The 71,180-nt window shown below is 38.2% G+C and overlaps 1 protein-coding gene across 6 annotated transcripts; it reads left to right on the plus strand.

Moving 5' to 3' along the window:
• The first annotated feature begins 9,285 nt into the window (after positions 1-9,285).
• TAPT1 (transmembrane anterior posterior transformation 1) lies at positions 9,286-55,839 on the plus strand. Of its 6 annotated transcripts, none has more exons than XM_065634545.1 (15): positions 9,286-9,558; positions 14,284-14,414; positions 18,694-18,812; positions 23,697-23,720; positions 30,673-30,835; positions 34,678-34,813; positions 35,731-35,828; positions 35,987-36,056; positions 41,903-41,983; positions 42,870-42,979; positions 44,555-44,614; positions 46,008-46,076; positions 47,435-47,511; positions 50,938-51,098; positions 53,767-55,839. In XM_065634545.1, exons 1-15 carry the CDS (start codon positions 9,330-9,332, stop codon positions 53,994-53,996), a joined length of 1,758 nt encoding a protein of 585 aa, XP_065490617.1. In that variant the 5' UTR covers positions 9,286-9,329; the 3' UTR covers positions 53,997-55,839. The 6 variants fall into 6 exon arrangements, with proteins under 6 accessions (XP_065490617.1, XP_065490618.1, XP_065490619.1 ...); XM_065634547.1 differs by having other exon boundaries at positions 9,309-9,558; positions 30,673-30,700; XM_065634546.1 differs by lacking the exon at positions 23,697-23,720.
• Positions 55,840-71,180: the final 15,341 nt, after the last annotated feature.

Below are 71,180 nucleotides of genomic sequence, written 5' to 3' on the forward strand. Positions count from 1 at the left end.
GGCACGCTTTTCATTTGTTCCAAATCAATGAGAAGGCTTTTTACTGAAATAGTCTACTTTTTCTTCTGTGTATTTCATTTCTAGTTGGATTCAAATGTCAACAAATTGATCCTTGGCAAACCAAGCTTTCCACTATGTAATGTCATTTCCTCACCGAACTAATTACTTCAGTGTATCAGCTGAAATATTGCTTTTAAAGTAATTGGGGACTTACATATCCATGTTCTTTATGCAAATTAAAATGAATAGCTATACTTAGTAAATGGGAAAACTGCCTAAGTGTTAGAGCTGTTCCCAACCTGGAAATCTATTTCCCACAAGAGAAATTCAGTTTTTAACTCACTCCTGAATTTAAGTTACAGTTTTTAAGCCTCTGTGTCTAAAATGACACTCCTCAACCCAGATCTAAAATTCTAAATACAAGTGGCTTGCTTACAAAACGGCTTGTCATCTCCAACTGCCTCTAACCCAGTAAGACTTGTCAGTGCTCTCACTTTCTCAGTGCCAAATTATCTGCTCAATTACTTCCTTGAAAGCCCACAGAAATCAGGCTTTGTTGCACAGAAAGAGCTGGCTCAGGATCAGTCTATTCGTTAACTTCGTAAAGCAAGTGGCTTGCAGCATCCCAGTGTTTGAGTGGTCATCGCAAACAAAGAGGAAGGTGTTCCTCTCTCCCAGGACACCAGTTACGTTCCAGAGTGAAACACTCAGCTCCTGGCTGTGCCTTCAGGACACCGCGGTGCTGATCCTGTGGTTGACTCAGCCAGGTGTTGCACCCTCTCACTCAAGTTGAGCTAGGGGTCTAGAAGGTCAACAATATTCAAGCAAAGTTTTAAAAATGTGGCTACTAAGGACATGAGCCAAACACAGCTAAGAAGGTGAGAACAAGATCTGCCATGGAGACACACTATAGAGGAAAAAAAGGGTGAATTGGCACCATAAGCAATCTTAACTCACAGCATCAGAAGCCAAGAACATGCTGTGAGGAGGAAAGAGTAAGAAGACACAGCCGTTCTGTGAACATTATTATCTTTTTTCTGTTAATTCTCAGGTACTGCTTTATTAGTCTTGCTTGTCCATATCTTGGACTCCAGTTTAAACGTATGCTTGTGTTCTGCAGACACATCAGGACATATAATTTAACCATCTTACTGTAAGTGTGAAATATTTCCGTTAAACAAGGTGTGCTTTGTATATTACCACCAAGTATGCTGCTTGCAATTAAGATGATAGTTCTGCATTCATCCAAGGGGCAACACTCAGACATTCAACTGCTCTTATTTTAATTGATAATTCTCCTGATTTCATTTCCAACAATCTTACTTAAGCAAAGGGGAGAATAATTGTTATGGGTTGTGAAATATAGGAGCACTGGGAGGGAACTGAAAGTGCCAGCTGGGAATATACAAAGGAGAGAATGAGTCATGTCGCTTCCAGTCATTCAGAAAGGGGTCGTCCTGACTGGGCAGGACTGCGATTATTAAAATTTATGTATCAAGCATTTATTCCTGGGTTGAATGAATAAATGATCTGCAAGAAGATCATAAAGACCATAAATGAACTGATAGCAATGCTGTGATAAAGGTTCTGTCAGCAATTATATTGTAAAGATTTATACAATAATACAGAACTAAAATAGTGCATCCTGATCACTAAAATAACTCCAGAGTCAGACTTTGGATCAAGTTATCATAACCAAGCAGCTGACTAATGCCCACAAAAATATCCATGTGCATGAGAGTCATCTTTGTGAAAGCTGGTTTGGCAATTGCTTGTCTAGGGTTCTTTTTGCCTACAAACATCTCTATAGAATATTCAGGTATTTGGTTTTATGAACACACATTTCTGTGTGCAGGTGCTCTAATCAAGCACATGAACATCCATGCCTACCTGTGCAAGATTTTTAGGCCTAACCAAGCCATTAGATTGTAAAGAAGCATACATTCTTAAGGCTGAGTTAGAAGTTCATCTAGTACTCCACAGTAAATCCCAGTAAAATAAATACTGACAGTACTTTAAACATAATAGCATTGAGACATAATTTACAGGACTTTTTCTTACTCAGCTGCCTGCGTTTGAAAATGTGCTTTCATAAGATTTTCCAAAAGTGAATACATTTCATATTGTTTCAATTAAATTGCTGGATCCTTTAACCAGTTGATGGTTTTCCCAATACTTATATTCTGATATTCCAAATGTGAACTCAGTGGCTGACAGATGGAATCTCAGCTTTTACTCTTCATGTCTCTTCGTGAGTTCTGTCAACTCTTAATGTGGCTTTGGTGCATAAAACTTGTAAATCACAGGATCTCACAGCAATAATAATTTGAAAATGGAAAGGAAAAACATGTTCAGTTAATGCTCTGCTAGTTGATGCACATGTAGGGCGGGTAGGGTTACTTTGCAGGAATATCAAGTATTTTCGGTGTAAGTATCTTTCTTTATGATCTGCCAGGGCTGAAAGATTGATCCCAAACATATTCCAGTGCATCTTGTTACTTATTAAGGTAGAGCGAACCTCCAGGAGTTCCAAATGGTAATTGGATTTGTACAGAGCCTGCCAAATTAAAATTGCCTGCTTCAAAATACAAAACTTGAGCAAAAAAAGGATGGGAAATTTTGAGTTCCAGTTGACAATGTATTCTTATCTCATCATGCTACTACAGAGGGTCTTTGGTGCATGGGATAAGAAATCACTTGATGCTGTAACTGTGCTCTCGATAGACACAGTTTGATATATTGATAGACACAGCTTGTGAATACATCAAAAATCTATGTCTGCACACTAACTTACAAAAGATCATGCAGGCTACATTGGCATTACTGGAATTAAATCAGAGGTGAATTTGACCCAAGTGCTGTTGCCACGTTTGACAACTAGATTGGTAATAACAAAAGGTAATAAAAACAATAACTAAAGCAAAAACCAACCTCAAAGGGAGACAATTATTTAAAAACATAGCACTGAACACTTGCTTGAAAGGGACTGGCTGATTTTAAAACATTTCTCATGTTAAAACAATACTTAGCTCCTAAAGTTCATCTTGATTTCAGCATTCTGTTGTCATGTATATGTAAATAAACATTTGTGTGTGTTTATATACATAAGAACAATATCTGTGTTTATGAAGAGCAGTTCTGCATGGGTTTTTCACCTTCGTTATCTTGTGCACAGTCTGTTAGGTGATCTGTATCAATGCATTGTTTAAGTAGAAAATAACAATTAAATCAAACAATAAACCATTTCTTCTTTCAAACTCCAAATAATTCAAAACCAGTCCCGATCTCATGAAAACTGTATGAGTCCACTGAAGGTCATGACTTCGACTTACAATGACTGAAGGTTTGGTCTCAGAGCCATTAGCTATACATTTATAAGCAATACATTTTCTTTTCTACGTATGGTATGGTTTTTCATGTGCAACTATAATTACAAAATGAGCCATGATTTTCAGAAGTAGGAATCTAAAGTAGGGGTCCCAGAACCTCTGAAGTGATTCAGTTGGTCCTACAGGAGGCTCAACATTTTTGAAGAACACATCTTTACTGCCTAAAATCAGAAAAGCATTTACCATTATGTTTAAATCTAACACATTTGAATTCTCTCCTGAGTAGAGATGCTTTGAGAAGTGAGAGACTTAAGATCTATCTAGAGTTCTCGCAATCTAATTTTAGGCACAAAGCTTGTATGTATGTATATATTTGCATACTTTATCATAACAGAAATGCTCTTGCTGAGCTGAGATTTTCAACTCAATCAATAGGACTGTTTACAGCAACTCTGATTGCAAATGATTCTTACAACAGAGATTTCTATCTCCACTTGGGTTTGGCATGACTGAAAACCCATATTCTAAATTCAGGCACAAAACCTCGGCCACTCCAACTTTGGGATTTCAACTTCTGCTCCCTGGACCTGAAAAACACGAAGAAATGGTAGACTGAAACTTATACATTAGGAAACCAATTTTTAGAGGTAACTTATTTTCTGACACCTAAACAAAACACCAGCCACTTTCTGTCTCATACTGGGTGTGCCAGTTTTGGCTGGGATAGAGTTAATTTTCTTCATAGTAAGTACAGGAAAACTTCCCCAGGTGCTTTTCTCTTCTCAGTTCATGACTCTCGGAGCTCTCATAACTGTTTTTCCATCTGCACTTTCTCCACTGACCTCCCCCTCACCTTTTGTCTGGCTTAGTTCATCTGAGGATGGAGTCAAAGGCAGCTGAACTCTCATAACACTTAAAACCATCTTGTCATGTCTAGAGCCATCTTTAAATGTTATGTAGTATAGCTACACATATGTAGTAAGAAAAAAGAGGAAAGAAGAGATTACAAAACCTTCCTTCCAAAACTTCAAGATGAAGACTCTGATTAAGTAATTTGGAATCAAAGAGATTCAGGGATCTCCCTGCTACTTTACTTTCAAATGTGTGAATCTTATGGGGAAATGCCCCATTTATCAGTGAGTTCAGTTATGTTGATGTTGAAAAGACCATTTGCTGCTTTGCTTACATAATAGGTGTCAGAGGTTCAGGTACCTGAGCTCCAATAGAGGCAGCAGTTTAAGTATTAGTTCTGGCATTTTGCTCAAGATAGAAATCCTCAAGAAATCTTGACATTGAGAAATGGAGATCAGGCCTTGGGCAGGAAAAAACTGTCACTGACAGTCACAGAAGAAGTATTGCCTTAATAAAAACATTCAAGATATCTGACAGTGAAAGAGCTATAACAATATCACACAAGGGAACTCCTAGAAATCTTACCAAAAATCGAAGAATATTATGAAATTTACTTTTAAGATAATGTGAGCATATTTTTAGAAACCTGTAATATTGAACTAACTTTCTGTACCTCTGCCCTTCAGTCTTCCTTGAACTATGGTCCCAGGATAAGATGTGACATAAAAGTATCTGAAAAGAAGTATTTCTTCCAAAAATTTCAAAGATTGCAGATGTGGAAAAAACCAGGCTGTCACTGGAAAGCACCATTGATTTTTTAACTGTGCAGCAGCTCCTGTGCTGTATAATACAGTATCCAAAGCAAACAAATAATGGAAATGTACCAGTGAGAAGTCAAACTCGACTTTCAGGTACTGTAGTATTGCGTAACATGATTTGTACTTGCATTATTCAAGGACATGCTGATGTTGAGTAATGCCCTCAGCTTACCCAGGAGTCAACCTAATATTTAGTGAGCCTACAACTCAGGAAAAAATATGGTAAGCCCTAGTAGTATAAATTTTATATTGAGATTAAAAAAAAAAAAAAAAAGTGAAATATGTAGGGTACTAGTGTCTATACAATTTCTTATACTGATTATTTTTCATATGTGAAGATTACTCCATGCAAAAAAATCATCTGCTGCTTAGATGTGGAACATAGAATGGAGGAAACAGTCTTTACATGATTTTTCTCCTGTGGGTGTAAACAGATATTTTTAACTTCAGCTACCAAACAGAACAGACCGAGACAGAATTAGATTATACTTCCAACCAATACTTTTGTACCTTGCAAATATATGACAGCTGCAATTCTGAAAGATCTAGAACTGAGTTTGTTAATAACAGTTGTTGCTAAGAGATGCATTGCCTTTAGCAGAAGAATGAACATGCACCCACACACTAAGTGTATCGATGAACTAGAAGACACAAAGCCAATAGAAAATAACTTGTTTATATTACAAAAGGGGATGAAAATATTTATTCTGGGAAAAAAAAAAGGAATATTGCACTTTGAATTCATCATGATTTTTGTTGACTTGCCTCCTCACAGAAGGTGTACTAAGTGATGACATTTTAAAAAATGAAGAGTAATTGAAAATCACATTGAAGACTACAACTCAGAGTAATTCTTGCAGGAGACTCAATAAATTAAACCATTAAATTGTACATTTTTAGTATCTATTTTTTTTGAGTGATATTGCAAAGTCTAAAGAAGTTCCAGTGTCACTGACAAAAAGCTTACAATGTAAGACAGATACCAGATGTTTTCATACAGTAATGAGTATTGCTGTTACACATAACTGTTTCATGCAGCTATGAGTACGGCATTGTTACTATAATCATTTTAACACCCGCCTCTTCTTTACTGCTAGTTAATGCATTATCCAGTTTCGCTTCTGCTTTGTGCAGTACATTGAGTTTCCATACTTCTCTCTAGACTTCTTTCCTATTTCCTAACCTATGTCCATAATTTATTTCTCATATGAGATGTAATTTTCTTGACAATTTTTTTTCCATGTTTGTATTAGTCTCTAAAAAGATCTTACTAGAACTCTTTTTAGCACACTTCATTGATAGACCATCTATGTTAAGGGAGGATATCTGAGTTGGTAGGGGTAAATGAAATAGATGGAAAGGTCGGAAAAGACATTGAAGTTCTGCCAGCAAAAACCACTACAAAAAATGATTACCCATTTTCTGAGTCTTCTTCTTAATGACCTTTTGTTCGGTCTTGTGGGGAAAAAATACATTACAAAAAAGGAGGAAATTTAGACCAAGTAAACATGTTCTTTAGAAAAAGACTGTCCTCTCTGGGAGACAGAGTAGTTGCAGCAGTGGGTACTCATGGACCAAAGCACAACCAAGCTGGACACACTAAAAGTTTTAATACCTGACAGTGCCAGAATAAACTTTTCTGATATCAAATTAGCAAAAATCCCTCAGTGATGATTATGAATAAATTATGGGTAAATAAACGTTACTCTAGTATATGTATAGAAAAGTTAAGGCAACAAAAGAAGTAGCTTGCAAAAGCCCCAAAGATCAGCACTGATGACATTTCTAATAAAATTGAAGTAACACTTAATTCCCAGTCTGTATTCACTGCATGATTATCCTGATGGTTTTGGTTGCTCTGTAAATGAAACTGTTTTTTCTCCTTGGAGACTGTCATTATATTGAAACAATTCTCCCATTCCCCCCCACCTGCTAATTATCTCTTGGGGAAAAAAGTGAAACTCCAGCTGTAGAAACACAAACAGGGCTGTGTCTTGTTCTAAAAAAATCGCTTCAGGAAAAAGATTGGTGAATGTTATGAAACTGCAAAGTGGATTCTGACCTGCCGCAGAGAGACTCCGTAGCATGTCTCATAGCAGATAAGCTATGGAAAGCAACAAAATACAGCTTCTCATGCCCAAACAGCAGATGGTCCCAGATAACTCCCAACAGCAGATATCGTAATGAACCATTACTTCCTATTTCAACACCGCTAACATTTTTCACTAAATAACTTTCGCCCTCGGACTTGGCTAGTTCAAGGACTCTAATGTCTAAAGACTGGATTTTGCTGCGGTTGGCTTGACCTTGTGGAAGTGGCCAGTGCGCCAAAATATCACGTGTAATAGTTGAAAACCACACATTTTTGCATGTGGAAAAGAACATATTAAAATTCTGGCCAATGATGCGTTACAAACTAGTTGTAAAGTACAGAAAAAACATCCGGAAAGACTGCAGGTAGAAACTTGAGGGCAGCTGCTCAATGCGTCAAAAATATGAGCCAATTCTTAGCTGAACTGTATTGCAGTCATACTATTATTGTGCCTTCAGCTGAACGACTTCAAGCGGAAACCTGGAAGTTCTTGTAAACGCAGCAAGGTTGTCTTGGGTCAACCCCTGAATAGAAAATGTATGTGCTGTCACAACTGGTGCCGACAATACATCGGATAGCTTCTCGGTGGGCCTGACGAAAGAAGCTGGTTGTTAGACGATGCTTCATACTGCAAACACAGTAAGACTGATAACGAAGTTGTGATGATTTGTTGTCCTTAAGTATCATGCAATGCATCTTGTGGATGGCTATAGCTTTTCTACACAGCTGGAAGGAGAGAAGAAGGGTATCTCTCATAGTGTCATGTAACTTTGCATGCACTGCAACAGCACTCCTGCTGAGGGAATTTTTCAGCTCTTTTTGGAGATCTTTATTCTGCATCCTGTTTTTCCAACTGCTTTCTACATCTGGAGAAAAGGTGGGAGAAGAAAGCCCAAACTGATAATGTATAGTAGCTATCACTGTTAGCTCCCTGTATGATATTCTTATTACACATTACAAGTATGTGTAAAAAGTGGTCCCCTGCCTGAAAAACATCAAGACTTGGATTAATCCTACTGGATTTTAGGCATTTAGAACCACTAATGGCAATGAAAATGGCACCTCTAGTCTATGCAAAGCTTGAAATGCTCTTTGAGACAACTGTGCAATTAACTTAGTTATAGATGAAGACTACTATGGCCCTCCAAAGAAAGAATAAAGCACTCTCTGTTTTCCCAGGATGAGTGGCTAAATATCAAGCCTCAGAATGCATGATAAGAGAACTGAATGTGAAGGAGGTCCTGTACTTGAAATCCAGGCCAGGAGTCTTGTCCTCGTGCCCATGTGAATTCCCTCTGTGAACAAGTGCTTCGCTGTTTTCTTGAGCTCCCTGCTTCTTATATTTCTTTACCCTTGTATAAATTATAAGCACTTTGAGACAGGAACGAGTACTTTTTATTAATATGGCCTCTGACAAGCCTTTTCACCGCCAGTATCATGCTGCCGGTAACTAACAGCATCCCCAGCCTCAGCCTTTCACGAAGGACATGATTTCAGGCCGTGGTTCTCGGGCTGGCGGGGCTGGTTGAGCTCTGGGGGCTCCTCACGCCCCGGCGCCCGCCCTGCCGTGCCCGGTGGGACTGCGTGAGCTCCGCGGGAGCCAGACGGCCACAGCAGCCGGTGCCTGGCGCGGGTGGGCCGGGCAGCAGCGGCTCCTGCCAGAGGCCTCCTGCGGGCAGAGCCGCGCAGCCCGGGCAGCTCCGGCTGCGACCTCAAGCGCCCAGCGTCTGACATATTACGTTATTGAAATCCTCTTGGCTTCGGGGTTAATGATTAACTTCTCGCTTTCCGTTTTCAAACAAGGTCTTTATTTGCATGGCGTGGGGTGGATTAATCGCGTTATTTGCAGTTGGTTTGGACCCCTTGTTCCCCAGTTAACCTGTGTGGCAGGTGAAACCGTGACCTTTACACACTTGGTTTTTATCGCAACGTCAGACGGCCCGCTAGATCTCTCTAACATTACTCTGTTTGCGCCCAGCGGTGCCAATGAAACCAGAGCAAGGTTCGAGGCGGGGCAGCAGAAGGCGCCGAGAGGGGCCGGGGCCGAGCCCGGCGCCGCGGGGGCCGCGGCACGCTCACGGTTAACGGCGGCAAGATGGCGCCGCGCCGCCCGCGCCCCCGCCCCCCGCGCCGGGCCCTCGCGCGGCGGCCGGCCCGCGCCGCTGTCGCGCGGTGATGAGTCACGGGCAGGGGCGCGGCGCGGCGCGCGGCTCGGGGGCGCTGCTGCGGGCGGCGAACATGGCCGGCGTGGCCGACGCCGCTGCGCCGGGCAGCGGCGGGGACGGGCGGCGCGGCGGCGCACCGGAGCAGCAGGACAGCGGCCGGGGGGAGCCGAAAACTCTCTGGGGGAGCAGCGAGCCGCGGCCGCCTACCGCCGTTCCGGGGCAGCCGTCTCCGCAGCAGCGAACGGAGACACTGGGCTTCTACGAGAGCGACCGGGGCAGGAAGAAGAAGCGGAGCCTCTCAGGTGAGCGGGGGCGGCGGGGCCGGAGGCCTCCTCCCGCGAGGGGCGAGCGGCGGGCAGCGAGGGCCCCGGGGCTGGGTCGGCCCCGACGGGAGACCGCGGTGGCCGGCGCGGTGTTGCCCCGGGCCGGGCGGCGCCTCCGGGGCGCGTCGGCAGCGCCGGTTCCGCACAGCGCGGCCCGGCCCGGCCCGCCGAGGGGCCGCGGGGGGTGCCTGGGGCCGGGCGGAAGGCGCCGCGGCCGCCCGCCCGTGCCGACTTCGCCGAGCGACTTCAAAAAGTGCGCCGGGCGCTGGCGGGTCAGCCCGGGGCGGCCGGGCGGGGAGCGGCCCCGCCGCCTGCGCTGCCGCTTCTCTCCCGGTCCGCAGGTTTGGTCAGCGAACTCACCCGTGTCGGGGACATAAAGCCCCGGGGGTAGCTGGTTGTGTCCCTGCTTTCCACTCCTTCGTGTGCAGGGACGGGGAGCGGGGGCAGCGAAGTCCCTGTGCCCTGTCACGCAGCGCGTTAATCGTCAGGAGGTTGTTGACCACAGGGGCATCATCCATGGGAGTGTTGCACGTTGAAGCCGAATCTCAGGTTGTTAAAATCCACACCTGCCGTGGAGTTGCCGCGGCCAGCGTGTCGCACGGCGGGTTTGGGCAGGAGCAGAGCGGTTCAGCCCCGGGTCCTGTGTTCCCTGAGCCCCCGGGCCGGCCGGGCTGCGGGATCCCTCAACTTTGGTGCTGAAGTACGAGAAATGCTGCTTCGTCTTAATGCTTGTTACGTACCCAGAGCTGTGAGTCAATAGTCTTTGCCTGTACTACTGAAAGTAACGGTGCTGTTAGAGTCTTGAAGTTGTATGCAGATTATTAGAAGTCTTTTGAACTACATGTAGTTTACTGACAGGATTTCCTAGGGAAAAATAAGGGAAAATGTCTTGGCCTTTGCTATCAACCTGCAGCTATGTTTACATTTATACTCAAACTGCTAATTTCAGGGATCTACAGAGTAGTTTTTGAAAATAGCCCTGCGTGTTTGGAAAACATTGTCACTCGGTGCGACAGGGTTGATTTAGTGTTGATAAGGTTGCTGTATTAGCACCATATTCTTAATTGAGTGGCTTGCTGAAAAAAATCTGGAAGGTGCTCAAAGTGGTGTCCAAATTTCCCGGCTTTCTGCCTCAATGTTGGCTTGAATGTGATAGCATAGGTCTTACCAAATGGGAAAAAAAAAATAACCTGCCAACAATTCAGTGCTTTTCTTCTAAGCTTGACAGGTGCTATATCCACTTCTGACATGCTTTGTTATAGGACTTGCAGCATCATCGACTACACTTCTGTGGTACTGATGAAACAGATGTAATTTCCATGGTTGTAAGGAATTAGCTTGATTGTAGTATTATGAATTGCATTGTGGTGAAAAAAACAATGGCAAAGATACATACTGATGTGCCCGAAAGAGAGATGAACAAATAGCTTTTGGAAAAATAAGGAAATAGTTATTGGGGGGAGGGGGGATTTTCCTATCTTCCAACTATTGATTTTAAATTAAAAAATAGTTAAAAATCATTGGTGCTCTCTGACTTTTCAAGACAAGAAAACGTAAGAACAGGCTTCTTGATAGAGCAACTAAAAATTCTAACTCATCTAACGGCAGTAATATGTTACATGGTAAATAGAAGTAGGGTTTTTTCAAGATGGTAAAGCAGGATCAGTACAGTACAGAGAAGTTGTTTAGAGGAGAAGGAAATACTTGTTTTTGAAAACAGTATTGTGCTGTTATAGTCTTGATTGATTCGAGTGTTTATGGAAGGAAGAAGTGTGTATTTAGAATTGACAGAAGTGAAGTATCTGGAATTGTTCTATTTAGGATTAAAGTTACAATTATATAGTGATACAAAATTATTGAGCGGCTGTATGTTTCACATTTGCACAAGTTTTCCTCTCCGTTTCTGGTTAATGGTTATCCTTTGTGTAGCTGTGCATTGAAGTATAACTTAGGTAAATCATTATCTTTTTACCTTCAAGGAATTAGTGGCCTTTTATGTTTTGAAGATGCTTTTGCTTTTCGGTCCTGATATGGGGAGATAAATGAAAATACTTTAGTCATTGAGTATGCTATCAGAACAGTTGAAACTTAGGCTACAGTGTGAAGCTTTCTGACTGAAAAGGAAGGCAACTTGAAGTAGGGAAGGAAGTTGAAGTAGAAATTGGAGTGTTTACTTATTTTTAAAAGAAAATTATGCTTTGATAGTGGAATTAAGCCATTTTTCAGATGATTTATTGCTCTGTCCTGCCTTAGTGTCTCATCGTGTTCTTTTGCTTACTGTGTTTTTCCTACAGGGTGAGCCACTGATCTGTTTCACAGCTGGCACAGCACTAGGGCTGATGCTGGGTGGCAGTAAATGCTCAGAAGGGAGCTGGCTGAGTGTCTGGGCTTCAGTGCATCCCCTGTCACTGGAGAGATTGTTTTGCAGCCACAGTCTGGAGCTTCCGTATTGATCAACCTCAGTCATATCTGGGGCTTGAAAGTCTGGCCAGGTGGAGGAAACTTAAAATAATTTGGTTTTTAACAATAAGCCCATGAAAGTTTGTGTGAGGTAAGGAGGAGTGCGAACAAATAGCTCTTTAGTTAGAATCACAGAATATCTCGAGTGGGAGGGGACCCAGAAGGGACCCATAGAATACTCCATGGTGATTGCCCATATGCATATATTTACTTCACAGGAAACTTCCGTTGTTTGAGATTAATTATCTTTAAGTTAGAGAAGGTTAGTCATCTGAGGTGGAAGAAAATACACCTGGGCAGTTAACAGAGTAGCTAATTTTTGTGTTTATAGCTGATATTCTCTCTCTTAACATTTTAAGAAAGAAATGGGAAAACCAAAAAAGTTACAAGTGATAGTGTTACAAAGGAAGACTCTAGAAAACAAGTTTGCAAGAGTTCTGAACAATGATTTAGTGGTATGAACTTCTGCCTTATTTCACTGGAATGAACTTTGATTTAAACTTTGTGTCAATATTAGTTTTTTACTGCTCATTAAACTATGTGTTGGTTCTGTTTGTTTTAAAATAAATACCTTTAAGGCTTACAGTAGCTTTGGCCTACTTACTAGAAGTGGTTCAGTAATACATACATCATCAAAATTGCTATCTAAACAAGCTCATACAGGGAAAAACTGTTCAGTGCACACAGTTTAAAGCAAACCATTATTTAAATGATTTATTAACAATACGTAATTAACCAGCAGTTGGTGAATTATATAGCTGTGATCAGTATTGGCAACATGAAAAAGCATAATTCTAGACATACACGGAATGTTAATACAGCACTGCAAACTTCAAAATGCCTATTTGTAATTCCCACAAGTTCTAATTGCGCTCCTTACATGTGCCCTGCACCCAAGGCACAGTGTAGGTTATAGGCACACCCTGCCTCTTCTCTTCCTTTCATACTTCTGTTGGGACTGATTCCTTCTTTGCTTTAAAACTGTGTAATTTTCTGGCTACTCTTCCAGCTAATGGTACTCAGCATCTTCATTGTGATGAATATTGAGAAGCCACTTTCTCAGACGGTGTCGGGTGAACTCTTTACATCTACCATCTATACCTGCATTCCTCTCTTAACAGCTGTTCTCTAGGCTGCTTTACTAAGGGAGTGTTATGCAGCCTCTTTCTCCCCGCAAAAATGTTGAGCATTGTACCATGCAAGGTCCGCTGCCCACTCCACCTTTCCCACTAGTACTCGCTAAGACTTTGGCTAAAATCTGAATTTACTATTTGTGAGCATGTTCTTGTGTAATGATAAATGCACTGCAGCTTTTCACCTGTCTGTCTAGATAAGTGATTTCCATCTTTTGGATGTTGTGTGAACAATGAGAGTTTCTATTTTTAAATGCCAATAATAACCAGAAATGTTGAACTTCATTGTAGTGTTCTGTCACTTCTGCAGTGTTACCAAGAGGTGGTAATGTCAGACCTTGCCAGTGAAGGTTTGAAGCTTAAGCTCAACCTCCTTACGCTGACAGCCTGAAATTTCATAATTATAATTTCGTATTTTATTTCCTTTTGCAAGACTACTCTCTGCAAAGTCTTTTTTTTGGAAGCCATATGAGTTGACTAAACATAGGTCAGTCAGACTTCAGCTTATTTATCAGCAGCCATTAAAATGCAGAAGACCTATACATGCTTGATGGATTTTTGGTCTTGGAAGACTTTGGTCTGATCATCAAATGATCACCACACTTGTACTGTTTGTGCACTGAATCACTTGGGATCAAGTACCTGTGAATGTTTTGATCTTACAGGAAGTTGTTCTTTAAAATAAAGAACAAGTCACTAGTGTTGCTGAAAGGGGAAAATAGCTTTTAAAAAGTCTAAAGTAGAGCTTAGTAAATTTAGGAGGACTGTCAGTACATTAAGGATTAGATCCACTCAGCATATTGCATTCTGTGTAGCTGCTTTGAGTCACGTGTTGGAGAACTGGGATGTCTGATGCAAATGATTGCTGGGAATAGTAGCTTGTTTTGTTTGTTGGGAGGCAACAGGGGAATGGGAGAGCATAGGACTTGCTTCTCATATAGCTCCTGCCATACCAAGTTATTTGACTTTCTTGTTACTATCAGCAGAAACCTTCTGGGTTTGATGTGATGTAAATGAAGCTTGGAACAAGTAACAAAAGCATAGCAGTCTTATCACTCTTTGGGAGTTAATGCCTGAAGTGTCTTCTGCTTATGTGTGTTCCTGAATGTAGATCTTTCATTGCTGAGATTCATCAGTGCTGAGCTAACAAGAGGTTACTTCCTTGAACACAATGAAGCAAAATACACAGAGCGGAGAGAGAGAGTATACACGTGCATGCGGATACCAAAAGAACTGGAAAAGGTGAAGTATTCTTTTAAGATTTGTTTTAATTAAGAGATTAAATCTGTTGCATTAAGTTACTTAAATATTTATTTTTCAAACACTTCTACTAAAGAAGGTTTAAACATTTATAATTATTAATTTTCAATGTCAGTAACTTGTGGTTTCAAGGGTTTTGCCTATGTTTGCTTGTTGCTGCTGGCAACTCACGGCCACTTGTTTATGTTACTAGCAGATAGCAGAGACAGACATGACTAATTTTCAAGTCTAGATGATGACAAATTAATTAAAATATAAAGACATCGCTGATCCTGAAATGAATAGTCAAGCAAAAGAAAACTGTTTACCCAAATATGTAATTTTGCACTTTAAAAAAAGTGTTTTAAAGATTTTTCCAGTCTAAAATGTTTTGAGGGTGGGAAAATTTTGGTTCTTTAAAAAGATGGTGATGGATGAGTTTCCGTCTAAGGTTTTCGACTTAATTTTCACAGCCTTCTTTTTTGCTTCTTGCCACTGTTTACCACATCTTTCCTCTTTGTCCCAGTACTATGGCCCTTTCTGAGAAGTTCCTGCCACCTCCCTTATGTCAGCTCAGATATAGCTCTGGCCCTGCAGTGAGCCAGTTCCAGTGCTGTAATACATTACAGAGAGTTTTATTCTGGCTTAACCATTTTGAAACCCTGTAGGAGAGGGTGTCAGTTTTGGGAGGCAGCAGGGATATGCTCAAGGATGAGAAGGCAACATTAGTAAGGTTTGGCTAGGCTGCAGAGTGACAACATTAAAAGTAATATTGCTAAAATTCTCAAAACTTCTAGGGATAAAGTTACACAGTAGAGCTAAACCAAATATGTTGAAGGAAGAGTCTTGTTTCACTGTTCCTCCCACTTCAGTCTCCTGCCTATGCTGCCTGTTGCATGAGCTGCGGTGCTTGTTGGACCATCCTCAGTTAAATCAGCTCATAATTTGGCAGTGAATGCTTCACTTTTCTTAATCTGTGTGTTCTTTGCTGGGATAGTGAGCCAAATTGCTCAGCCAATATTCTTGAGAATCCAGAGCCAGCAGAAGGGGAGCTGGATACCTTGAAGTAGAACTGGAAAGATGAAAGAGCAGTACAGGAGGGAGGGAGAGTAGGAGACCCTTTGTCAGCAGTCAGGTTCCCCCTTCAGTATCATTAAATGAATCCTTGGACCATGATGAGACCTGGTTTTACAAAACTAAATTCCCAATTAGTTACTGCAGAAAAATCACAGTATGGATGAGGTTGGGGTGGACCTCTGGAAATGATGTAGTCCAAGCCCTTGCCTAAAGCTGCATCACAACAGGTTGCTCAGGATGAGACCCAGCTGGGCTTTGGATATCTCCACGCATGATGTCTTCGCATCCTCATCGTTCACCCATTCCAGCTTATGGCAGAATATTCCAGTTCTGGTAGAGTCTCAGTTGAACAGTATAGCAGTTCTACATCATCTTGATTGTAATTATGTAGGCTAATGGGTGCCATCTCCAAGCCACAGAGTATTCTGAAGGATCATCACCACAGATTCCCAATCAGACTTTCAGTACCCAAGAATAAGCAAAGGCCAACAATCTTTTATAAAAGAGGTTGATGCTGCAAGTGGTTAAAATGATGGGTCTTGCATGGTAAATCAAACTTCAGGCTATACTTTGAATACGAGTGAATATGAAACGGAGTAATAAGCAGATAGATTTAAAAAGTGGTAGTCATCTTTTTACAGAGATATGAAATAATTTTGTTACTGCTTTGCATGGGCTTAGTCCAGGTTAGTATACGTATTAGCTATATCAAATTGAATCATACTTGTTGAAAAAATGGAAAAAGTATGAAGATGAGCACCTAGAAAGCAAACTAAATAGTATGCAGATCATCACCTATTGCTGGAATCACTTGATTCTGATTCAAAAGTCTGCTTAGTTGAAATAAAGCATGGAAAGGAAGGAAAGGAAGAGAAGCATTTTCATAATGGCTTGTATTGTTTACTAGCTAGTAGCATAATTACAGACTAGAAATAAAAATCATAGTTGGGTAGAGTGAGAATAAATTGGAATAAATTTATTAAAACCTAATCTCAGGAGATATTCTTCAACGTGCTCTTATTACATGTATGTAATTTTAAAGTGGGGTGTGATGCTAAAGGGGTAGTATTTTTTGTTGTTGTTATTCTGAATATTACTTTTTTATTTAGAGAAGCTAGATAATTTGTAATATAAGCACTACTTCCACTTGAGCTTTTTGTACCGTTTCAGTGGAAGCTCTTAATTGTAATAGATTATTTATACTGCATGAAAAGGTAGTCTATATTCCTGCCATCTTAAGGGAATGCTTGTCAGTTGATCTCAAAATTAAACTTCGTGCTCTTTTGCTAAAATATGGTTATGATGATTGAAAAGCTGTCAGCTTCTCTGTTAGCTCCTCGGTATCTGAAATGTAGCAGGAAAATTAAGGTTTACAGAAATGGGTGGAAGGTTCAGTGCTGATTATATTTCAACAGGTGCACATAAGTGTGCAAGTGCAATGTTGTAAAACATTAAGAAAATGAGGACATTAAACAATAGTTACAAGTATTAACACAAGCTTATGGAATGGGAAAAAACGTGATTACACTTAGAGAAAAATTCTGTCTGAATCAAAAAGAAAATGCAGGATTGTTTTCTGGATTTTAAATATGTCTTCAAAGAATTCAGGGACAAGATGACAGGCTATCTTTTTTTGTTTGTTTGTTTTTGCTTGGATTAAGGAGTTAAGGAAAAAAAAAGGAAAAAAGGCAGATGCATGTTCAGTTCCAGTCATCCGCAGTGCTTGGATATTCAGCACATGGTTTAAAAGTTATCAAAGAGATTGGTAACTTGATGTCATATTAAAATGCAATGCATAAGTTCATCCATTATTTATAACCACTGCTCCTGATAATTTTGAATAACTCTGCTGAAACTTTAGAAAATGGTACTAGAGGTGAATGAGTGAATATCAGGAAGCAGACCTTAGTGTCATGATGGTATTGAAGTACAGACTGCGAAATTGGTAGAAATAGTGTTATAAGAGAAAGCAACAGCTCAGAGATTATAACAGTGCTCTTGTGCCTGAGTCAGTCATCTAGTGTGGCTCGTGGGTCCATATACCAGGGTGTACTCCCTGGGATTGCTTTCAGAGGTACATGGACACATGAGGAGTGAGAGTGAGGGAAAGGTACCTGTCAGTGACAGTAGCTCGTTGGACAGTGAACTGGCTGCTGGACAAGCTGACAGAGAAGGTGTTTTGAAAGGCAAAAGTATTGTGGGAGATAAAAGTAAATTACTTGTTCTTTGGTTTACTTTTTTTTCTTTTTCCTCCCCAAACCAGTGTCTGTCTTTCCCATCAGCAATACATGCAACTTTCACATGTCACGGCTTATCTGTCATGGATATCTAGGCCTGCTTAGATTTTGCTAGTCTTAACCATCTGGCCAGTTAAGCTTGCCTTTTTAGGTGATTTTCCTTGCAGCAGAAACACTGGCTTCTGGTCTGACAGGCATAAAAGCATATGCCTAGAGTCCCATTCAGGTAAATCTTAGATTCAAAGAGCAGATAAAGGCATATATGTGGGGAGAGTCTGGTACATAAGAGCTTTCTGATCACAGAGTTTACGTCCAGTTTAATTATCATACAGTTGCTTGGCTTGTGGCTATAATGAAATCACTTTAACTGTTTCTGTAAATTAAGGATAAAGCATTTAAACTGAGGGCAACTGGAAGTTTACCTCTTTATGTTGTATTCTTTGTATGAACAAGGTGGATATTATCTGAAGGAGAACTAACACAGCTGTAATTAGCTGTGGAATAGAAAACTAACATGGTAAAAATTTTTTTTGTAAGAAAAAAAAGCACATTAAAAAGGATTTAGGCAAAAAAATGGCTGTGCACAGGTATACACAGCTCTACATTTTTTTCCAAGGTTAAAACCATTTACTTTTGTAACCTTAGAGGAAAGTCACCATTAGAAAATGAGCTACAGTTATATCCAAGTGCAATTCATCCATCCAAGAAAGACTGAGTTCAGTGAGCCATGGAAGTCTGCAAACGCCTTGCTACTTGGACCTTGTGGTGCAGAATTTTTGCTGAATAGTCTTCCAAGTGCATAGCGTCGTCTTTTTCTTACAGTTCAGCTGATTGAACAAGTGAGAGCATTGTACTTATTTGGTTAATTAGTCTTATGTAAAAGTATTTTTCATATGATAATTCTTTATGAACTTTGCGTAGCTCTTTATAAGCTACTAACATACTTCTGTTTTATTTTTGTAATTTAGTTGATGTTTTTTGGAATCTTTTTGTGCCTGGATGCTTTTCTGTATGTATTCACCCTGCTTCCTTTGAGAGTTTTTCTGGCAATGTTCCGGTTCATCACTTTGCCTTGCTATGGCTTACGGTAAGTTGATTCAAGAGAAAGGTGTTAATACCCTTAAATAACAGAATCATAGAATGTTTCTCCACTCATGTATGTGCTTGATTTTATAGCCTTTCAGGGCCATTTGAACTACTAATGACTTCTTCCACTGTCAAATAGAAGTTTTGGCCTAAACTAGCCAAAGCAAAGGTGTGTGGGACACCTTTAAGTTTTGCCTACAGTCACTAACTGTCATCATTGTTTCCTTCAGACACAACAGTTTGATAACAGCACCAATTAGGCATATTCAGGTTAGTAAAGGACAGAGATGTAACCTTACCCTGTAGTTTTGTTCTTTTAACTAACATCTGTTTGAACAGTGTGGTAACATTTCTTAGACTTGAGTTAGTGACTTGGCTCATGTCTTTTGATATACTCTTTGATATTGAAACAATTTTTTTTTTTTACAACAAAAGTTTTCCTTGTTTCCACAGTAAACTGCCCAAAGAATATCTGTATAAAACATGTCATTTTCTCTCTTTCAAAGAATGTTAGAGAGTAGTTGGATGGAACTAACTAATCAGAATAATGTTAAGAAATTTTAGATCTTTTTTTGTTCAGATCGATACTAAGAGGGATTTGCTAATACATAGGATTTTTTTGTTTGCCTTTGTGACATAGACATCAAAAATTGGATAAAATTTATTTCCTTGCTAGAAGTTGCTACTTCATGGTAAAGCTGATTATGTGAGCCCTAAGTGTAGCCTAAAAGAAATGGAGTATTTGTATTGATGTAATTTTTCCTTGAATAAATTAGGATTTCGGGGTTTTCATTCTGGATTTCCTCAACCTTTACATTTATTTATTTAATTTTAACATATTGTTGCTTGCATTGCATTATCGATAGTTTTATATGTGAAGTGCATTTAGATACATAGTTTAGAGCAAATGCTAATCTAGTTGCATAAGAAATAATATTTTAGAGTATAGTCTTAAGCTGAAATGTTTGTACTTGGGTGATGCTTAACATAGGCACCAGGTGGCAGTCTCCAGTGTTTTATTGTGCTGTTAATTTTGAGCTGAATCTTACAGTTTCATTATGTCAAAAGAGTTTTCCTAGCTGTGTAAAAGATATGACAGCTATTTAGTTTTAACGTGGTGGCAAGTAAAACTCTATGCCTATTTGTAAATATCTGTATGGGTGCTACTGCTAAAATATTAAAATTCAGGTAGATGTAAAGGATTTTAATCTGTCATTTGGATCCTACTACTTTTTTCTCTTTAAAAAGTGTTCTTCCTTGTTTGTAAACAACATTTTGCTTTTAACAAACAAGTTTTCTGCTCCTCCGAAGTTACAGTTAAAAATTTGAAAGACCAGTTGCTGGTTTTGGGTATTCAGTATACTGAAGAAAGCAACATTGGAAATACCATACACACTCACGCACGTGCCTATGTGTGTATGTATCTGTACACACACCTGCAATGTTAAAACTTAGTCTGCTTGCTTGATAGTATTTTTAGTATGTAAGGCAGGATAGAATCCAGTTTAATCTATTCTGTTCTAACTTGAAAGTGTTACAAGGTAAGATTCAGTGAAACTGAAATCCTCTTGAAGACAGCTTTGTTTTTCTAAAAACTCCTGAAGCAATTTATTTTGCCACAGTTTCATCAAATGTTTATGGAATTCATTTCCCTAGAACAGATGTGTAAAACTCATTTTCATCAGGGGCCATATCAGCCTTGCAGTTGCCTTCAAAGAGACAAATGTAATTTTAGGACTGTACAAATGTAGGAGTAGTAAAATGAGTTTGACACCTCTGCTCTAGAATCTCTTTATTTGTTCACTACTTGAGGCTTTGTCTAATTCATTAATGTTTTAATGTTGATGGCTTTTTATTGAATGGTTCACAATTCATGTTTATGTAATGGAACTTTTTCCAGATGTAATGATTCTTATTTCCAAATGTTCAGAGCTTATGCTTTGCTTTTGGTGTGGGGGGCTTGTTGTTTTTCCAGTTATACTGATTTGATTTGTTATGGCAAAAAATATTTGGAATTTTGTTCTAGCTCAGGAAATATCTTTTTATGTGTTTGTAACAAAATAGAGTTCAATAGGTAAGACATCTTTAATTACAAAAGGTACTTGCAAAGCAGGTGGCTGTTTATCTTTTAGGTTGCTCTTCCTCACAAATGTCAAGTAAGTGTTGAGAGACATGACCAGTTGTTATTTGAACCTGCCACATCATATTCCATTCTGTGCAGTAAATAAAAGTGCTCCTCCCTTCTACTTGACTCTTTTTCTCAACATCTCAGTGAAATGATTGAGCAACAAGTGTTTTATCTCCTTTCTGGTTTACTCATTAGTTCATTTAGTTCCTCATGACTCTTTCTGCTCTTTTCAGTGTAGAAAAGATTGTATTACCCATTATTTCTTTAAAACAGTAAAACTACATCCTATGTAAGGTGGGCTAATTCCTGTCTATGGTATTGTGCGCAGTTCTTAAATGTAGGGGGAGCGCTTTATAGCCTCTTCTACATGGTCTAATATTTGTTTTAGAGAGCTCTGAAAGGGAACGAAGAGTAATGTATCTTAAAAAAAATTGTTTCCTTTTTCTGCTTAGGCAGTGTAAGCGCTTCAGTTTGCTAAATTGTCATTCCTCATCACTTGATCTTTCATTTTGAGAAAATTTGGTTCTCTGTCAGAACTGCAGTGGTGTTAACATAGCTCTTTAAAGAGAGACACTAGAACTTTGAAAACTTCAGTCAGAAGAATCTAAGATTCTGTCATTAAGTAAACTAAGCTGCTGGTTAAATTACTGTGGTCGAACTGGCAGAGGCTAAATCATCATATTGTGGTGGTTTTGGCAGGTGCAACTTCATTACTGCTATGCTCTGCAAATAGTCGGATGCTCTTAAAAAATTAACTTCACAAAATTAAATTACGTCTTCTGAAATTACAAAAAAAAATCCGCTCTGCTGTAATTTCTTCCAAGTCAAGGAAGTTTCCTAAATTATTCTCATATAAACTACTCTCATTTTACTAAAATATTCTTTGACAACATAAAAGCACATGCTTTGCTGGAACACCAAATCTAAGGCAAAGAGAGAAGTGGACCTGGTGGAGTTCTCTTCAGAATTACAGTCTTTGATGATGGGTTCCTGAAACTAATTATCTGTGCTTGAAAGGTACAGTTTCCTTTAACAATTAAGACACACTTTTTTATTAATACCTCAGACCTGGAGACTCTGGGCAGATTGATATCTGCTTGTTTTGAAATCTTTTATAGAGCTAAATTTTTGTTTTTCTTGAAAATATTTTTGCACACCAATAGAAACTCTCATGGGAATGTGGAAAAGTTTTTCTGTGTTATTTGAAAAACACCATGATATGAAAACTCAAATTGCATGTTAGTGAAACTCTGATAGGACTCCCAGTTAAATTACATTTAAAGGCATTTTACATCACGTCCACGAAGCAAGTAAGGACTTATTGCGGAAAGTGAGACACTTTTTTTTTTCCTATGGATACTAGCTTTCTTGAGAAAGTATAGAAGTAGATTATGAATTTTCTAATATGTGAAGATTGATTGACAAGATCTTTACATTTCTTCCATGTGGAAATAGCTACAGATTATAAATGTGTTCTGTGTTGTTTTTATTTATTTATTTATTTCTGTTGTCTTCTCCCTGATGTAAGTGTATTTAAGTCCTGTCAGGAATAACATCATTAACTTCTGTTGTATTATATCTACCTCTTAAAATTCCCATTGTCCTGTGAAATCGTCAGCTTATGCTTTTCAGTAGGAAATAAATAGAGCAGCATTACTTCAAGAAAGAAAGTGGATAAAGAAAGCATACCAAGGAAAAAAAAAAGGCAAACCAAAGCAAATATACTGGCATTCTAATTATGGACCTTATTTCTTCATATTATCAGGTTATTAAATAAATTTGAACCTATGTTGCACACTTATTCCCAAGCCTATTTTTTTTTCTAAGGGCTGTAGCTGTTAAATACATAAACTTCCAATTGTCTGGTTAAGTTAATTGAGAAAGTAGTGCACCTGTCCACCAAAATGTGTAGCTTTCTGCCAACCAAAAAAAAGGCAGGTACATTCAGTATTTTCTGACAAGTAGTCTTTTCTCCTTTCCATAACAGCGCGTAGTGTAGCGACATTACAACCTTCTCTTTCTTTCTTTCTTGTAAATCAGACGGAAGGGAAGAGCACTTTCACTTCCTTTATAGGATGGAATGTGGTGTCACAGGGATTCCTCCTTGGTGAGTAAATCCTGGTTTTCTTTTTCCTTTTATGCTGTCAGCCAAATTCACCCAGCTACATGTAATCAGTAAAAAGACTGATTACGAATGAATAGTATAGCTAAATTAACCCACATACTTCAAAGGAGAGACCAACACTTAGTTTTAATAATCAACACATGAAATTGATTTGGTGCTGTTTACGATAGATTTGTTTTCATATGTGACTTCACATCATTGTGGAAACAGTTTGTGATCTTAACAGATTTAAAACATTTTTTTATGTGGAATGTCCGTGGACCAGTTTGGCCAAATTTAAAATAGGATATCTTGGAAAAACTGTAGCCCCTGCTGTACTTATAGTGCCTTAAGCTTTTCTGCATTTATTCCAAGTAATGCTTCAGTCAGGTTCATAGCCGTATTTTTGTGTGTACTTCAAGCAGTTTTTTGTAATGTTTAATGTGAATTATGGGGAGCTCTGAAAGTTCGTTGCCAGGTATCTTAGACTTAAAGTTGATTCTCTGCATAATAAAATACAGGACTTCAGCATATGTTCATTTACTGACTTCAGTTATAGTTGATTCTGTTATTAAAGAAGTAAAGTCTTAATGAAAGCTAATGCTAGTTGTCACTTATTTGAAACCTCATTTTTTTTATTTATTTTGAGACAGCTCTCATCGGGGCCTAACAGCAAGGTTGGTTTCGTTTCATTCTTAGCATGGTCTTGTGCTGTGTCGTGTGCATGTAGAGGCTTTTTATTGTTTGAGAAAGGAAATGCCATCTAATCTTGGCAAACCCAGCTCTCTGTAGCTTAGAATTCTTTGGGACATATTTTTATCAGCACTTAGTCTATCCGTCTCACAGTTTTACAACAGTGAAGTCCTGCCTACTCTAAGCTGGATCTCTTTTTAAAGTCTCAACTGGTTATTAGATTTGATCAAAATAGCTTCTCTTCCTGAAGCCAAACTTAATTCCAAACTTGAGCATAATTGTACGAAAATATTTCCAAGAGATCATTTTGCACATTTCGAAAATTCTTACTGTGTGACATTATGGTCAAGTATGCCCTTCAGACAAACTCGCTTGGCTTTCGTTTTCCCTGGCATTTTTGCTTAATATGCTAACAGGAAAATATCCCCTTATATGTTAATCAAATAATTATTGTTTATGCTTCATATAAAATTAGAAACCTATGATACTGTAGTTCATTAATGAAGGATACGTTGAAGGATTAAGACTTTGATCAAGACTAAATATCTACATGTAAAACAAAACCTCATGATTCAGTTTTCATACAAGTATCTGTGATGTAAAAATGGAGAAAGAAAAGGTATCTGAACAAAACTTTAACTAGACCACCATTTCACTAACTGAAATATATTATTAATTAATATAAACCTCAGTAGTTGTCTAACATTTTCAATGTTAATATTGAATAAATAGTACAGTTAGAAAAGGTTTGCTGTAAAATTCTCGCTCGAACTTGTAACCTCAGTGCTAAAAAACTTCATTGCATTACTAGACAAACAAGAAACCTTTATGAATGAAAAGGGTTTTTTTAATAGTGTAAAGTACAGTAGCATTTGTAGAAATAATACTGTTATCTTAAGAGTTTATAAATATATATGTAGGCAGGTGGTGAAGTTCATTATTTTATTATGGTTAAAATATACATCTAAGGCATTATTGTGGTGATAGTGTATTCATATTTTTAAATTACTGTATATGTGAATCAGCATTGGAAATATTTTTTGTTCTAGCTGTGAAGGAGTAATTGTTTAGAGTAATCTGAATTATTTGGATGAGACTACAGTAAAGGAACCAATTAAAAATGCAGTCATCCTGTTGAACATCTTTAAACTGTAAAATTAAACAAAAAAAATGTATTGAATTCCTGCTGGTTTAAAAAACAAACAAATAACACACACCAAACAAAACCAACAACTATAAACCAAACAACTCTACAAAGTGACTAGAAAAACATATCTAGTCAGACTTGTGAAGATTTGAGGGACACCAGAAAGCCTGAAAGACAAAAGTAAAGAAGTCGTATGATGGCATATGACAGTCTGTGCAGAGTTAAGTTTAAAAGAATTTATACAGAATGCGTATGCATCAGAAGCTAAAGTAATTAAGTATTCAGACAAATATACTTGCTTACAGATTAGTTTGTATACAATATAGTGAAAACTTTCATTTTGCAATGATAGTTGCTGAAAAGCACAACACAGACAACTCTAGTGAGACTTTTACACTTCTTTCTACAGCAAGAACAAATTCCTGTTTGTCCTGGGGCATATTCTGTGTCCCAAATTCAATAAGTAAGGCTTATTAAAACACTTCACACCTGATCTTTGGTTTTTTGGAAGTCAGTCACTTAAAGTTCTGCAGTAGCTACTTGTGATTTTTAACATATTAAAGCCAAATATCAGTAAACTGTGATTTATTTTTAATAATGCTCTACTTAATGCTAAGTAACTTTAATTGTACAGCTGTTGGAACAGAAAAGGGATTGGTGGGGTAGATGCCAATACACTGAAAACCTTGAGCTGTTTTGCTTCTGAAAGGAAAGATACTGTGAAATCCAGATGCTGCTCATTTGGAACAGTCACAAATATTACACATCAGTAGGACGATGTTTGTATGGTCATAGCCCTTATGAGTGACTGAACCTCACGTTTTTCAACCAGTAGATGGAGACAGAACTCTTATTACTAGTGATATGAAATGTGGATCATGGCCTTTTGAGTATGGTGTCAAATAGACATACCGTGAAAATTAGTCAGGTAACTAGTTCCTTAACTTTCACTTGTCTAAGAAGATTGCTTATGGCAATCACTTTTTCACACCAGATTTTTCTTTACTGGGTAACTGGTTTATGCATATCTTGAAATAGGTTTGGCTCTTAATTTTGTAACACTTAGAGTATATTTTCTTACATGTTACAAGTAATCATGAAAAAATTTAGATTTTGTTGTTCCTAAAATGTATAGAACACATTCATGAGTAGCCAAAATATTTGGTAGTATTCTAATTTAACAGTATTTTAGTTTTATAGAATAGCAAAGTAATTCTTCCTAACTGTTTATAAGGGAAGATGCTCGCTTTTAGCTAAAGCGAGAGGAGATACACAGATCCAGTTGTTTTCTAAACCGAGGAAAGACTTGGATTCACACTTTCTAAGTGTGTCTTGAGGTGGACAAACCATGAACTGGAAAGTTTGAAGCATGAGTATTAAACCTTGAGCTTATGAATTCTGTTGTAAAAGGAAATATTTTCCTGTAGCAGACCAGTTTTCTGAATTCTTGGTTCTTGGTTCTTGGTTGATGTCAGTTGGTGCACTGTATGAATTTTGCTGTAGTTTCACTTTTAACTGCCTTGAACACTGTGTGATTAGCATTGAGCTCAGCATGCTTCTCCTTTTGTTAATTGACTGGAGTGAAAGAGAAGCACGCTGTGGTGGAATAAGGAGGTATAGTAGTAAGGTTTGCACATCACTTTCTTATATTAAAATTAATAATAAGCTTGTATATCCCCTTAGGCATGCATTTATATACTTACGTTATTTGGAAACAGAAGGGTTTGTTTCAGTGGAGGTTTTCTGTCAATTAGTAGACTTAATGGTAAATGTACCCCAAGGCTGAGAAGTTTGAACATCTTGTTAAGTACACACTGTAGAATGCTGAAGTCCTTGCATGGTTTTTTTCTGTGTCGCCTTAATTTACTAGTTAGTGTTACAGTGTGAGAGAGTTTACCTTTAGAAGAATGCTTGGATTTTCACTCTGAATTCATGCAGGTTGAAGGATCATCTCATGTTTAAACAGCTCGGTGTATTCAGCACTAATAATGGAAAAGCAATAGAAGACTTTATGTAGTGGATAATAGTAGTTACTGAGTAGTTACTGGAGATAATAAATAGAAACATATCTTGAGAAAAATGAATGCAGAAAATATAATGTGTGTAATGGGTGGGCTATGACTTTTTATGACAGGCATAGAATCACATCAGCCTCTGTGTGTTTATATGTATTAAACAGTTTAATTCAAAGGATAGGAATGATTTGTGACAAATACAGCTTGAACCAATGTGAGCCTGATCATGTGCTAAAACTGCAATGTTCAGTTCTCTCTGAACGCTGACTGCATCATTTCATAACTGCAGGCTTTGCAGTTACTTCTATGTAGTTGCCAAAAGGTGACAAATCATTAGACTTAATCCATTTACTTGATTTCCTTGTCTTTGTAGGAAATAATTATCCCTATCCCATATTATATTCAGAGCCACACCTCAAAATCCTTTCGTAAATATTATTAGCCAGAGCGGAAATGGATTCTGCTGCAATAAAAGTGCTTTTGTGGGTTTAAGCAGTAGTCATGTTATTTGTAGACCATAGATTACTTGCCTAGTCAGTATGAAGGGGTCTTTCTTAGTGTGCAATGAAAGAACACTGGAATATATTTTAAATGCCAGGTTCTTGCTCTTTTCACTTTCTAGAAAGCAGTTCTCTGTACTCAGCCTTTGCGATACTCCCTTGTATTGACTAGGGGTTAGAGATGCTGACAGCTCTTCTGTCATCAAACTGAGTAAGGCGAAACCGTGAGGATATTTTTGCAATTTCTTTTAGACGTGTGTCTTGAAGTTGTCACAGCATTACTATTGGTTCTGCCTCTCGTGGATGAGAAGCACAAGAAGTTATTGCATAACTTTGAATAGAACACTAATAGACTGGTTTTAGTTAAAACATCAGAAAAAAAATGAGTGTTTACTGCAGTTTTTTCTAGATATACAGACTACTGAGAAATTAAATCCAAGTCACTTTGAGAGGTAATCTTCTCTAAAAATGTTATTTGCATGTACTTTATTCCACAAAAGCTTGACTCCCGTAAGGCACAGCGATCAAGTGCAGTTGATCTAACCCTTTGGGCAGCCTTTGAATTGAATCATAGTGATATTCATTTTGTTCTGTACACAGCACATTCTCAAAATACCTTAATCTTTCCAGCATATAGGATCCTGTGTGTGAGTTTGGATTCACCTTCATATGGCATTTTTCTCCTGAGTTAGCTTTCAGAGTTGAGACCACCTTTAGAAGAGCAGTGGTGCTCTTGGTTGTGTGTTGTCTGTTCTTAGTTTGTATTCCCCTGTGATGGTTGCTGTCTGGTCTTACATCGGCTTCTCCTGAGCTGATTTCTCTCAAGTGAGTATAGTCAGACTGCTGAAAATCAATGCAAGCAGAAGACTGATGGGGTTAACAGTACAGAAAAACTGCAATTTGTGACTGTACTGCTGGTTGGGCATCTTTGATGTTATTTATAAGCCAGAAAACCTTTAACATGATAACTCTCAGTCTGTATTGATTTGTGGTGTGGACATCAAAGCATTTTCCTGTGAGAATCTTTCTGGGCTGCTTCAGAAACTTCATGAACAGGTTCTGCCTACTAGCGCATTTCAACGAGAGACCATTCCATCGTAAAAACTGGTACCTTGCCAAAGTTTTAAAACAGACTTCTGAAGTGGGTGTCTCTTCTGCTAGTCAGGTTTTCTCTACCAGGTACTTGCTGCTTCTCTAATGCTAAGGTAGATGTTGGCTGGAAGAATGAAGATGCTAATTTTCTGAGTAACAAATTCTTACTCTCTTTTTCAAATGCTAAGGCCTGACATTACTGTTGTGGCATGATAATGCCTTCACTGCTTTATCCCAATGTGTTGCGGAGTGTGAGTGTTGGCTGGGGGACTCGTACTGAAATGACTCTGAGTACACTTCCAAAATTGAAGTAGGATGGAGGAAAAGGAACGTGCTGTGTTATTCAGCATATGAGTGGTAATCATAATCATGTGCTGGCTTAAATCCAATAAACTTTTCAATATATGCTAACATATTTAAATAAGTATAATCATTTAAGTCAGATGTAGTTAAATAGGGCAATAAATTTTCAAAACGTAATTTTGCCAGTTGGAGGGGGTGAATTTTTTTATGTGTGTCATGCAAGGGCATAGTCATAGGTTCTTTAAGCAGCAGGCAAATACTGGATGTGTTGTCAAATGGACACTTTCACTTTTAAGTTTTTAAATTGATGTTTTCAGTTAAAACTCTGTTGTGGCGGGGGAAAGGAAGAAAACTCATTGAGACTTTTTGTCAAGGACTTAGACTGGAATAAAATGTGATGTGGTTACTGTTACTGGATGAATTCTGAGAGCAAGAAAATGTCTCTTAGAACCTGCTAGACCAGGTTAAATTCTATTACTGATAATATAATTAATTCTAATACAGATTATGCAGTAAAAGATGTATAATAAAAGGAGCAGTTACTCCCTGTTCAAAGTGTAGTACTACAAATCTGAAAGTTCTGGAAACTTTCTCATATACTCCTAGAATGAGAATGATCTATTTGCCCATTGTAGAGTGACTCTGTGTTATGATGCATGAATGCTGTCTTCAGGGCTTTTTTGTTTTGAATGGAAGACAACAAAGAAACCCAAAGTATAACATTCTAGCTCTGATGTTGTATTTAAATAGAATGAGTCAGGTAGCTGGGATTTTTAACTTTCTGCAGGATCTGTAGAATGTCTTGACTCCCAGAGGTCATAAGTAACTCTTTGGAGGTTTTTTTAATAACAGCATGAATTTTTATCAACTTACTCTATTTTTTTTTCTAAACGTTTATCAGTTTATGGGAGCATTGTATAATCTTTGGATAACCTAATCATTTAAGAAAACATAAAATGAAAATTCATAACTTGCATTCTGCTAACTGCTTCTGACTTTTTTGAAACATTAACTTCTGCAAAAACCTTTCAGTGTATATTAAAAATGAATACACGTAACAGAAATTATTTCTCTGGTTTTTGATATTTAATTCTTAAATAATCTTTTTATTTAATCTGAAGGCTCTTTAAATGCTTTGCATCCTATTATTTCTAAACTAAGTAAATAGACAAGTAAATACTGCCTTGCAATTTCATTATGCTTATGGCTGCTATTGTGGCAATTGAGGTAGAGCTGTGTTCTTCCTGTAGCTTTAGTTTATAGGTTGAAATTGAGTAATGATTCATTTAGTCTTCTGGGTAGCTTGTGGGACTATAGATAGAAAACTTCTTCATTGGTCCAAGATCAGCCTCAAGCTCTGATGTCAAGTTGTTTGCATTTACTGCTGCAGAGCTTAGAGCTAAAAGAAGATATGGAATTGCGTTTAGAACCTGTTCCTCAGAATCTAGTTCATTATACTGAAATTAAAGATGACTGCTTCATTTCTTTTGGTTGTAGCAAATGCAATTTCTCTAACTGAGGAAGTCAAAATGATGAGTGGAGTTGGCTGGAATAGGGAAGATAAATTTAAACACCAAAGGGCATGCATGCAGAAGGTTCTTAACAAGTGGGAGCTCTTACCTGAGAAATACACTCTTTTAAGTAAAGGGATGTGGCAGATAAGAGAATGTGATCCTGCTCAGGAGTGTGATCTATAACTGTGCGTCACAGTCATGGTGTTCCTTTTGTGTTGGAGCGAGGGGCAGGGAAGGAGGCAGTGATACAGTACGTTAAAATATGTCCTTGATTAACAGCTTCTCTGAATTCTTATTGACTTGGTAACTTCGGTATTTTGTGGGTGTATGTCTTTTAATGAAACTTTTTGCCCTTTTTATTTCAGTGATAGACGTTTGCTACAACCTGCTCAGGTATGTGACATTCTCAAAGGAGTTATATTGGTCATCTGCTACTTCATGATGCACTATGTTGACTACTCTATGATGTATCATCTTATAAGGGGACAGTCTGTCATAAAGCTCTACATCATCTATAACATGCTTGAGGTAAGAATGTTGGCATCAGAATATCAAGCATGCTTTTTTCAAACTATCTAAAATATTGTCGTATTACAGTATTTGTACTTAGAACATGGCACATCTCATATTCCCACAAATGTGCACATACCCTTGATAATAAGCCTGCAGTGAAACAGACAAGTTCATGAAAAGTAAGTTTTGTAGATACTGTTTCATATTGCCTAAGTCCTGGAGCTTATTAATCAATTTAGTTGAATGAAAATTGAGAACTAGAAATGGAAGAAGAAATGTCTTAAACTGAAATGCAAGGAGTGAAATGAATGAGCTTTTGAACTCATTGAGAAAAGTAGAAACTATTGATTTGAAATAGAGATAAGATCCTGAGAGAGGGCAGAGAAGGAAGATGGCAGAAGACATGGAATTTGGTTTTTAATTCTTCATTATGGAAGTATAGCTTTCATTGTATGCAAGGACACATATTACGGCTTAGCCTGTCTCAGTCCTGACTAGCAGGCAAAAGCCTGAGTACATAAACTGTAAATTGAATGAATGTAGTGAAAAAGAAAATTAAATTCTGTTTTGGGATATAAGATAGAAAGAAATTTGGGGGGGGGGGGGAAATTGTTCCTGTTTTGTCATGAATGTAAATCATGAGATTTTTAATTGCACTTCTATCATCAGTGATTCACAAAGTAAATAATGTTTTCATAGCTACAATCTTATCTCCATCCTGCAAATATAGGACATGCTAGGAATACAACCTCTTAAAAGGACTCAATCAGAGCTTTGTACACAAGAGTTACTCTACTAGGATTCTGAGATCTCTGAATGACATATTAATCCTTGTTTGAACATCTGTTGTACTTTTGTTTGAAGACTGGTAAAAAGGAGTTACACTTTAGACAAAATAGTCAGATTTTGCATAGCCATTTGTTCTTTCCTCATAAAATATTAAAATATTACTTAAGGAACACACTTTATCCTAAGTGATATAAATATAATAGAAATCACCTCAGTTGTTTATTCATAGGGTTTTGTTTCCTTTCATTCTAGATTTGTTGAAAAACATGTACAAATACTGAATTGGCACTGAGTTACTATGAGGATTTTAGTTGTGTTGAGAAGTACTCATCCATATATAGTTCTGTAATCTGTGAGAGATTATCACTTCCTAAATAAGCCGTATGCTCAAAATAGTAATTTCTCCTTATTTCACAACTGCTTCAAGTCCATTCTTGTACAGCTGAGATGGTACAGCACTATGTGCTTACCACGTAATTTGAAGAGAAACAGCAGTGTTTGCTGTGAATTGGAAGCTGTGTGCCGTTCCATTTTGAATGAAGAGTTAAATTTCTTTGCTATGTTTGGCAGAACCAAAAGTGCGTGTCTCTCAACTAAGAAGTGTTGCCTGAGTTTGTGGGGTTTTTTTAGGAAAGGGGGAATCCCGTTACCACTCATAGTTTTTAGAAAAATTACATTAGACTTTGAAGTTGGAAACGGTATTTTGTTTCCATGGTGCCTTATGAAACCAAAGATACGAAGCACAGGACGCGTTTCTTAATTTTTTTACCATGATATAGTAGATTGCAGCCACAGTATTGACGAAAAATATCATGAGATCCCGCTGAAAGACTTGGTTGAGAGTCAGCTTTCAACAGTTTGAATATTGGCTTGCTTAGACTACTTTGGTGAATTTTAAGTCTTTGCGACTAATACAAGCAGTGCTTTTTAAAGAACCGTTAAATATGCTTTTCTTTAAGTAATAAAATTACGTTTTTCACAAGCTTTCAGAATAGGAAAATCTTCTTAATTTAGTTAAATCACAGAGCAACAGAGATGTTTACAATGTCCTAATGTTTTCGGCTGTTGACAAGTCCAGGGAATATTGTCCTGGACAGATATGAGGAATGCAAAATCTTCAAATTATGTGCTGAATGCTCCAGATAGCCTAGGGGAGCATTCAGCACATTTGGCTTAAATGACACTTTTCTTTTTTAGATTCAGACCCACCGGCTCCTGCTCCTTGTGAAGCCCCAGTGTGCGTTATGCTGGTGACAGCACTCACCATGGAATTCTGCTGGAGCCTGGAGCCGGCATGTAGGGTTTAGGTAAGTCATATTTGGAAAAGCAAACAACAATATTGTGTGGTGGGTTTTAATATTTTTCTATCCTGTCAGCTAAGATACAAAGACTGCTTAAATAAAAAGGAAAGCAAAGCCACCATTTAACTATTAAAACCCTCACAATATTGTGAACAAAAACCTACCAAACTCTAAGCATTCTGTAGTTGCTGTTACCACACCAGGTGTAATTACTCAATGGGTCATCACAATGAGCAGGAACCAAATAATGCAGGCCACCTTAATTTAATTTATAAAATTTAAAAGCCGAAAACAATACCACTGTAAATATCTCTCAAACCGAAGAGCTTATGAACTTCAGATTTATGGTAATTCATCATGTCATGGGGTTTTTTCATTTTATTTCATAGGCGATGCTTAAAGACTAGCATATAGCATAGTTTACTTGAGACATCCAGTAAAAATTTGTTTTAATTCAGCCTTCGTGTTTTAGGAAACTTCAATAAATGTTGACTTGAATAAGTTAAAGTATATGATTTCTCTCCCTTTGGTATCTTTACCTTTAGAACTCTTAATTAACAAAGCCAGGAAATGATCCCAAATATAGGTTTACTTATGTTGTACCAAGAACATATCTTCTAGTTAATAGGTATGGTTCAGTATTTGCAGGTACGTTGTGCACTTAGTGTATTGCTACATGTTGTTTTAACATGTCCAAAATTGTTGTCTTACAGAAAGATAGTAAGAGGAAATATCAGTTGTCTTTATTAACCAGAGATAATCAGTTTTTCATATGTAACTACTTCTGTTTGGTTGAGTTAGTAAGCAATGAAAGCTATCTGTCTTTTTTTTTTTTTTTCAGCCAGACATGTGCCTCATGATACTGAATTTAATTTTTGAAGTGCTATTTTTGTTGTTCTGTGCAGCTTAGTTTTGATGTTACTGAACTGTAATGTATAGGCAGAAAAAAAAAAAGTCTTGTAGTTATCTCCAGTTTTACATGCTTGCTGGTGATGAAGTGTTGAGAACTTGTGGAACTCCGTGTGACCTTTATTGCTATGGTATTAAATTACAAGCTCAGATTGCTGTCTGTGGTTTTCCTGTCTTTAGAATTGCTGCTATTTTTTTTTCCTACTTGTGCATATATTCTTTGGGCTACACTTTAGATATTTGTAGTTTTTTCAAACTAGTTATCCCTTTTTGGCAGAATTTCTAGTCCCCCTTGATCACTTGCTGTTGTGTTATATTGCTTTTCATTTTGAATTCTGCTTTATGCGGAGATTTGTGTTGAATATACACTTTATTCCAATATGTAAAGAAACAGTATAGGCAAATCTAATTTCAGTTCTTCTTGTACCTGTAAGCTGATATTCTCTCCTATCACACATTGGAAATTCACTTTTCTTTATTTTTTCCACCTATTGAACGCAGAGGGTTGGGGGAAAAAAAATAGGATAGTTTGATGCAACATACATATTGCTTTGTCAAAGGCTGAAGTTTGAACTGTACCTGGATGTCTTCTAAGGAAGCATCTAAGATAACACTACATGGTTCTATATTGTAAATACTGTTGAAAAGGGGATGGTAAATTTGAGAGAGAAGAAAAGCTGCTGAGCATACAAAAGGAACAATATCACTGTGAAATCCAGAGTAGAAACTGAATGAACAAGAGATGGAAAGTGATATATATTTGAAACTTTTTTAGGTTGAACTGTACGTAGGGTGGCATTTTCAAGTGTCGGAGAGAAATTTATTGCTTTAAGGCAATAAAAAATTTGTCTTGTTTAGGTGGCTGATCGTCTGTTTTCTTCATTTGGACAAGACATTTTGGATGCTCTTTACTGGACAGCTACAGAACCTAAAGAAAGAAAAAGAGCTCACATAGGTGTGATTCCTCACTTCTTCATGGCAGTGCTGTATGTCTGTATCCTTTTTCTTCAATTGCAAAATTTTCTAAATTAAATTACACATTGCATTATTTTTTAATATATTTTTTAAAATTGATAGTGTTCCTAAATCAGTGTTCCTTTCAAAGATCACCACTTCTACAGGTTTTTAAAATGAATGAAAAAAAGCCCTTTAACCTATGTTAGAAAAAAACCAAAACAAAACCAAAAAAAACCCAAACAACACCACCAAAAAAACAACAAAACAAAAAAACCACCAACCACAATTGCATAATGGTATACCGCTGCAGTAGTAGACAGCTTTTTTAATGCCTAGTGTGTAGTAGAAGGAAAAACGGTAACTGGATAGTTCATGGAAACGTTGATTTCTTACTTGTATTTGAGAATTTTGAGTCACAGGGTCTTGAAGACAATGGGGTCTTGTTATTTAGTGGAATGTAACAAACACGTAGCTTGAAAACATTTTCTTGAAAGGATAAACTCATGTATGTTCAGGATGCAAATGAGTTTAGTGTGGAGAAACTTTATAGTGAACTGATAAAAATGATCTGTGAAGAGATGTGTAGTCCAATAGATGATGTGATGAATTGGGAATTCTTGTACTTTCCCGTTTTCTCTGAAAACTTTAGGCTAATTCTGAATCTTTCTTTGTCTCAGATGTTTTTCCTTCAGGTTGTATTGGAGTTTCTCCTGACTAATGTCATTGGGCTCTTTTATAAAAAGAAAAATTAGCATAATTATTACATGCTACAAAGCACTGTGGGTACTTTACATATATTGAAGTACTATCTTGCTGTAAATCTAGTTGACAGGGAGATAGAATCTTTTTTGTTAAACTTGGGAAACAAAACAGGAAATTTGAGGTTTGGTGATATTCAGTACTGTTGTGTAGAAAAATTATTTCCTAATATGCTTCCTTAACCCTGCTATCTAGTCCTGCATGCTATTCTTATAATGGTTCAAGCAACAACCCTTAATGTGGCCTTCAACTCCCACAATAAATCACTGCTTACGATCATGATGTCCAATAATGTAAGTATGCAGCTTCATTATATTAGCTACCCTAATTTTTTTTCAGCATTCTTCATCTTTGTGTATCATGTGTCTGTTTGCATATTATTTGATTGTCTGATTTGTTTATATCAGTTTTTTATCAATAAAACCTAATTAACTGTTTTTAAAAATTGCAGTTCGTTGAAATAAAAGGAAGTGTCTTCAAGAAGTTTGAGAAGAACAATCTTTTTCAAATGTCAAATAGCGGTATGTATAGTTGTGCTAACCAGGAGAAAGTGTGAAGCCAGAGGCTGATTTTTTTTTTTTTTTTTAAATTATTATTTTATTATTATTTAATATTATCGTTAAAACAGCTTTACCTTGGTGAATTTGAGTGTTCTGATTTGAATTCCTCATCTTCCCTAATAGTGCTTGGTTCAGTAGGGCGAAACTGGGATTCTACTTCTAGGAACACTGTTTTTCCTTAAATGGCTAGTTTTTATTTGAGGAGCTAAAACAACCCATCGGCTGTGTGCTAAAGTTATTATTAAATACAAATTTCAGATTTAAGTTATGGTATTCAAATGGTGTTCAAAATGGTGTGGTATTCAAAATACCCATGCTTCAAAGTCTTATGTTTTCAAAAAGTTGCCATCGTAGTGTACTGTCTTGACAGTGATCTCAGAATGCGTGTTGGTTGTTAGTTGTGAAGGTGGATCTTGAAATACTTCCCAACGCCAAGAAAAAAGAAAGTAACGAAGTAGCTGGCTTATGAAGGAAACACCAGAGATGACTGCAACTTTTGACAACCTAGCAAGATAACAGTAGAGGGTACTTAAGAAATACATGATGCTTCTGGCACTACTTAACTGTGTTGCTGCTTAGTATGAAATTTGGGAACTCTTATTCAGTGTTTCTCGTGAGGAAAAGCTGGTACAGGTGTACTTTGATGGAGGTTCTTTCTAATTCTGATATCAGCCATCTGAAATATTTGTTGAATTCTTGGTTTCAAAATAAATAGGACAGATTGCAGTTTAAGGCTGCACTAGAGCTTCTTTGCTTGTAATATTTTCTGATCTTTGAACATGTTTATTTCTGTTATTTTATGCAGATGATATTTTTTATTTATACAGATAAGCAAACAAAATAGAATATATTTGTTTTCATTTCAACTCATAGCTTTTTAAACCAGAGAACTCACATGTTCAGTAGGTTAAAAAAAATTCAGCTGCTTATTTAAAAGCAGATGATTCGCATTTTTTTATCCAGAGTTAAACTTTCAGCAGGCTTGCTTCAGGTTTTGAATTCTGGCTACTGATGTGATTTTTGTCTAATTCATCTGCAAACTTCAATGATACTACATGCAAATGTTAAATGGTAGGTGTTTCGCGATGCTTTGGATGAAAAACTATTTATATAAATCTTAAATACATCACATAACAGAAGAATTCGCACTAAATTTTAATGTACCTCTTAGAAGTTCTTAAAAACCCAAAAAACTAATCTTCTCAGCTGGGTCGATAAAGTGTTTTTTCTGTGCTAATAGTATTTTTCTTTCCAAGATTTAAATAATTACATTTTTAAAATGTATTTAATAAGTTTTCTCTCATTAATCACAATACTCGCAGAAAATAGTTACAAGTATGCGCCTAGTTCTCCTACTGAAAGGCAAAGCCTCTTTCTTGATTTAGATGTTGAAATGGATGAGGGACTGCTATTAGAGAAGGCTAGTAATTTCCTCCATAAAAAGCACCTGCAATAGTATGCTAGAATAAATGTATATCAATATTTTATTGCTCGACATTATTATTGAAGATCCATTAATAGCAATACTGGGTCTCCCTTTATCACTTGGTGGAAAAAGTGATGCCATTCATTTTACCATATGGGGATGGAAGCAGGTGGGTACATAAATAGAAGAGTGCACAAAACAAGCTAATTTATTCCCTTCAAACAGATAACTTTTCCTGGAAACACTTCTTATTATGGTTATAAATAGCAGTGTTTTTCTTCGCGCTGGTGAATAACAGATAAGTTTTTAGGAGAGATTTTCGCCTCTTTTGAACTTGAACACATTTATTGCATCACAGCTTCAGTAAGGATGGATCAGTACTGCTTCAGTTCATGTACTCTGGTAACTTTCTTATCCTTCAAATGTTTTATTCCCTGCAGCTGAAATGTCAGTGCATCTTGCACTGGCGTGCTGTGCCAATGCTACATCCTGCCCCTGGAACCGAGGCTAGTCTTGTCCTGTGGACTAAGCTTCCAGTTAGGCTTTGGAGTACTTCGTGCGTCCTAGAATATGCTGTGCTTGAACTACATGCCTGGACTGAACTAAACTGCTAAAATAAAGCACTAAATATAGGTTCCCCTATATATTTTCCACTTTTCTCCGTTTCTTCCAGCTGTTTTCTCAGGTCTGCTGTCTCTGCTGTAGGGCAGCAGTGGCACCAGTATGTTCTTAAGCTTAGAAAGACTGAATGGATGCCCCCTTGTCCCACCTTTTCTGGGGCTCTACTGAAAGTATTACCATTGTCTGATTATTACACAGAAGCTAAATTCTTGAGGGGGGTTAAATAAGGTTTGTCTCATAGAGGCATCTGCAGAACTTGTCATGAATAGGTGAAACTCCTTATTTAAACATGTTAATGAAAAGAAAAATATGAAATATCAGAAAAGGTATCAATGACCTCGGGGGTAGACGTTGTGATCAAGAGAAGTTGTTACAAATAGAATTCAAAAGCAAGTAATCTGGTGAATAGAAGCATGAAAACAAATTAACCATTTCAGTTGTACTTTCTAAGACATTTCTATATTGTGAAATTCTGATGTACTAAGTCTTAGAATGTCTGATTCTTCCTTTCCCTTCTCAGTATACTGAAATACATATTTTAACGGATACTGAAAAGATTTAATCATATGTAGTCATTTTTACCATTAGTGGATACATGGAAGCACAAGCAAATTCAGTGTCTTCTTTCAAAATAGCCTAAAGAGTGTGTATATGGGGAGTATATGGTGTGATGTGTGGCCAGGCTTCAGGGCCAGCCCTATTAAGAGAAGAGTTTAAGCATGGTATTATTATAGAATGTGGTCTGTGCATGGCGTGTGCTGACAGGAGAGCCGTCAGGGGGATAAGTATGTCTGAATTAGTGGTAGGTGTCTGCTCTTCAACACAAGGAACGTAAACAGTGAGAAAATAAACTTCTTAATCATGTGCTTGTCCTCAGCCTGTTGTTTTGGCTGTCATTTAACCCTGTCTTATAATGGAAGGGGTTGTTAAAGCTATACTTTATTCTAATTGAAAAAGTTTGTGATATGCTTATCACCAGCACTTTGTGGGATACGTTTGAATCAGAGTTGGAGTGGCTTATGTCAATGTTGTCAAGGTTTGTCATGATGGAGAATGAAGAACAGAGATGCCTTTTTCTTCTGATTTTACTTTTGTTGTGCTAAAGCAGAATAGAGACATTTCCTTTTGCCAATACCTGCAGTCTCTATAACTGAACACTAACACCGGTGGCTTGTCACTGTTTCCCCAGATTCACAAATATATTAATTTACTTTCTCTTTGTTCTTCTTTAAAAGTGTAATATACATAAGTGTGAATATAGGGATGTAGCCTTACTAAGTACATCACATCATCTAGGAGGTGGCAATACATCATACAGTAAATTCCCCTCACCTGTTTAAAAAAAAAATATATAGATGTACATATACAATATCAAATAAGTTTGTAATAAATGATGAAACATTTTTGGTACATATTGTGTATTTGAAATTTTAATTGGGAATTTAGCATTGATTGTCATTGGTTGTTTTGGATATCCTGAAGCCTTTTTTGCCCTTGTCTTTGAGGGTGAGAAATGAAATTAATTTCTGAATCATTTGGGTTTACTGTTGAAGCTGCTGGAAAATGCCCTTTCTCCCTTGCTCACACCTCTGACAACCAGTTGATGAGAAAGGCGAGGATGAAGAAGAGCAGCCGTACTCATTCCTCTCATTCTGAGCAGCCTTGAGCAGTGATGGCAGCAGAGATAACAGATTAGAGGGGAGGCCACTGAGAAAAGGAAAAAGAAGCAGAGGGGAAAAACAGGTGTCAGCCTGTCATCCAGTCTCTGTAATTAGTGGAGGAAAAAATGTTTGTTATTACAGCATGAGAGGAAATTTAAGGCCAAAGGTGTCCCTTCTCAGTTTAATCCTGTCACCTGGTGAGCTGACATATACTGAGCAGGTAATAAATTTCTGAAGGATAGGCATGAGACATGCTTTATGTTTAGGCCTGGATTAAGGTCCTTACCTTCCCACTTGAGAATTCATTTCTATCTGTGCAGACCTTCCTGGAATCTGAACCACTGAAGACAGGACCTGTGTGTTGTCTTAAGCATTACTGATCAATGATGTGTCATGGCAGCGTGGAAGTATGCAGTGTGGGAAATAAAAGATGATACCTTTTTGAGATTTTGGGCAAAAGACTGAAAACTCAGTGATTACTTTTGAGTCGCTAAGGAGTGTGATAAAGAATATCGATCAAGGAATGCTTGACTGCATATTAATCCACTGGTGACAGTGCCAAGTGACATAACTAGATTTATCAGAAAATATTGTGTTCTGGTAATTTGGGCAGTATTTTGTGGATTCAGAAGCCTAGAAGGACATCCTTGACTTGTCAGAGTCTCATTCTTCTTGAATTCTGTGTGCTTTTTGTTCCCCTCTCCTGGAGGAGCTGTTCTTTTTTTGCCCTTGTTGAATTTCATCAGGTTCTTGTCTGCCCAGTCCTCCAGCCTGTCCATGTCTTGCCGAATGGCAGCACAGCCTTCTGGTGTGTCAGCCCTTGCACTCAGTTTGGTATCATCAGCAAATGCTGAGGGTGCACTCAGTCTCTTCATCCAGGTCACTGAGGAAGAGGTTAAACAAGACTGGATCCAGTACTGACCGCTGGGGAACACCACTAACTACAGGCCTCCAATTAGACTCTCCACCATTGATCACAACCCTCTGAGCTCTGCCACCCAGCCAGTTCTCAATCCATCTCACTGTCCACTCATCCAACCCGCACTTCCTGAGCTTACCTATGTGAATGTTGTGGGACAGTGTCCAAAGCCTTGCTGAAGTCAAGGTAGACAACATCCACTGCTCTCCCCTCAATGAACCCTTTAGATATGGAGATGACTTGCCTGCAAAGAAATTATTGTCGTGGTTATTAACAGGTGTAACAAGCGATAACAATATCTTCACAGATTTTCATAATAGTTCTTTTTAGAAGACTTGTTTAGACTTGCTGATTTTTGGTGATGTTACGCTTTAGGTTTTACCCCACTTTTCAATAAATTTCGGAGAGGTTTTTTAATATGTTAAAAAATGTGATGCTTCCTGAAGCAAGCTGTATGAGTTGTTTCTGGAATTAGGGCACCAAAATAGAAAAAAAGACCCTGCCTAGTCTGGGAGGGTAAGTCATAGAACCCTGTCTCAAGTGAGACTGCTTTTGTGTTATAGTTCTTATAGTTTTGATAACCAAACCGATGTATCCTGCTGTTCCCTTTTATAGTGTCAATGTGAAAGACTAGTAGGGACCTTCTAAATAAGGTGTAATAGTTGTCTTGAAACACTTTTTTTTCTTCCTACTACTGGACCCAGGATATAGGAATTTGGATATCCGTGTTCTGTACAAAATGAAATTTGCCTTGCTAATAACTTGAAATGACAGATACGTGTATTGTCTTTATTTTTGCACCAGGAGGTGCTGGTTCTTTTTGTATCATACAAGAAATGCACAGACTTTATCAGGAAATATGACCATTTTATTAATATACTAGAAAAGACAATAGCAAGTCACAATTTAAGTCACAACCTAAGTCCCTTCTGACACTGGGAATCCCAAGTTGATGCAGCATTGGATGGACCTCCAATCAGGCCACAGCAAACTGCAGAGATCCTCTGCAGAATGAGCTTCCCAGCATCCCCTCCCCTCAAATCTGATCAAATAATTTGTGGAAAAGGTTGTCTAATCCAAGATTTAATAAATGATAGAACCTCAGAATGAGTAGATATCTGTGTATGCAAATAAATGTTTATTTGGACTTGACAGGTTGGTTGGTTTTTTTTTTACCTAGATATAAAAGAGAGGTTCACCAATTACGTGCTGCTGTTAATTGTATGTCTAAGAAATATGGAACAGTTCTCGTGGAATCCAGGTGAGTTAAACTTGTAGAAAATTTAAATACAAAAATGACAAATTCCCGTTCTATCAACAACTGTATCTCTTGCTTCTTTCCTCAGTCTGAAAGATAAGGGTAGCCAGGACGTAATTGAGGAATCTTAATTTGTTAAACAACTTAAATACACATTTTTCTATTTCTGTCTTTCTTGTAAGAGTGACTCTATCCTTTCTGCTAGAAGTATATGCTGTTATGCTACAAATGTGCATAGTTATGTTTCAAGTGGTGTCTTGAATGAGTTCTTCCTAGCTCTGCTCTTTCCTTGGAGTACACTGAGGATAAAGGATACCCTAGAGAATTTTATTTTGTGAGGCTAGTGAGATTGAAATTTGGTAGAAGATGATGTTAAAATTTCCATTCATAACTTAATATTGATTATACTTAAGATTTTAATACCATATTGAATAAATATTGAGTAAAATTTTGATTTTATTTTGTTAGAACTTTCTTTTAATAAATTTGAGCCCTGACCTGTGTGGCGTGTTTTGCTTGAATGGTACTGGTCTACCTAAATTTTACCTTGAGCATCTAAGACCTCCAGTGCTCTGTCTGTTCCTCATACATACTGAACATCTACTGTCTAATATGCGCAAGGATTGTCTTCCTAGTAGAGATAAAGCTTTACAAAATAAAGGCTTTAGAACCTGACCCTAATTGTGGTGGGATTGTATAGTACTGATAAGTTTCTAGAACAGCAGTGGAATAAGCGAGAACTTGCACACTCCATGCTGAGTGGTGATGTAAAGTTACAGAGTCTTCAGAGTCCTGAGGTTTTTTCACTGTTGAGCAAAAGTGTTATAATTTTTGTTTTGTATACTGGCATCAAATGAAATGGCCTAACTTGTTTCTTCTCAACCTTCAGATCATCTTTGGGTGTTATTCCCAGATGTTTGCATGGTGGTTGCTTCAGAAATTGCGGTGGATATTGTGAAACATGCCTTTATCACAAAATTCAATGACATCACAGCAGATGTAGGTATCCTGTTTAGAATGCTGAGTGCTGTTTTAAGTTGTCATTTATTTTGCTAATATTTTTTTTTAATGTTAAAATTCATTCCAGTGCAGAATTATTTTCATATCTAGGATATAACTTGGGAAAGCGTGGTGACTTCCTGATCTAATATACTTCTGAGGATCTTTATAATGTGGGACAAACACCTCTGCTTCCAAATTACTAGTTCCAGATCCATAAATTATTGAAAGTGTTGTATAACAGTTCACATAATAACTACAGTTCACATAACTGGCAGATCATTTTGTGAAATGATCACTAGTTACGTTGACAGAAGGTTTTACAGTTTAGACAGAGCTTTTACCTCTTCCTGACAGAATGGATTGTAGGTTAAAATTCAGGCTTTAGGAAAAGCAGATATTGTGAGGCTGCAGAATCTCTGTTCTTGCATGTGTGTTAAAGATAGAACCTGAAATCAGAGATTTTTTTCACTGTCCCTTGAGCACTAACATGAAGTAGGTTATGTTAGTTTCCCACTTGTGAAATTTCATAGGCCAGATATATATACTAAGCAGTCCTTCTTTTAAAGTAGTAGATGAGGTTACTAGTGTGTCGCAGCATGATACACTGGCCATTTGTTTTGCATGCTGTGTGAATTCAAATGCACTTGATAAGTTTTTGAAGAAGATGAGTTAGCATTTTTTCACTACTAAAACCACTTTTTAGGAAATGAGATCAGAACTTGTGCTATCTTTTTCAGCATCTCTGAAGTAACTACATTGTTCAGGGTAGAAACAAGTTTAATAAATGTGCTTAATAAACTCCCTTACGCCAGAGGCATTTATGCGTGCCCTACTTTCATGGAGAAACTGTGGAAAAGAGCAATACTGAAGTCATGATAGCCAAAAATGTAGCATGCTTCAGTGTGCTGAAACAGCTGGAGGATGGAGGTAGTAAGTAACAAAGTTGCAATGTTTGTTAAATAAACTTTGTATTTTTTTTGCTTAAAGTTCTAGAGATTTATGGTTGCTCGGCCAGACTTTTTCAGGAGTTTTGAACACCTGCAGTGCAAGTTGCCTTGCCACTTATCCTTAAAACATATGCTTTTTTGTCTTACTAGGCAGAACTGTTTTAAAGAGAAAGAAAAGCTTCCTTCACCTTCTGATAGAATTTGCTTTTTTCATGGGATTACTTGCTTAGTATATAAGTAAGCTCTCTCATTTGTTTAATTTGATCCCAATGCTACCTTTCATGTAGCTCAAACAAATTATGAACTGTAGGAAAAAAATAAATGTGATTTCTCTTACTTTGTGTTTCTGATGATCCTCAAATTCAGTGAATACTTCATAAAGTTACATTCAATTCCTAGCATAGTGTTGTTTGTTGTATATATACACAAGTTACTTTATCGCAGAAATACAGGCTCATCTGTTGAAGAGTGGAATTAGACTTTGAAAAAATTGGCTTTGACTCCTTCAGCTTGTGCATAAGTGTTTATAATATTTTTACAGAAATATTTTATTAATTTCTCTGTTACTTCTATAAAGTGTGATTAAAAAATTGATCATACATCCAACATGCTGTATTTTTTCCAGGTCTACAGTGAATACAGAGCCAGTCTTGCATTTGACCTTGTTAGCAGTCGACAGAAAAATGTAAGCCTGCAAATAAAGTCGTTCTCTTGTATTAACTAACATAATTGGGGGGGATATATTGGAACAAATACTTAAAGAAATACATACAAAGTGTTACACTCCTACAGCACTGAAATTCTACTCTTTTTTTAAATAAGAGGTAATAGGAATATTTCCTTGTGATTTCTATTCTTATTTGTATCCAGTTGTTCAGGTCAGTTTGGACTTTATTTAATTTATTGTTGAAAAGTCTCTTCCAAATACACTTAGAGTCAGGGGATGATTGTAACAACTTTAACATTTTTGAGATATATGGGAAGTAAGTAAGCTTAGCAAGATGTTCTTGAGATAACTTTAAATTACTTTTCATTTTACTTTAATTGTGTGGGGTTAAAATAGAGTATTCATTAGGAATTTGTATTACTTCTTCACAGAGAGCATGCACAGATGTATAGGGATGTTTATATGGATGTTACTGTTGTGGCGTGGGTATTTACAGAACACAGACTGCTTGTGGCTTTCATTAGTACTGTATTTGGATGATTGTTTGCAGCGCACATTTCCTGGATGAGTCTGTTAACTATTAGTGAGTGCTCTCACTATTAAATGAACTCTAATATAATTTGTCGGTGTTTTGAGTGTGTTTAATAACTATTGCTAGGAATGCGGTAGTTATACCTCAAAAAGAAGTTATACATCTTCAATTATGAATAATTAATTATTAATAATTTGTTGATTTTTAAAAAATCAGTTTATTAATTCTGAAAGCTCCATTACTTTTCCTAAGGATCCTCTGTGGAAAATGAGGTAGCATCATATAGGCACTGATTTTGGCATGGCATTCAAAACTGCATGAAAGCTGTCGTGCAAAGTAGTGTTTTGAGAGTTCAAATGTAAACATATTTTCAAAATTATTTTAACACATTTATCTTGAGGCTAATTAAAGATGTTTGTAGATTATTTAAAATTGCTATTGTGATGGATAATTGTTCTTTTGTCCCTGTTACAGGTTTTTCTGTACAGTATTTAAGGATCAAAGTCAAATTAATACAAAAAGGTCTCTAAGCTAGTAATAATGGACAGATGAAATATCATAGCGCATTTGAATTCAGTGTCCTAATTGCTCTCGATTTAGAGATTTGTATTATACTCCAGTTGCTCTTGATTTAGAGCACTGAAGCTAATCTTGCCGGTCATGGTAGCATTACATTTTAGTCTGAGAGTACAGCTATCTGCATTTGAATTTCAAAATGTGAATAGGTACACTTTATACCAATATAGTGTTTGTTAGCAGGAAATGATTCTTATCTAGAGGGTGTGCCAAGCTAAAATAAGCTCATTCCTTTGCATAAATAGTTCATTATTCTTCATGTTTGGTTGGTTTTTGTTGTTTTGTTTTGTTTTGTTTTTCTAGGCATATACAGATTATAGTGATTCAGTTTCCAGAAGAATGGGTTTCATTCCTCTTCCACTGGCTGTTTTAGTAAGTTGTATTTTTCCTGTCAGTTTTCTGTCAATAAGATCTCACTCTGTGGATACCTCCCTGTGAGACAGCTAGCTCGTTTTGATGTGTTGAGGATTAAATGATCAACTTGAGTAACTGAAATGATGCTGCAAGGTTGAGTTAGTATCCAGGATAACCTATATCACATACTAATTACGACTTCACAGATGTGTTACTGTTTATCAGCCTTTCATAGAAAATGGAATATATATTAATTTTATAGAATTCATATGCACTTGAACTGTAGCAGTGGAATTAAACTACATCTGTGCTTATGAAACGTTTATTCCTTTTGGCAATTATCCTGTTAATTCATTCGGAATAGTCAAAGCAGCTGGTTGCCAGAAGGTTAGCAGTAGCATACAAGGTTTTTTTAGGTTTTTCATAGGAGTCCTTGTGCTTGTCCCTGTAATGGTATGCTTAATTACAAAGTTTTCTTTTATATGGGGCACTGAGCTTCTGAGCTGTTGTAGAACACATGATTCTGAAATAACCCTGTTACACGGACATGCTGCTATAAAATGAATCACTTCATTATTGGAATTATGTCCACATGCTGTCTGTTCTGAATTAGCTGTTGCAGAATGTTTTCTGTAAATAGCTGCTGACTTTCCCCATACACACATGTAGACAAGCAGTAGTTACTTTAATACTGAGAATGTGGCCTTACTTTGCCAGCAAAGATGCTAATTCATAATTTTCCTGGAAGAATATCAATAGGAATTAACTGTAAAATATAATGTTCTCCCATAGAGATGGGGAAAAATACTGTTGACAGGCTTTGCTTAGTTTTTATCCAGAATTTAAAAAAACAAACCCAAGCCAAACAAACCCAAACCAAAATCAAAACAACTATGATCATAATCATGATTTTTTTTTTAATACGTAAAGTACATCCAGTTAGAATTCAATTGAAATGCTTAATTGTGTTCTGATATGATATCCAGGATACTAATGAGTTTAAAACAAATTGAAGTGCTTTGCAAACTTGGAATCCTAACCGAAATACTGAAATAAAATTAAGATTTCAGGATTATTTGCTACTAAAACTCGGGATTCATATGCCTAGTCCACAAAGCAATTTTGTATTCAAAATATGAGCATAGTGTAAAACACTGATTCTGCTTTACTGCATCAGCATCTCTTGACATAATACTTCTTCAAACAAAAACCTTGAATAGTTAGCACTACCAACAGGAACATTAGAGTATTTTTTTATTAATGTAAATGTTTCTACTTCTGTCTTGAATTTACCAAATAAGAAATGTCTGTTAAAATATTCTATTAATAATTGTATGCTGTATGTTTTCACTGTTTAACTTTTATCCTTAAAACAGCTCATCAGAGTCGTAACAAGCTCAATAAAAGTACAAGGAGTCTTAGGTTATGTTTGTGTTGTGCTGTTCTACTGCGGGTAAGTAAATGCACACAACTGAAAAGTATTTGCCACTATTTGATCAGATAGGTGGAAAAGTCTTGTGTTAATACTTCTAGATACAAATGTAAACACAGATTGTGTTCAGTAGAACATAAATGTAAAACACTTATGCTCATAAACTGCATTTGAGAGTGCAGATTGGTCCCTAAATACTGTAACTGCATTGGGGGATTGTAGCCCTCAATAACATTTGTGATGAAAATAACTAATGGAAACATGATTGAAAGTATTTGACAGGCAAGCACCATACCTCTGCATAAAAGGGGAAATTTAATTCTAAGGATCACAACTTTCTGTGAGAAGAATGAAACATTCAATATGCCAAAAAAAAATAAGGAGTTTTAGTGCTCTGAGTAGATCTTAAATTCTTCTCTCTGGTAGCTAAATGCAAGGTTTTCTTCATATTAGGAAACTGCCATATGAAAAGAGAGTAAATGCAAGGCTCCCCTTTCTGGGAAGGGTGGGATCAGTAAGCGATCTTATTTAAGGAACATAATGTCCTATAGCAATTTGTTTTCCAAAACCAATAATTTGCAAGTATCCTTTCAGTACCAAGTCAGTTTATACTTGCGTTATCCTTAACTTCTCACCAGTTGATCCGTACTTCCGAGATGTGTTTAGTTATATTTTAATTCCAATCTAGTTTGCCTGTTCTGAGGCACTTGCTGTAGAATATATGGGGATGACCAGTTTCTAGGAAAGCTGCGTACTGAACTATGTCAGCATGTCGCAGTACTGTTTGATATTGGAGTCCTCCCAAAATTGATCATAAAGAATTAAATGATTCAAATTGCTGCAGCACAGAGAACCTACCTACAATATTGTGAGAACGTCTCTTCTGATGCCTTACCGAGCTATGTTTGCAACTGAAGGCAGCAAGACTTGGGAAGTACAAGACTTCTGGGTCTGGTGCAGTGGTTCAGCAGATACACTGGGAGCAAGGAGGCTGCTGTTTTACATTACCTTTATGAAAAGAATAGGATTACTATATATTTTTTATGAATAGGGAGACTCTTATCTCTAAGCTAACCTTGATCTGCCAAGAAAGTAGAACTTGATCTGATGTGTCTAGTCCACATCAGTGTAGAGACGCATCTCTAGTGTCGGATAATTAGGACTTTGAGATATTGCATATAGGCCAAATATTAAATTGTTAGCCAAGTTCTTCTGCACCGTACTTTGATTTCTTCCCCACCGTACCACATGTAGTGCCCATGTTCTCCATAAAGCCAGCTCTGTACAACTGAAAGCACTATGCCCTGATCATCACATGCAAGCTGTGGTTATACCAAGCTCAGCACCTTGCTTCTGCTCAGTGGTTTTTCCTTTTTCCCAATATATGTAGTGTTTCCCTGCATCTCCCATTCCACTGCTGCAGCCCAGTCTCTGTGGCTTGGAGGATATAGGGCAGGAAAAAATAATGTGATTAACATAGAGGATTAAATGCTGCTCTTGGAAGGCATGGGTGACAAGAGTAAATAAGGTTTTTTTATTTTGTGCTTATTGAAAAGTGAGAACAGATTTTTACTTCTGCCATGATCTCAGATTTGGAGCTAACTCACCTCTTGCATCTTTCAAGTAATTTGTGTTTTGAACATAAATTTCAGCTTTTCATCAGATTAGTATAGCATAGATACGTGAGAAATAGTCTGATTAAAATCTGAAACAGTTAACTGGGCAAAGGATTGAAACTATAATGTGGAGCACATTTGTTTGTATTGATATTTAACAACTGTAATACTGTAAGTTATACTGTTGAAGAGTCTTGCCCAGCATATGAAACCTGAGCTTTATTTTTCTATGATTTTGAATAACTGCAAACTTATATTGTTGTTAGAAATTTGAGCCTGGGGTAGACTGACAGAAAAGAATAGAGGAGACTCACTAGAAACTCTTGCATAATTTTCCATGAGAAGCTGGAACTGATACAGTAGAGTGTTGATTTATGGCCTTTTCAAGTTCTGATCTCATTAAATCAGAGTCAAATCATGCTGTAAACACCTATTCTTTCACAACAAAAGCATGTTATGTAAAAAGTGCAGGGAAAACATCTCTAAAACTCATTAAAAATGCAGGAGAGCTTCTCAACTCTCAGAAACAAAATCTGTCCCGATAACCTAATGAAATTGTAGAGAATCACAGCTTTCAGCTTGTATAAAATATCTTCTTTGTGGTTGCTTGGATACTAAAATGTGAGTTTCTTCTGAGTACTGTAAGTGGTCTGCTCTGCTCATTCTTCCGTTTCTCTAAATTTCTTCTACAAGTAAATGTATTGCATAAAATTCCCTTAAAAGTGCGGTGTAGTTTGTTTTTCTGTTTGACAAATTCTGATTACATTAATGCAGTGAGAGATAGCATAGCTGCTGCTGAAGTGTGCTTGGGTCACTTTATGCTTAAGTAGTTAGACCCATGCCATGGATCTATGAATGTTCACTTCAAGTCATCTTTTTAGTCTGTTAGCAATGTACATCATAAACAGATTTTCAGAGAGTGGAGAATGAATTCAGAGTCTGCATTAGATTAACTTTTGTTACGTTTGCATAGAGAATATATATATATTCATTGTATGGAGAACAGATCACTATTCGCTTGTTCTGTAGTGAGCCTTCACCTGCTTCACCTCTGCTTTCATCTCTGAAGAGGACAGGGGTCTGCGTGTTGTGTGACTTAGATTTTACAAACCTCATTTGAGTTGTAAATCTAAAAGCTCTTGATGGTAGATGAGACCTTCCTGTTCTTCAAATGAGAAGACAGGTTTAAAAAGGGACTTCAATGACTTGCTGAAGTTTGTGCTGCAAATTAGTGATAATAGAAAAGGAATCTGCCATCAACTGGGCTGTGCTATGATGGTCATGCAGTGGTGCCTCTTGGGGTTTGTTGAGTTTTATGGACTGTCCTTTGTGATGTGAAAAAGGAATTTTTGTGATTAGCCTGTAATTTGAAAGCTAGATATTTGCTGTCTTGTGGTTCAAAGTCCACTAGTGATCCTTGGCAGGGCACACTTAAGGCTACAGTTTTAACTGTAGCACATTTAATTTGGATTTGCACTGTTGAGGGGCCTTTTTAGTTCTGTGTTTAAATATCTGATGCATTGAATGGCTGCTTAACTGTCCTTGTAGTTCCTGTATTAAACTATGATAAAACCTGATGTTTTTTTTCTCTAGATGCCTTCTGAGAGAAAAAAAAAAAATTTAAAAAGGCATTGAATCTGAAATAAATTGTTAGGAGAAGGAAATTACCTTTTGATGCTGCTATTGAAGGGATTTAATTCGTTAGCTAATCCTTCCAAGACAGCAGTAACCATATGCAATTATTGTAATATGAATAATTGCAGTATGAACAATATGCAGTAATTTTAATATGCTAATGCAAATACGTAGACAAATCCTTTTATTTTTCCAGGTTAATATCTCTAAAAGTCCTTAACAGTATTGTATTGCTGGGGAAATCCTGTCAATATGTAAAGGAAGCAAAAATGGAGGAGAAATTATTCAATCCTGTCGTTACTGCCACCCCAGGGAAAGCAGCTGGCAAACAGCAAAGCATGTTTAAATCTACCCACGGTAAGACTAACTACCTTGTTTTGTTTTCAACTCTAATGAAAATTGCTTTCAGACTAAATTTAATATTAAACTAGATGTATGACATTGTTTCCTGCACAGTAACCCTGTTGCTGGACCTTAATTGTACCATATCACGGCTATGAACACGTCTGTAAATGTAATAGGATTTATTGCTTTCAGTTCATGAATCTTTCAGTTATAAATACTCATCTCTGATAAGATGCCACCCTGATAATGCAGAGGTGATAGAAACATCAGAACAACAGCGTGCTTTTGTTTGAAAATCATAATCATAGAACGGTTTGAGTTGGAAGGGGCCTTTACAGATCATCCACTCCAGCCCCCTCTGCCATGTCACTACACAAATAAGTAACTATTTACACATCATGTCTGGCAGTGCTGAAGTTTAATAAGGAAGCCATCTATGAATTTCTTATGGAAGTTAATGTAAAACATGGCACACAGTAGATATGATTACTTTAAAATGTCATGAAAACATGAATGAAAAGCTTTATGAAATCTAAGTAGGAATTTCAGCTGGTCTCTACTCACTGCATTTCAAGTCTGTGCAGCAGTGGTTTTCTCAGGATTAGCAGTTAATACATAATTGGAATGGGGCATTGTTATATTCCTGTGACACGTTGTAGAAGGAAACAGAAACCTTCATTGTTCCAGCCAACTGAATTGGATTGTATCTCTTCCTCTGTGAAGAGCGCAATGGGAGCCCTAGAGAACTGAACAGTGAGGCTTTTATTGTGATCGCTCAGTTTCTTGCCAAAGACTTGAACGACTTGAAGTGTAAGGTACTTATTAGTCGTCATGGTGTCTTGCCAGCAATAGTAGAGTTAGGAATCTGTTAATGTTTCAGTCATAAATCTCTATATCTCACCTGTGTCAAATCACATCATGCAGAAACTTGGTGCAGACATTTATTTTTAAATAGCTTAAATTCATAGAGTTGCTTTTGTTTCATCATGAAAGAATGTAATATGAATTGGTCTGAATGCCTTTTGCCTTTCATTAGACAACTGTCATAATGATAATGTTTTGATAAAAGACTCTAGTCCTACACTTGAATATGAGGCTTAATAAGCTATACTTACTTAGATTGACCCTTAAACTTACTGTAAATAAAACTATTTTTAGATGAAGCAGCAGCCATTTTACCAGGTCAGTCAGCAGAGATGCTTATTTCCTCAAATGGAAAGATTTTTATTGAAAAGTAGCAATCAAAAAGCTTTGCTGATTTTTATTTAGAATATTCTGAATTTCCATTGATGAAAAAGCTCAGCTTTTAACAGTTTTTCAGGGGGGTTGTACCTTTTATCAGCTCTCTGTTTACTAGAAACCCAATTATGTGAACAAATGATTTTTACCTTCCTCAGCTTCTGTGTGCCTGCATTATTACTGCTGGCTCTGCAATATTGATTAATCCCTGTGTCCTACTTACCAGCTTTTTTTCAAAATAGTCTCTCAACTCATCTCTTACTAGAATGAGGGTGAGGGAATTAATCTAGTCTACTTTCTATCAGCTTGTAATGTAAGTCAGTTTATTTTCTTAAGAGTTTCCACCTCATGCACAGAAACAATTTTAAATTGTGAAGGATAAAATTTTAAACTTACTCTTAAAGGATGGAATTTCTAATTACTGATAATCATTTATAGACTGATCGGCTTTCTCTGAAAGTTACTGGGTTAGAAAATACCTTTGTAACAAAGCTCTACAATTAGCATTACTTGTTGCCTTTCTTGATGCAAGTTTAGAACCTTTGACTTGCATAAGATTATAGAGAGTAATCCATGTACCTTCAAGTGGCAGATGGTATACTGTGAAGAGCTGCTACACAGAAAAAAAAGCTTTGGAGTAATTTGGATAGTGCTGCTATTCTGACAAATACTGTTCCCCTGGGCTGGTCTGCAGTACTCTCCACATTAGTCAGATTTTTTTCAGATTCCTTTAGAAACAATAACTCAGTCTTTATGAGGAGGTGGTAAATAGGAAAAATTATTTCCTGCTCGTTTGCTTGTGCATTTTAATACTTCAAATGTTTTAACAAAATGTGGAAACAGTATGTGGATATTACTTACAAATATCTTGGATTAATGGAGCTAGTGTTCAATTCCACTGAAGTAAGAGACAGGAATAAAAACAGACATCTTTAACAGAACTGCTTTAGGAGCCAGTGCTATTAAGTGTGTAGCACTGCATGAGTCATTTATTAGCTATCCCTAGAGAGCCAGGTTTATTGTACAGATATAGAGAATTAGGCACATCTAGTTCCCTCTACAGAGATTCCTTTTCTTCATTTCAGTAGAAAATATTTGTGTGATTCACACAACTGTCAAAAATCTTTTTGCCTAATCCAACAACAATGAGTACATAAACCAGAAGAATGGAGTGTATGTCCTAAGATCTGGTGCTTATGCTCTTGCTCCGTATCTGAACTTCTGTAGAATTCATTTTCTATCCTTTTATCAAATTAGAAAAGGAAATATGTTATGGTAAAACTAAAAGGTAGTGGCTTCGCCAAAGCATTCCTCTGTTTCTGCTGATTTGATGCAGCACACTTTTTCAGGAGAGGTTTGAATGAAGCGGGATGTTATAGATGCCTCAGGATGTCTGTGTTAAATTCATTATTATCTTTGTAACTGTCTTCTGTTCCAACAGGAATTTCCACAGATGAAAATGGATCTACATCAGTTACCAATCAGCCTGTGCATCAGAAGGAGAGTACGCCGTCTTTACTTGTAACAAGTAATTCTGATCAATTCCTGACAACTCCTGATGGAGAAGAAAAAGATATAAGCCAAGACAGTTCAGAATTAAAACATAGGTCTTCAAAGAAAGACTTGTTGGAGATAGACAGGTTTACTATTTGTGGAAACAGAATTGACTAAGTTTGATTTTGTGTTGTTTTTTTTTTTAATCAATGTGCTAAGGATACTGAGCTGTTGGGACAGCAGATACTACCAGAATGGACAGTTGCCAAAAAAGGCACATAAATATTTATTTAAAAACTTAAATTATTAATGGCAAAAAAAATATTAATTTCTTTCTACAAGTAGCTTGGCTTGGTATCTGGTCAGGTCAAGTAAGTGATGTTTAATTTGCCTCTTGGAAAATGTGGTGGACCATGAGTCTGTAGCCTGGTGGCAGACCTGCAGTATCATTTTTCTGGAAAATAGACTGGAAAAAAAGCATAATCCTGCTCTGCGTTATGAAACCATTCTTCTAGAAGATACTGCTTTTCATGAAGGTTCCTCCAGTGTAAGGATAATCCTGGAAATGTATGACAACTTGACCAGAAGCTTGCCTTTCCAGTTACCTGTTTTATTAAACATCTGCAAGCAGAATTCAAAACCTGTGCTCATATCAACAAACGCATAAAGCATTGGTACATAAAACAGTAAGTCAAGATAGTTATTCTTGTCAACAAAATTCTTTTCAAGATGTACCTTGAAAATCTTGTAATCAGAATAAAATTTTGCCTTTAAATGAAAGACTTACTGCATACTATTTTATCTAAATACTAAACACAAAGGAAAGATCACAGTAATGAAGGTTCTGCTTAACTGGGCAAATAAGCAGCATAATCATTTCTTATGTTGTGTGTCCTGCAAGGCAAATTATTTATAAAATTATTTTTAAAAGCTGAGGATTTTTTGTTGCTAGAGGAAAAAATAATAAAGGGGCACTTGAGGAAACGCAGTGTGAATTGCAGCAAGCAACTGTTGTGTTGGAACTGTGCGTATGGCACTAACACAGCAGAAAATAACATTACACTGCTTTTTGGGTTTAACTCTGGTTAGAATGACATCTGTGTATTAACTTGCCTGAGAACATGCATATAAAAGCTCATACAGACAATCAAGTTGGAATTACTCATTTTAATTGATTGGGCTTAGACAAGTAGATGGACTAGATCTATAAGGAGCATTTAAGCATTACAATGCATCTTAATTTCTGGTGTGAGATACAGTTGTGGGAGAATTGATGAAAGATGGTTTGGAATCCTCAAGACCAAGAATGGAGTAAATTTGAGCTCAAAACTTAGACTGGAGAGTTGTATTGGAAGAGACCCTTTAGTTAATGATGAATTCTTTATATATTATTGTTAAAACACAGCATTAACTTCAAATGCCTTTCAGATATATAAGTAAGCACCAGTGCCACTTTCCAAGGGAAGTTATCATAAAAGTACTTCAGTGCTGAACAAATGAAGACAAAATTTGCTCTTTGCTAATTTCCTAATTTGTCAGAGTGGGAAAGCGAAAGTTTATTTGCTTTATGAACATGTGAAAGTTTAATGTATATGCTAATCCCTGAAACTTGCAGGACTACAGTAATATAGCACATGGAGACAGGTGGATGGAGTTACCGTGTATCCGAGCGGACTTGGCCATGAGGCAGCTTTGCTGTCCAGGTCAGTGGGTCTGTGCTGGTGGGAGCTGCTCGCTGCAGGCTTTGGGCCTCTCCTCCCCCATCAAGAGTAGCTGGAGTAACAGCCAAAATCTGTGGTTACTGTTCAGGGATGAGAGTGAAGAGGACTTGTGCTGGGGAAAAATCTGAAGTTCTTTAATTTTTGATGTATTTATACTAATTGGAGATGTTCACACATTGAAATTCAGATTATCTGTCAATTTGGTGTGTCTTATTTTTGAATTATTTAGCAGTTGCTAAAGAAAGCTTGGAGTTGCTTTCATTTTTTTTCTGTTGAATGACATTCTGTATCAATTTTATAAGTGCATCTTGTGTGAAACTCAATAAAATTCAATTTTGTAATATTTGTTTAAAAAAGGAAAAGTATGTCGTCGACATTTCTTTCTTAGTATTCAGAGTTGGTGAACTTGCAACGTGTTTACTGTACCAAATTCTGATTTCGATGAAATAAGATTCTTGCAAATGTGGGGCACGAATGTGTGTAAGAACTGGGTTATCAATGGCTTTAGATCTGGTTTATTTCTGTAGCAGTTTGTTATTGCCACTTGTAGGAAGAAGGAAGGTATTGATGCTAAAGGCAAAACTCATGTAAATGAAAAAATACTATGTCTTAAGGGAGCTGTAATTTATGCAGTCGGTTACTACAGTTGCATTAGTTGCACATGCACAGCAAAGCCAGATGTAAGTGCGGTGTAAGCGTAGGCAGATCCTTTCCCGGGCACGTGGTGGTCGCAGTGACGGGGCAATGGCCGCCTGCTCTCAAGTCCAAGTCGTGGCCCGGACCCTCGTCTTGGGGCTGAGAGCCTTTGCTTTGCTTTTACACCAGAGCTATGTGGAACTGGGCTCTGGGCTATGCAGTTACGTCTCCGTTTGCTGTGTAGGCGTAACTGTGCTGCTCCAAGCTATACTGGAGGTGCTGGTTACAGAGGGCGTTGGACGTGCAACACTTCCCCCGAAACTCTGAAAGTCTGGTAGAGGCCCAACTGGGCATGAAGTTTCATTGTTTTCTCTTGCTCCAAGCTCTCCAATTGTTCTCATGTTTTTGTTCATGATTAATAGAGATTCCTCGAATATCTAGCAGTGCATCTTTAATGAAGGGTCACAGCTTCTCTGACCCTGGGTGGCCCTCTCAGAACTGTAGACGTGGCTGAGGGGGAACAAACCACAAAACAAAAAATAGGAACACCAAATTTCTGATCTATATAGATACAGTTCTTTATTTCTTTAAGTTTTCTTGAAAAGCTCCTGTCTTAACAGTGAAATACATAAGAGCATCAGAGGTTAAGCATTGAATAAATTGAGTTCTTCCAAAAAAAATCCAGGCAATTCTGATGCGAGCAGTGATATTTCAGTTGAAGTCACAGTTGCCAAATTAATTCCAAAAGCACACACTGACTACGGTGTGTATTCGTAATTAATATTATTCATGAGAGCAATAAGGAACAACTCTGTTTTCCATAGGATTGTTTAATTAATCTTTTGAAGCCTCTCAGATGTTCATCAGATGAGCAGAATTTCCCCTGAAGCAAAGTAGTTTTACAAGTACACTGTTAATTTACTTGCCTCTTAATTTAGAGTGAGTTGGTCGAACCTTTTCAACTTTGTCTTTTTTTTTTGGTTGTCGTGCAAAGTTTTCTGTATTCTAAGGATTCATTTAGAAGTTTTTTTTTGTAGGTCAGCATAGTTCCTAAGGTAACTTATTAAAGACAGTGTTTGCACAGTTGTGGCTGCTACACCAGCTCAGCTGTTGGGCTACAATTCTGAATATTTGGATGAATGCAATTTAATTATAGTAAAATGTAATCAAACTCTGTGAAACTCCTGAAAAAACGCGACATTTTGTCTTAAACTGGGCTACTCCATTGTGAGTAAACTAGGAGTTGTACCAACTGTGTCAGTCTTGAGTAATCACGGCTTCAGAAATGCTCTTCACAATTACTACGTAAGTTTGCTCTTGAAACTTCTTCAGAGCAATTGCTCTTTCTTAGAAATTTGGACTCTTACTTCTGCTGACTCCAAGGAAGCAAATACTTTTGTGCGAAAACTAAGCGGGTAGCAAAAGGAGCTGGAACACACACTGAAGGTGGTGCAACGGGACCATCTTTAGCTCGAGGATGGTGAGTTTTTTTATGTAGTGGTATGAGATGCTCAGACTGTGAAGGCTGTCAGAAACACCTAACCTGTCATTTCTGTGTGTCTACTTCTCTAGCAGAAGAGCATCTTTCAGTGGCCATGCCAACTAAGCCTGAGCCTAGCTAGACCTTTTTAGGACTGCAGTATCTGTTATGCTCAGATTTAGCAAAACCGCTGCCCACAGAGGAGTTGCCATTCCTGTAAAGGTGCTGCCTGGCTGTACCTGGCTGTGGGCTGCACTAGTTTTTGTGCTAGACCCTCATTTCTCAAAAGCAAGGACCAAAGCCTCAGTGTGTATGTAATATGTGATTCTTCAGATGTTCACTGCTGTGGGCTGGAGTGATGCTGTCAGCACAGCCACGGCCTCACTCTTCATTGGAGGCACTTCTGTCTTACAGCCGAACCGTAGAAAGTCTTGAGCATCTGGGAGAAAGAGAGTCAACTCTTTGAGAACACAGATGTGGTTTGCAGCAACACTACCTTGGGTTGTAATTTTTTTTATGGCGAGTTTGGGGCAGTTTTATTGTAAACTTTGCTAAATAATCACATTGCATGTTTTATACTTTCTGTTGTTTTTACTACTTTCATGTTTTTATATCAAGAATTACTTATTCATTTTAGGTTGCTGATATGAGAGCAATATTGCAAGATAAGTGTATTTTTAATAGAGCAATTTTTGGTGTTCAAGGAAGGCTCGGGTTTTATGTTGGTGTTGCTTCTTCCCATGCATGCTCAGTTTGTTGGACAAAAGCCGTCCATAAGTTTCTATGTATGTTTAGTGCTTTGAGTATCAGAAAGGGTGTGTTCCTCTTATGCCCAGTCGTGACAGATGCTTATTTCTACGGTTCTGCTGAAAATAAATTAAGGATCAAGGTACTTCAGGAATTGCTTGTTTGATGCTGACAGTTTAAAACAAGTAATTCAGAGAAGTGGAATTGTGGAGTCTTGGGAAGTGATGCCTCTGATTTACTGAGAAGTGTGGCAATGAAACTTAAAATGCAGCATTGGACAGCACATTGTTGGGCTCGGCACACCAGATGAAAACGGGAAGGTATTTGAGTTGATGCTCTCGAGTACAATCCTGGTGACAGGACTGACTGTCAGTCTGAAATTTTCCTGCAGATTTGATTTGAACTCGACATTCCGGTTAAAGGCAGCAATATAGCCATCAGCCAGCTTCTTTCTATAGCCAAGGCAGCAGGAGCTGTGCTAAACTAGTCTCTTCTGGAAACAGTTCTTGAAGTATGTGTGTATGTATCTGACCTCGAAGCTATGGGACCTTGTTTTCAGGTCATTTAACGCTGTGCCCTTTAGACTCCTGCAAGGCGCAGCTGTAATGAAAATGAATCTTGCATTGAGGCTTGGCTGTAGCTACTGACTTGAGACAATGTCCTTAATATGGTAGCGGAGAACAGACATATCAGGCTGATCTAAAAATGTGAGTTGTCTTTAGTCACTTAAAATTACTTTGACATTGGGGGAGAGCGTATTCTGCTCCATCTGAGGTAATGCTTTATGGTGGTGCTTGTTCTGCCATTTAGTGACCACATGCCACTTTGCCTCCGCGTGGGCAGGAGGAAATTGTCTAGCTAGTTTTTGTGCTAGACCCTCATTTCTCAAAAGCAAGGACCAAAGCCTCAGTGTGTATTTAATACGTGATTCTTTACAGTAAACGTTCTGCTGATGGCATCAAAGTCATTTTGTGGAATTGGTTTACCTGCTTTATACATCTTGTGTTCAAAATGGCAAATTGTGTGAGGTAAATTTCAGCTTTTGATCTGAATGCATGTGTACTTTTATTGCTATTTATTTAATTAATTTGACAAGTCCGGTTTATAAAACGTTAAAATTCCCATAGTCTCAATTTTCAGTAATGTGGATTTTTGTCCCGAGGGCAGTATGTGTGCTGAGCTCTTGATATTCTAACCAAACTCTAAACCCTAAGAAACAAAAATACAAGTTACATAGTTTTGCATAGCCACCGTAAGGAGAATATAATCTCTGGTTTATCTCTGGTGAGAGCAGGAAGAGCACATTAAGAGACCAATACACAGTACACTCAGTTGGCAGGTCTTAACAGTTTACCTGTAAATTGTCCTTAACAGTTTAAACTCTAAGGAAATGTGCTAGATCTTAAATCTGTTCTCCTTGCTGTCATTTTGGATATGTCAATTTTTCATTGGTTATTCTAGTGTTTGTCCAGGCCATAATCTGCAGGGGTTTTTTAATTAAAAAAAAAAAAAAAAAAAAAAAAAAAGACACAAAGACTGAATAAATCTTGTCTGTAGAGGAGAATATTCTCACTGGAATTCAATTTGAGAAGGGAAGGGCTCATGGACTATTAAAAAATGTTGGTTGTGTTATTTTTATAGTCATTACCTTTTCTTCTTCTAAAGACAATTGCTGGCTTTGGGTTTGCCATAGTATTCCAAGCAGCTGTCAGCGGCCTGTGGTGAATAGTGAGGTGGATATCAAATTATCAGCGTTATAATTTCTCTACTGGATAATACAAGTGTAAGGACACCTGGTAACCTTCACACACAATCCTGCAATGGCTATAAACCAGAGCTTCCTAATTAATGAGAACCTGTGCCCTAAAAACCACATGAACCCTGCTAATTCTGTTTAGCATATTCTGGAGCATTTGAAAGTCTTTCTAGTGTCTTGAAGGGAAATTTTCAGGATAATGTTTTTCATGGAAAAAATAATCAGGGATTTTCTCCTTCTGCCCACCTGTGTAGCAATGCTCAGCATACTTGAGCTTCTAAAGCTTGTGTCATTTACATAGTTGCTAATGATTTATAAAGAATATATATATACAATTTTATTTAAAAAAAAAAATGAGAGAAGGAGCTGATAAATAACTTCAACCAGTGGAGAAAAAAAAAAGATGTTTGAAAATGTCCTCTGCAAATGTAGAACTTCATACATGAAGCATAACAGCAGAATCACATGCGTTTGGGTCCACGTTTCCAGAGATACATTTGTGCATGTTTACATGGTAGGGACAAAGTAGGGTAAAGTCTTTTCATTTAATTCCATTTCATTCCACAGTCCTCAGCCGTGCCACGTTGTCACTGTGACTGTCAGCCCAGCCCCTTCAAATCAACTGTGTGGTCCCTGAATGGAATTTGGCTGTAACAGCAGTTACCAAGTGCTGTTACCCTGGCTGGACACCGGGTCTCCAAAGTGTGTAGTTGCCTCTGCAAAGGTGCATGCTCAGGACCTGGGAAAGGTCTTCCTTTGAGCAGCATTTTCTTTGATACCAGACAAGAAACCCTCGTAGAGCAAGGTCCGAGTACATAGATGAGAAAGAACAAACCCCCTTGTTCATGGATTGGTGTCATCTGTGACTTGCTGCGCTGTGGGGTTGCAGGGGGGCCTGGCTTTAGGCACTGCATAAGAGCAGGTATTTCCTCTCCTTTGTTCCACTGCTCAGGAATTTGGCCAGATATAGTTTCCCTCTGCTGATGGGTGCCAAGGTGAGGCTGTGGCCTGATGGGAACTCTGACAGGCTGTCCGGGATGTAGGTTGCACGTGGAAAACAGAGAAGGAAATGAAGGCTGTTGCTAAAGCCCCCTTTGTAACCATAAATAATGCACTTTTGTGTCACAGTACGGAAGTTTCCTACTTGACCTCATGTTGTGATAAGCAGCTGGTACACGTGAATCCAGAGAGCATCATTCAGAGAGACTTCCCTTGCATCTCAACGCTGGCAGCGGAGCGCCCAGCAGAGGGGGAGGGATGATGATGGTGTCATTTGACTGGCATGTGAAGAAGGCAGACGGGCTTTGTTCCACTTGCCCTGTGTCAAATGGGGTGGGTTTGTGCGTGGGCATGTAGCAGCCTGGCACATACTGTGGGAGATGGGGGTAAGAACATCTGAGCTCCCGCCAGTGACTCACAGAAGGCAAAGGAGGCATTTATAAGAGTTATCCCACAAGTGCAGCAGCTCCAGCCCTTCCACTACTGGCCCATTTTAAGCTACTTGCATTATTAGGCCATACATACACACAACTGTCACAGCTTTTAAAGAATCAGGGAAGACAGTCCAGTACACTATGCTGGACCAGCTAGCGTATTTTGGGAGGCCTGTGTCATAACTGGGATCTGTCTGGTGTTACTCTGCTGTCGTTTCCTCCTTGTTCCTCTGAGCTGGTGCTCGTGACGTGGGCTGGGTTCCTGCCACGAGAGCGGTGGACAGCAGCTTGATGCCAGGGCTGAGGTTTGTTCTCTGAGCTCTTTGCCTGGTTTCTGCCTGTTTTGTTCCAGTACTTGCTCACTAGTTTTACTCATCTACTTTTTTTTATCCTTGTTAATCAAGCCTGTTTCACAGTATCAGGAGCCGGATAGAGCTACTTGATCCAGCTCAGGTCCTGTCCAATGCAGCATCCAGTTCAGGTACCTTCTGACAGTTATTTGCCCAACATCTTTCTCAGTCTTCCAGTTCCACAGCCTTTTTGAATGCTAAATACGTAAGCCGCAAATGCTATTATTACCTGTAGAAGGCTTCCTACTGTTGGTTTTAAGTTTTCCTTACTGAAATTTGACCTCCCTCCTTACTCTTTGTCCATTCTGGGCATGGAGAATAAAATTCATATCTCTCTCTCTTTTTTTCTTACATCCTTGGCAGCTGAGGCTGCTTCGTGTTTCCCTTCAGGCTTCTTTTCTAAACCACCCCAATGAGTTCAGCTCCTCTTTGTGCGGATGGTTTGTCCCGTGCGTGTCCTGGGCACAGAGCTCCAGCTGATGCCCTCCTACCCAGCTGAGCTGAGCCTGAGGATGACATGGGCCAGCTTTTACTTGCCATATCCTGGTAGGGGATTTACCTCTTAAAAACAGGATGCCACTTCTGACCCAGGAGAATGCACTGCAAGTTCTATAAACTTTCTATGGAACTGTCTAATTGTTCCCAAGCCTGCACTTGTACTGTAGTGTAGTGCTGACAAAATGTTAAATCCTGTATTAGAGTGGCTTTGGTTTAATTGTTTTACCATCTGTTTCTCTGTTTAGTCAAGTTTGTTTTGAACTCCTGTCATGTAGTGTATCCACAGCCCTTTCTTTACCTTTTTCTGGCACCAGCACAATTCTGCTGATTAAAAACACTGAATGTCAATGGAGCATGAAGAGACCTCTGCAGAATCTTGCTGCTGCCTGATGATGAACTAGTGATAAACACTCCCCAAGCAGGATTTCCAAACAAGTTTTGTCAACTGCTCCAAGCAATTTCAGTTTGCACTTTGTTTCCTTAGTTTGAGAATATCAATATCAAAAGCCTCATGAAAATCAACATATGCGATATCTGCTGCTTCTCACCCAATGGCGTATTTACGCTGTCGAAGGTAAATGCACTGGTTTGAAATGACCTGACAAGTTTATGTTGGCTTTCATTTGTCATCATGCTACTCTTCAAGCACTAAAACATTAAAAGATCTCACATACAAACTGCCGGTGGTAAATTTGGTAGGGAGAACGGTGGGTTTGTACTGCTGTGCTCTGCCTTTGTGTAGTGTTCCCATAGAGGAGGTTGATATGTATCTAGTCAGAAGCTCTCAAACATGTTGGGCAAAGCCTTACTAATGTTCCTTCAAGTACCTATTAGGGAAAAAGGAGGAAAGTGCTAAACCATCACCAGAGTTGATATTTGTCAAAGGACCTTAAGGAGAAATAGGGAAGAAATTAGATAAACCTCTGAAGTGTTCTGTGATATCCTAATGTCCAGTGCTGAGAAACAAGAAAACAAAGTCCTGTCAAAGTCAGCCAGGCAAGGCTGTGTGCCACCACGTCCCTCGAACACAGGGTGGGGGCTGCGGCTCTCCCCCCGCCCTGTCCCCTGCTGGCTCAGCCATCGGGAGCACCTCACAGCTCGGGTGGTGTTCAGGCATCTAAAATGTTCAGTGAAGGGGCTCCCTCATATTTGCTCCTGTCCATCCCTTGGATTTACAATAAGGACCTGATTTCTTCTGGGCCTTAGACTTCAGTCCAGATCAAGCTGTTACTGCTTACTGATGGGCTCCTGTTACTCTCTTCCTCCCAAATCTCACTTAAAGCCTCCCCATCGTGGAAAGCAGACAGGCAAAGAGGCTTTCTCACCAAGAGGATTCCCATCTTCAGCTCATACAACGTCATCCTGCGCCTGAGGGTGACAAAGCCATCTTGGAAACATCATCTGTGCACTTGTCTCCAGGACACATTTGGCTCCACCTGATCCTTGAGCAGAAGGATTAGGATGCACAAGCCTAGAGCAACTACTTTGACCAATACTTTCTCTTCTCTTCAAGCCTCTCCTGGAAGTACCTTAGTTCAGCAGTCAGGGTCACTTGGTGAGCGACTCCTGGCTGTCGTCGTGCCTCTCCAGCGCCTTTGAGGCCTGGGTGCCAACAGAGACCCCATCTCCCGGGCAGAAGCCCTTCTATCACGTTCAGCTGAAAGCCACCAGTCCCTGCTGCTTTTTACTTGCAAGTGACTGTGAAACTTGGGGTTTAGGTGAGAAATTTGCCATTTTCTGCAGCAGAGAGTGAATCCTTACTTGTGGGCAGGACGTTGGAGCAGCAATTTAAACCATCCTTAATCTGGTGGCTGCCTGTTAAGAGCGGAAGCAGAGGAAGCCTGCAATATGTTCATTTCCTTTTTCCTTACCCTAGCAAACAGAGCGAGCAATGAATCTCTTTCTTCGTACCAATATTTTTAGTGGAAGACTATTATCATACCTCTTCTTGATTGTCTTTTTTTCCTAAACTAAAGAAGCTTAACGTTCTCTCCTCCGGACTCTCCATCTTTGAAGTGCTGTCCCCAAGAGTGGAGGCAGAGCTGCTGTCAGGGCTTCACTGGGAACAAAACCAACAGAATAATCATTTCCTTTCCGTGTTATGCTCTCGTTGATGTACCTTACACTTGATAAAGCAAATCTTTAATTAAGTTGCCTCTGTCAGCATAAACTTTGGCCATCTCCCATGTAGCAGCATGGCCAACTGCACCAAGCCTGGGCTAGACTTTATGAAGGATTTAGATGCTAATGAATTTTATTTAGGCACCTGAATAATTTTAGAAAACTGATCTCTTGCACATTCTGTGGAGATTGTCATTTTGTAAAGGTGTAATAGTAATAAAAATGGCTTAATGGTTTTGCTTTAGGACCCTGATGCTTTGATTATAGATAATCAAAAGCCACTTTTTTCCAAGACCTGAAGCAGGCAATTAAGATTCAATATCGGCTCCACTTACAATGTCACTATCTTGACATGAAATTCTAGATGTAGCGCTGTGAAGGAGAGATGAAAGGCGCAAGCTTTTCCTGATTTCCTTTGCACTTCAATAATCTTTACATTTACACTTCCAGTGAGGTGTCAAAGATTTGGATGTTATATTTTTGGATGAGAATCGAAATAAAATACTTCAGCCAAGAAGTTAAGTCTCTGAGCCTGTACACTCAGTGGAATATCAGCAGACCACAAAGAATCAGAGACATACTTCACCCCAACAGGTTTCCTGTGCAATGAACGTATTTTATAGAGTGCTAATTCAGTGTAAAGACACCACTCTTGTCTATAACATCTAATTAAAAAAAACAAACCAAAACAAAAACCCTAAAATCAAATACTTGTTAAAAACAAACAAACAAAAAACCACAGGAAAACCCGACTCAAAACCTCACAAATCCCCACAAAAGCCACTCCACACTGCCTTTTTAAGGCAAATGATAGCATTTTCCAGGGCATTTCAATTTACAGAAATCTTGAAAATGATGTGGGGCAGCTCCTCGGTTCTTGCTGACTTTTCCTAATTAAAACAAATTCAATTAGTAATTCCTAGGTTGTAAGTTGAAAGCATCAATAGAGCTTGCCCTTCGATGCAGTAACATTTAAAGATACCTTTAATCTGAAGTAATTAATTAGGAAACATACTACAGTTCCCCCTAGGCAGCTCCCCTAGCAAACAACTGGCACTACTTAAAGCTTGTGTCTGCCTGAAAGTGATATACATATTAAAACATACACTCCAGATTCTGTAATAGCTTTCACTTAAGCCACAAACCTTTCTGCTTTTTGAAATGTGCAATAAATCCCCGTGCAAACACAATACCATGCTTTCACGTTTCAGCCAATAATCTCAGAAAAAATAAATCTCAATTAAGCTTCGCTGCAGCACTTTCTCCCACAGAGGAACATAAAAGGCTCTTTCTGCTTCAGAAATTCATGAAATGGAGTACAGGGAATCCAGCTTGCTGACCCAAAATCTGTCTCATAGTAAGGAACAAGGCCAGAATGACCCATAGCGCGGGTCCATCCTGAAGAACAGCCCTTCCCCGCAGCAAGGGAAACTATTTGTTTTATTGGCATTGCGTTGGGCTTCATCTAGCAAATGTGCAAAGGTATTTCGAGCCTAGGCTTCAGAATTATCTCTTCTCCACGGCTAAAATTCTGAGCAGGTTCACCCCTCTCTGAAGCACTGTGATTGATACACACCATGAGATTTGAAAACCAGAAATGTTTGGATGCCGCTTTATTTTCTTGGACCTCCACGACATCTCTTTTTTTTTTTTTTTTTTTTTGGAAGCTTTTGTCTGTAACCCTAAGATCTGGAGGCTTTTTCTCTAAAATAAATGCATAAATTGTAGTTTGTCATACAATCAGAAGACCGCAGGAGTTCCAGCCTCGGGAAATACAGCAAGTGCGGGTATTGTGAGACTGGCAGGACTGCAGAGCAAAATGAGGCTTGCCACCTCAACTAAGTGTTTTCTCCCAGGGTGAAATGCTCCTCTACTGCAGAGAACCCACAGAAGTAGTTTCGCATCATATTACCATATAATTATATGGGCTTATTAAGAGCAATCCTAGTCAGATCTGAACAACTCCTAATTCCCATCTCCGTTGTGAGCACCCTAGCGAGTGTTACCTCAGCTGTGCCTGCAGCTTCATTCCAACGCAGCAATTAGAGCAGAGCCTTTTATGAATAGGTTTATCTGGTATTTGGCTTGCAAAACAATTTACTTTGATTGAAAAGTTGTCATAAGCTGTTGAGTTTACAGCCATATGCAGCTTTCTATAGCTTATGATCTGATAAGTGAACACTTTTTTTCTCTCCTTCTTCAACGTATATCCAAGAATTCTTAAAACTAAGTCTTTTTCATTAAAGACTATGTCTTCCTCATTTTTGAACCTCGTGATTTCCACGGTGTTCTCAAACAGTATGCTTAGAGGTGAGAAGGCAGCTCTGCTTCAGATCAGATGTACCGTTGATCCAAATTTAGTACAGCAGTCTAAAAAAATTGTACCATTTTAGTGAGGTATAGACTAATCCTATCTACCACTTAAGTTCTGATTGTGGCAGCAATACTCTACTGGAGCTCCTCGGTTCATCTGGCAGAAGCGTAGTAGAAAGCTAACGGTAGAACTGAGATTGGGAAAGTATTGAAAAAACATATTTTCTCTATTTTCATTCCATTCGAGCAACATCCTCCAAAACACAACAATCTGTATGTTTGTTGCCCAGTCCTGGCCTAGAAATTGTTCTTTAAAATGTAATGAAATTCAGCACTGGTCACATGCATGGAGGACGTGCTGTGAATGTATTTCCCTTCAATAGCGGGATTTCTTGTTATTTGACAACTACAACTGTACTGAGCCAAGGCCACACACTGTGCTACAGTCCAGGTCACATTGTGCTAGGGGAGCTACAAACACGTGTTGGGAATGACCATCACTGTGTAGACAGTTGAGGATAGTAATTGGTGATCTGGAAACCTGAGCTGAGCAAGTACCATTTGCTTCCAGCAGCTTTCACCTGCAGATGTTGACCGGGAATACGAAAATAAAATGACACAGAAACATCTCTTGTGCTAAAACAGCCAGTTTTCATCTGCTCATTAGTGTATTAAAAAATAAATCAAAACTGTCTAATTCAGATCTAGGTTGGAGGTTTGATATTCCAATTCCCTTCACAAACTCATTGAGCAAGTTTCAGTTCAAATTTATTTTTTTCAATAAAAATCATAAAGTGAACACTTATGTTTCAAAATCCAAACATATAATACGGCTGTGCGGTTCTAGCGCACAAAACCGATCAAAGGTTTAGTAATACTGCTTGAAACAAATGCTGTTTCTCAAATGTTCCTGAAGGCAAGCAGACTAAATGTTCCAATTAATTTCAGAGGGCTTTATTAGGAGGCTTATTAAGAGAGTCTGAAAGCAGAGTAATGCTCATCTTCATTGTCTTGGTCATGATAACGCAATGACAAGCCCCAGAGCAGCAAAGGTCATTGTGCAAATTTCATGTGGAAATTATTTAAAATCTTCCCAGGTTTTACCCTCGATTGCTGCACAACTGAACCAAGACAGCGAAAGATCAGAAAAGTCTTCCAAACTTTTTTAACCGCAGGAGGAAACTGGACGTGGATGCATCTTGAATGTGATCCGGCTTGTTGACGAGGACTCTGGCGTTGTTGAGCTGAACTTGAGGAAGATCAAACGGGATGGCGCTTCCTTTCTAACATCTCGTTGGCCTTGCGGCCCGCACCCTGGCCCAGAGCCCTGTCCTCACAGACTTTCTTTTACGGTCCTGCTACACGTGCTTTTGCAGCTGTACCCATGGCTTCCTCTGAGATGCTTTTCCCCTCTCTTGTGCTCATGCCTACGCCTACTTAAGCAATACCCAAGTGAGATTTCTGGCTTAACCTTGCCCTTAATAAGATTCACAGAGGGTTTCCTCTTTAAACAGATGCAGCTTCTCAAAACACATCAACCTTACTATAGCAGTACTCTTCCCTTGTTGGATTTGGTTTAAATGGGGTAAATCCTGGTAACTGTCAGAAAGAAATAAATTTAAATTAAACTGTTAAGGCTTGCTGGGGGGCTTCACGTACACTTTCCTTCTGAAACTGTGACCTTCCTTTTAACATCCAGCCCTGCATCTCAGTGTGTTCGTTTGCTGGTTCAAAGCCCTTCTAACACCCGAATAATCTTATTTAGCCTAATGGTATCCTATTTAACCCAGTGGTTCCCACTGTGGGTTTACAGGAGAGCAAACCATGGCAGAGAACAATGATCATCAGATAAAAGGACAGTGCAAGAGCACACCAAACAGCACCGGCCTTCCAAAGAAGACCCTATTTCACTGGCAGTAGTGAAGAGATGGAGAAAAATGCAACCGTAAATTAGTGCACAAACAGCGTTTTCAAAAATTTCTCATTTCCAGTCACTTAGGACCACGTTTTTCCAGAGCATCTATTGTTGATTCTAATAATCTCTCCCTCTTCAATCTTCCAGGTTTTTTACTGTGTGTTTCTCTCTCACACAATTAGTGCAAATTGTTTGTGCCCTTTTATGGCCACCGTATGTTGGAAACCTGAACTCTTTGGGGAGCCTCAGTCAGCGCCACACAAGCTGTGCGGTGTTTGAACGGAGCTGCTGGAGCTGTGCCGGGGGAGGCTGCTCTGCACCCGTCCTGCGGGATTCCTCTCCGTTTCACAGAGCCACTGATATTCCTGATAGCTCTAGTGATCAGGGGAGACACTTGGGCACACACAAGAAAGAGTCAGTTCATACAATCTCCACAGATTTCCACCAATTGAGAGACTGAGCTGGAATCTGATATCTGTGAAGGACTCCAGGGAGAAATTTTCCAAGTTTATGCGCTGCTCCGTCCACTTGTTGTTTGATGTCCAACTCAGAAATATAAAACACTATTGTCACCAGAAAGTCTTTTGATGAATATCTGAGAGTTATTTCTAGCAGAATCACTATTTCCTCTGAGGTTTCTGTTAAAAAAAAAAAAAAAGGCAAGTTATTCAGAAAACAAAGTAAACCTCTTGCATGTTATTTTGACCCGAAGCCCAGTCAATTCCCAGTGTTTTTGTACATATTCTGTCCTGAAAAATTTTGACTATTTGCATCTGGGATGCACAATTTTCTGCCGAGTAGCTTCTCTGTTTTCCAGCTACAGTTGCCCTGCAGCTGATCTCATGCAGCTCTGTACAGCTGCAACTGTCTGAAGAAAAGCCTTGGACCCCTTCAAATAACAGAGACTGTAATCCTGCTCTGCCAAAGGCTGCATGAGCTCTGGCTGTCTCTTAGATGCGATGCTTGACAGAGGTACAAATAGAGCACTAGGCTGATGATTTTGGATGTCAGACATCCCTTCATGTGCATCTTCTTTGTGATGAGTGCTGGCAAATAAAAGGTGGCACAGTGTGGCAGCCTAACAGTGGTGTTGACACTGCTTCTTTCAATGATCCTGCTCAAAGCTGTCCTCACTTTGGCCATTTGCATGGACAGGCTCAGAGGGTCTGGTCCCATTGCATGAAAAAAGGTTGTATAGAACACAGTTGTATAAAAAGAAGGGATTCCCTTGGTTTTGAGAGCATGAAGGAGCTCGTCCTGACCAACAAATGTCATAAGGAAGGCAATATTCACCCTTTCTGGGTAACCGAGGGATGTTAAGTGATCAGGGCACAGTGTGATATGGACTGTCACATTGAGCGGAAATATCATGAGTGCAACTAAAAATCAAACTTCTCCAGTCAACCAAATTGAAGGTAGAGAGAAAGAAACAGCCACAGAAGATGAGATGCCAAATAGTTCAAATCATGTTTTTTTTCTTTCTCATGGCATAACTGGATACATCCAGAAAACGCTGAGAGTATGCTCCAGGGTGAACAAAACCATCTCTATTTCCCTGCAACTGCAAGTTAAAATAACTGATTTTTGGTATGCCTTCAGGGAGCATGTTGCTCCAAACCACGGGAGAGAGGATGTCATCTTCCCCCTTTAAGCTGGCTACAGACTGGATTGTGAACACTGAAAACAAGACTCTATTGCAGCATGATCCAGCTGCCAGCTTGAGGAGGGACATTTTCTTTTTTCGTGTTCTCCCAAACAGATAATGAGAGAGGTTTCAGCATTGTCATTTTGGTGGGGGAAGAAGTTCCTGCTGTGGAAGAATTCTTGGGGAATTGCATGAGTGACACTTATTCATTTTTTTTTCTCCTTTTTCTCCTTTTAAACATTGTTATTTCTGTGCCTTTAAGCAGCTTTGCACTGTGAATCACATCTATTTTGAAACCTAGAGACTAAGTTTTGTATGAATACCAGTTATGGAACCTGAATCCTTATCAGCAAGACTCAAATCCCATTAGTATTGCATTTTGCATAAAATATTCAAAATTAATTATATATATTTTGTAGGGCAAAAGAGGAGTAAATTAATAAATAGGCAAAAAAAGTTATGTAGGAAAGCACGGCCTGAAGTGTATACCTGAGACTTGGGAAGTTACACATAATGAATGGATAAGTGTGCTATTAAATTTGTATATTTTCTGTAGGTAGATGATGGAAATTGCACAGCACCGATGTGTAAATAATGTACATACACTTACTAACTCTGACCCACTGCTTCTGAAACAGAGGGAAATGTACCAGGAAGAGCCTGGCGATAATGCTCAAAATAAGTCTCTGCAGCACATGAACACATACAGCTCCCAGCAGCCATTACCAAGGCAGACTGACAGTTTG

This window comes from Caloenas nicobarica, chromosome 4 (assembly GCF_036013445.1).
Source record: "Caloenas nicobarica isolate bCalNic1 chromosome 4, bCalNic1.hap1, whole genome shotgun sequence".
Taxonomy (NCBI): domain Eukaryota; kingdom Metazoa; phylum Chordata; class Aves; order Columbiformes; family Columbidae; genus Caloenas; species Caloenas nicobarica.

Excerpts from the sequence above, each read along its gene's own strand:
- TAPT1 (XM_065634545.1), top strand. The coding sequence starts at position 9,330 with ATGGCCGGCGTGGCCGACGCCGCTGCGCCGGGCAGCGGCGGGGACGGG. Across the intron at positions 14,415-18,693 it reads TACCAAAAGAACTGGAAAAG|TTGATGTTTTTTGGAATCTT; the intron begins GTGAAGTATTCT and ends TTTGTAATTTAG. Across the intron at positions 34,814-35,730 it reads CATGGCAGTGCTGTATGTCT|TCCTGCATGCTATTCTTATA; the intron begins GTATCCTTTTTC and ends CCTGCTATCTAG.